Source organism: Paramormyrops kingsleyae, chromosome 5 (genome assembly GCF_048594095.1).
Source record: "Paramormyrops kingsleyae isolate MSU_618 chromosome 5, PKINGS_0.4, whole genome shotgun sequence".
Taxonomy (NCBI): Eukaryota; Metazoa; Chordata; class Actinopteri; order Osteoglossiformes; family Mormyridae; genus Paramormyrops; species Paramormyrops kingsleyae.
The window spans coordinates 4,598,786-4,668,185 of NC_132801.1; the positions used below are offsets into that span (position 1 = coordinate 4,598,786).

General features: G+C 51.6%; 4 protein-coding genes across 4 annotated transcripts; 2 read left to right on the forward strand and 2 right to left on the reverse strand.

Annotated features, from left to right (window-relative positions):
- The first annotated feature begins 4,928 nt into the window (after positions 1-4,928).
- gnav1 (guanine nucleotide binding protein (G protein) alpha v1) lies at positions 4,929-25,548 on the forward strand. The gene is made up of 10 exons (XM_072711940.1): positions 4,929-5,084; positions 5,328-5,478; positions 5,890-5,981; positions 9,924-10,016; positions 13,298-13,458; positions 16,493-16,621; positions 20,025-20,154; positions 20,302-20,373; positions 22,298-22,385; positions 23,608-25,548. Exons 1-10 carry the CDS (start codon positions 5,070-5,072, stop codon positions 23,796-23,798), a joined length of 1,122 nt encoding a protein of 373 aa, XP_072568041.1. The 5' UTR covers positions 4,929-5,069; the 3' UTR covers positions 23,799-25,548.
- A 153-nt stretch (positions 25,549-25,701) lies between these two features.
- npb (neuropeptide B) lies at positions 25,702-27,055 on the reverse strand. Its single transcript, XM_023816962.2, has 2 exons — positions 26,613-27,055; positions 25,702-26,098 (listed from the first exon to the last, which is right to left on the reverse strand). Exons 1-2 carry the CDS (start codon positions 26,877-26,879, stop codon positions 25,970-25,972), a joined length of 396 nt encoding a protein of 131 aa, XP_023672730.1. The 5' UTR covers positions 26,880-27,055; the 3' UTR covers positions 25,702-25,969.
- A 1,394-nt stretch (positions 27,056-28,449) lies between these two features.
- On the reverse strand, positions 28,450-34,275 carry sgsh (N-sulfoglucosamine sulfohydrolase (sulfamidase)). The gene is made up of 7 exons (XM_023816961.2): positions 33,965-34,275; positions 33,456-33,616; positions 33,153-33,258; positions 32,045-32,358; positions 31,555-31,636; positions 30,616-30,819; positions 28,450-29,847 (listed from the first exon to the last, which is right to left on the reverse strand). The coding sequence occupies exons 1-7, from the start codon at positions 34,113-34,115 to the stop codon at positions 29,288-29,290; spliced, it is 1,578 nt and encodes a 525-aa protein (XP_023672729.1). The 5' UTR covers positions 34,116-34,275; the 3' UTR covers positions 28,450-29,287.
- slc26a11 (solute carrier family 26 member 11) lies at positions 34,267-44,701 on the forward strand. Its single transcript, XM_023816960.2, has 16 exons — positions 34,267-34,474; positions 34,898-35,424; positions 36,145-36,337; positions 37,103-37,188; positions 38,714-38,793; positions 39,165-39,307; positions 39,416-39,594; positions 40,150-40,222; positions 40,347-40,397; positions 40,589-40,649; positions 40,745-40,800; positions 40,890-41,030; positions 41,138-41,265; positions 41,483-41,582; positions 42,031-42,164; positions 42,405-44,701. The coding sequence occupies exons 2-16, from the start codon at positions 35,194-35,196 to the stop codon at positions 42,510-42,512; spliced, it is 1,764 nt and encodes a 587-aa protein (XP_023672728.2). The 5' UTR covers positions 34,267-34,474; positions 34,898-35,193; the 3' UTR covers positions 42,513-44,701.
- Positions 44,702-69,400: the final 24,699 nt, after the last annotated feature.

The following is a 69,400-nucleotide window of genomic DNA, read 5'->3' on the forward strand; positions in this document are numbered from 1 at the left end:
CGTCTATGGTGATGCCCGACAGACTCGTGGTGGCTGGGCCGTCTATGGTGATGCCCGACAGACTCGTGGTGGCTGGGCCGTCTATGGTGATGCCCGACAGACTCGTGGTGGCTGGGCCGTCTATGGTGATGCCCGACAGACTCGTGGTGGCTGGGCCGTCTCTGGTGATGCCCGACAGACTCGTGGTGGCTGGGCCGTCTCTGGTGATGCCCGACAGACTCGTGGTGGCTGGGCCGTCTATGGTGATGCCCGACAGACTCGTGGTGGCTGGGCCGTCTATGGTGATGCCTGACAGACTCGTGGTGGCTGGGCCGTCTATGGTGATGCCTGACAGACTCGTGGTGGCTGGGCCGTCTATGGTGATGCCTGACAGACTCGTGGTGGCTGGGCCGTCTATGGTGATGCCTGACAGACTCGTGGTGGCTGGGCCGTCTATGGTGATGCCTGACAGACTCGTGGCATGACATGAAGCTGCTGTGTAATCCACTTAATTTCCCGCAACAACATTGTGACAATAGGACTGAATAAACACTGATCAGTCATGCCAAGCTGACGCGTTCCTGTATTCCTGTTACCTTGACAACAAGGAACCTACATTTATTTTCATTACCTGCAGGGATATCTAATTAAATCAAGGAAGTAAACATATTAGTGAGGCACAGAAAGCCAAGCTGGTCCATCATACATTTCTAAGTGCAACAGGAAAAAAACATACCAGTAAATGCCTTCAATATCCTGTTCCGAATGGGTTAATGACGGTGACCTCCAAACTGGGATTGGTCGGAATCAAACCATACTAAGACCAGTTAAGCAGAGTGAATCATCTTACACATAATCTAACATGACATTATGTACATAGAGTTTTGTCAATTTTGATTTTATTTTAAGATTCAACACCATAAGTAAACAATAAATAAAGTCTTTGATCTGGGATTAGAATGAGCAGTACAGCCATGAGAATGAAGAATGACACAAATATTAATTTTCACAAAGTCTGCTGCCTCAGTTTTTATGATAGTAATTTGCATAAACTCCAGAATGTTATGAAGAGTGATCAGATGACTTGCAATTAATTGCAAAGTCCCTCTATTCCATGAAAATGAACTGAAAAAAACAAAAAACCAATTTCCACTGCATTTCAGTCCTGCCACAAAAGGACCTGCTGACATCATTTCAGCGATTCTCTCGTTAACACAGGTGTGAGTGTTGACGAGGACAAGGCTGGAGATCACACTGTCATGCTGATTGAGTTAGAATAGCAGACTGGATGCTTTAAAAGGAGGGTGGTGCTTGAAATCATTGTTCTTCCTCTGTTACCCCTGGTTACCTGCAAGGAAACACATGCAGTCATCACTGCTTTGCACAAAAAGGGCTTCGCAGGCAGGGATATTGCTGCTAGTAGGATTGCACCTAAATCAACCATTTATCGGATCATCAAGGACTTTAAGGAGAGAGGTTCAATCAGTCAGGATTTGGCCCAGAAGTTGACAGCATGTCAGGGTGAATTGCAGAGGTTTTGAGAAAGAAGGGCCAACACTGCAAATATTGACTCTTAAACTTAATGTAATTGTTAATAAAAGCCTTTGACACTTATGAAATGCTTGTAATTATACTTCAGTATACTGTAGAAACATCTGACGAGAAGATCTACAAACACTGAAGCAGCAAACTTTGTGAAAACCAATACTTGTGTCATTCTCAAAACTTTTGGCCACGACTGTATATTGTGCTTAAATACTGGTGCCTTCATGTCAGAGTCAAAGCCCCCCCAAGACTGTGCTGAGAAAACAGCATGACATCAGATGGAAGAATGACTACCTGCAACAAAATTAAAGGAAGGTCACATTTTCTCATTAAATATGAATCAGAATCCACTGCCAAGGCCATCCCTCCATCCATCCATCCATCCATCCATCCATCTGTAACCATCTGTACAGCACAGGGTCTCAGAGAGCCGGGAGCCCATCCCAAGAAGCCCAGGCTCATGGAGGAGGAACCGCACTACAGTGCCAGAGCCACTCACAGGGCTCACGGCGCCGCCCCTCAGGCAGAGCTGGTTTTCACATAGTTACCTCTTCTGTGCCTCCCCCCCCCCCCACCTGGGGACAAGGTGCTGACTCACTCAGGCCACCTGCCCATTGGCACACAGCCCCGGCTCATGAGGGTGGGGGGCAGGGTGTCCTGGCTCGGCCCACTCATGAGCTTGGCTCACACCTATGGCTCTCCGAGTGTTGGCACCTTGGTATTTCTCAGTTATAAGACACTTTCCTGCATTTTCCGATTTCCCTTCATTTCAAGAGCTACTGTAGGCTACACTGTGTGTTTCTGCTGGGGCAGGTGCGAGTTTATCCTCAAAGGTGTCATTAAAAATGCAAACAACATATATGTTGCTATCATTTAAATGATCATATTATGTTATATCCTTAAATGTAACCTACGCTTACCTCATGGTAAGTCCAGAGCTGGAGCCGGGCCTGATTAACACAGAATAAAGACATATTTTTACTCATTAGCATTTGCATCTTGAACATTAGTGTTGCATGACTTCAATAGATGGATTTTATTGTTGTATTCTATGTATGCTATTATGGGATTTACTATTATATATTTTATGGTAGGATTTTATGTACAATGGCTATTTACTGTGTTGTACAACACTTACTTCAATGTACTTTATCATTAAAATGACTAGTGTGCAAATGGGGGGGGGTCACTCTCCACCCCCACTAGGGTGATGTGCAGAGGATGGCCAGATGGACAGCTGTCTCTTACCCCACCCTCAACCCCCCCCCCCCCCATTTGCCTGAAAGGCTTTCTCACAGCTGAGGTTTAAAAGTCAGTCCGTGTGTTAAACACAAACATTTTAGACACATTAAACCTTAACGCTTAGCTCTTGGCTTTACAATCTGGAATGAAACGAAGGTTTTATTTGCTCTTTGCACAAATACAGGTAAATGGTTCCCTGGAATTCTTCAGTCTGTACATCATTCTGGTCTCCTTAGAGACAGGCATGTTACAGGAAACCACGCAGCGTGAGTAAGGCAATAAGAAAACAATAACAAAATCATCAGGCAGGATCGACTACCTCAGCAATACCTGCTTGATATTGTACCTTAGTAGGTCAGGCTTTCTTCTGAACCATGTAAAGTGCCTTGGGGCGACTGTTGTGAAAGACGCTATATAAAAATAAATTGAATTGAATTAATGCAGAGGCAGGATTACCCCACAAAGGCATGGCGAGTTACTGGAAAGGAATATCGAGATTCATATACTTATAAGAAGCAGGAAGAAAAGGGGGGGGGGGGGTGGTGTGTGCATGCATCAGTGCTGCATGGGGGGCATGTGGAGGACCGCATCCCGGCTCACGCAGTCTGAGGCGTCACACGCAGCCGATTTCTTACGCCTAACCAGAGCCTCTCTCTGCCTGGACGAGGGCAAACAGGCTGTACTTCCCCTCCCCACCACACTCAGTTCAAGCCCTGAGCTCAGACATCTGTAATTATTACAGTGACCCCTTTCCCAGCTGTCTGAATATAAAAAGGACATTGCTGCCTTGGAAAGGTTCAGCGTAGGGCTACGAGGATGATTCCTGGTCTTAGAGGAATGTCTTATGAGGAGAGGTTAGCTGAGCTCAATCTGTTCAGCCTTGAGCAAAGGAGACTAATTATGATCCAGGTATATAACATTCTAACAGGTCTGGATGCTGTTCAGCCAAATAGTTACTTCAATATTAATTTAAATACTAGAACTCATGGCCATAGGTGGAAATTAGCGGGAGAACATTTTAAACTGGATTGGAGGAAGCGCTTCTTTACACAGCGTGTAGTTAGAGTATGGAATAGTCTTCCTGTAAGTGTAGTGCAAGCTAAAACCCTGGGTTCCTTTAAATCAGAGCTAGATAAGATTTTAACAACTCTGAGCTATTAGTTAAGTTCTCCCCAAACGAGCTTGATGGGCCAAACAGGCTCTTCTGGTAGGTAAATTTCTTACGTTCTTATAAATGCTTGCCTCTTTGATCACCTCTCAGATTTGTTGATTTGCTGCAAACTTGTATCACAACTCGATTCTGTTGCTGTGGCCAGTGCTGGCTGGGTTCTGAGCCCACACCCAGGCGGCTCCCAGGGTCCAGTCCCTTTACATGTGATCCTGGATGTGTGAGGTCAGCCAAGTTGCTGTACATCCTGCTGCCACTCCACTACATTCCATAATAAGACTGATTTTTAGTTTTGTTTTTTTTTGTTTTTTTTTTACTGGGGAGGTTACGCAAACACGTGCAAAAAACACACCCGCACAATAGCTTGCTTTACTCAAGGGTGGCAACACAACAAATGTGTCATTCAGCCAAGTTTAAACAAGCCACAAATATTTGCATAACATGCAAATATCACTTGCGTGGTAAATATGACCAATCGATAAAACTGTTACATACAAGTCAGGCAACAGGACCTGCATGAAATAATATACGCGATTAGATCATTGCGATGTACGTCACGTTTACATATTACCTAGGTTGTATTTTCCATTTTATTTCCGGTTTCATAAAATTCAATGTTTTTTCTAAACCAAGTCCATTTTCCTGCATTTTTAGAAAAGTTGATAGTTACTGTTAAACAGTAATAATAATAATAATAATAATAATAATAATAATAATAATAACAATAATAATGTTTTGTTATTATTGTCGTTGTTGGTATTATTATTATTATTCATAATAATAATAATAATAATCATAATAATCATAATAATAATACTGTTGTTGTTGTTATTCGGAGGAGAAAACATGTAACTTTAGTTTGTCTAATAGTCAAACACCGATACTTTACTCTTAGCAAAACAATGCGCTCGCTCCCGTGCGGGGAGCCCGTCCCACGGGATTTTGGGGGCCGGTCCGCCGCGCTCAGGTATCGGCTTCCCGCACACGCGTCACTTCCCCCGCCGCTCCTACGGGCGCATAAAGGTGCCTCTCCGGATGTTTCCAGGAAAAAGTTTGTCCCGAACGGCGCTGGACGGGACTGTCCAGTAAAGATTAAAGCAGCCACATTTCCGGCCGGACGCTTCGTCCCATAGCCATGTTTCTGCGGCAGGTACTTACCGTCGCTCAAACTTCTTACATATTTTAAGGACTGAGAAAAACACATTAATATACGGTTTTGGGGTCGATCTTTCGTTTTAGCGCCTTTCTTAGTCTTACAGACGGGCACCTCGGCACTTGAGCCTTTTTATTAACGCTGGGCAGGCGGAGGAGGTGGTGGGCGATGTCTGGGCGCCGCTGGCCGTGATGTTAACGCCGGTGCTGGTGGCGGGTTCACGGTTTCGTCTCGCTTTAGTTGACGGGTTGGGGGGAAATGATGGGTCAGTGCCTGGGATCCGAACTGACCGAGGATGAGAAGAATGCGAAGACCCAGAGCGCTGACATAGACAAGGACCTCTACGAGCACGCCAAGAAGGAGATGAACGTGGTCAAGATTCTCATGTTGGGTGAGTAAGACGTGCTTGGGTTGGGGTTAAGCAGACTGTCAACCCACATGCCTGTCACCTCATGTTTGTTATGGCTGCTGGCTCCATTTATGCCTGTTCGTTCTCCTCTAGGTGTGGGAGACACTCTTAAGTGTTTTGTTACTTGAGGAGGGTTTAAGACAAAGAATGGCCAAAGTTGTAATGGTAATGGTTAGTTATAATGGGAATTACGGAGCAGCACTGGGCTGCCGTTGGTCATTCACGTGCAGTTATTGTATTGTCAGCCGGTGAATGGGAACTCCTCGCTGTCCCTTTGCCCATGGCTGTGTCACCGCTGTACTGGCACATGCTCGGTGACCTTGCCTTTTAGTGGCGAGGTGGGGTGGCAGGGGGGGGCGTGGCTCATGGCCCATGTGTTTGGCACTGGTCAAGGTGCGGCAGAGAGCGGCAAGAGCACCCTGGTCAAGCAGATGAAGATCATTCACAGCCATGGCTTCACCAAGCAGGAGCTGGCCAGCTTCAAGGTGAGACCCCCCCTCACCCCCCACCACAGCAGATCCTGGAATGGGCGGGCATGGAAGCGTGTGACTGACCTGGACCCCCCCGATGTTGTGTTTCTGCTGACGCTAAGGGGGCGGGGTTATCTCGTGTCCCGACACCCGGAATTTCTTGCTGTTTCGGTTTTGCCGGGCTGGTCACTGGGCTGGGAGGTTTCCAGAGAGCCGGAGCCAGCGCCTTTGTGTCGTTACGGGAAGGTCTAGGTGCTGAGCTGACTGGCAGGACAATACTGGGAATGATGGTTGCGCTCGCTGGCATTCTTGAGCCCTGGCTTAGGGCTGGTGATTTAACTGGGCCGTGGTGACTTTTCATCTCTTGACGGCATGGAGTGTGACCTGTGGTTTCTCTGAGGTCCGCTGTGTTCAGCGCTATTTACTGCTGTGAAGAGCAGCGAAATGTTCTGTCCGCCGGTTTGGTGTTTAGGGTCCCTGGTGCGGGTAGGTCGTTCTCAGTGCTGCCCCCCATAGGCTCCAGGGCTGTTTGTCTGCAGTGAGCCAGATGCAGTGAGACGTGGAAAGGAGATCCAACTGCTAGTGGCCCCCCCACTCCGCTTCAGCTCACCAAAATCCTTCACGGGCGGGGGGTGGACTTGGACGGGAGGCTGGCCACATTCTGGGGTGTGGGTGGGATTTAGTGACTTTAAAGAGTTTGGTCTGCAGGGAGGGGGTGGGGGGGAGTTGATTTTCTGCCGGTTCTCTCCACCCCCTGTCTTTTTTTGTGGGAAGCAAAACCCCAGCCTGGCCTCCCCCTCCTGGCCTGTATTAGCCCCCCCGCTCTGTATGGTGGACGAGATCCCATTTGGAAGAGATTGATTATTTTGGAAGCGGCGACCTGGCTGGCTTCCGGCAGCGTGTATGTGTGTGTTTGTCTGCGTGTGTGCGTGTGTGTGTGTGTGTGTGTGTGTGTGTGTGTGTGTGTGTGTGTGTGTGTGTGTGTGTGCGCATTCCTGATGGTACGTGTGCTTCGTGTGTGTTTCACCAGTTCAAAGGTCCCCTCGTGGATGCTTGTTTTTATTTCTGGAATGTTCAGTGTTCTCTGAGCTGTGATTGGAGGGTCCCATCTGCCATGCGAAGCCACCCCCCCCCCCCCCCGTCTCTCTCCCTCCCTCCCTTCGTTTCTGGAGCCCATACAAGCCTTAATGTGTCTGGCGACCGTAACGATCGAGCCCAAACGGACCCTCTGCCTCTCGTTGGAGTCGTGGGTCTCCGCTCCGGTGTTATGGTGCTTTACGAGCTGGAACTGAGTTCGTGGGCTGTTTCCCACTCACTCTGTGACCCCTCAGGGTGTTGAATCCCCCCCCCCCCAATCTGGATGGTCATGTAAAAATGCTTTGGGAAACACGCTCATCACGAAAAGGAGCACTGTGATTTCACTGCGTTTCTGTGAGCGACATTTATGGCCGATTTAGTGCCGCACCGTCCATTGCTTACAGGATTCTTGGGGGCGCAGTCAGCCGTTTTTATCCATCCTACTGTCCTGTTCATCGTCTAACCCCCCCCCCCCTTCCCTGTAGATTCTAATTTTTAATGCGAGTTTAACTGTCACACCGTAATTTACATCTGTGAAGAAATGTAATTCCAGAAACTCACTGAGAGCTTCCCACGCCGTGAAGCCCCTGTGCGTGTATGTGTGTGTGTGTGTGCGTGTGTGTGCATGTATGTGTGTCTGTGTGTGTGTGTGTGCATGTATGAGTGCGTGTATGTGTGTGTGTGCATGTATGTATGTGTGTGTGTGCGTGTGTGTGTGTGTGTGCGTGTATGTGTGTCTGCATGTGTGTGTGCGCGTGTGTGCGCGTGTGTGTGCGTGTGTGTGTGTGTGTGTGCGTGTATGTGCGTGTGTATGTGTGTATGTGCGTGTGTGTGCATGTATGTGTGTATGTGCATGTATGTGTGTGTGCGTGCGTGCGTGTATGTATGTGTGTGTGCGTGTATGTATGTGTGTGTGCGTGTATGTGTGTGTGTGTGTGTGCGTGTGTGACACACTAAATGGAACAATAGCCAGCAAAAAGGTGTTTGAAGTGAAAAGCTGCTGTTTCTCCCTGGAAACGTGACATCAGCTGCCCTCCTCGCCCCCAATGTAGATTCCCGGCCAGCTGGTCCTTGGAAATCCGCTTGTTGCTTTTCACAGCAGTTTGCTAACTGCCCCCCCCCCCCCCAGCTCATAAAGAGTAGCCTGTCCCTGGGCTCTAGGCACATTTTGGCTTTTATTGCGGCGCACAGAAAGCCTGTGGGGGGGAGGGGGGGCACGTGTGACTGGAGGTTGGTGTCAGGCCAGGCGATGCCCAGCAGGTGATTGTACTGGTCAGTGTGGGCGGAGCTTGTTTTTACTGGACTCCCCCAGTCTCTCCCTGTGGACCCGCCATGGGGTTAAGGTGCTCAGGATGGTTCTGGAAGCTTCCGTGGCTTTGTGGCACTGAGTGGTGTCATCGCTACTGCTTAGTCTCACTTTCTTTTTCTCTTATGGAAACTGGAGACTCCGCCCCCTCTTCCAATTTGGTCTCGCCCGCTGCCAGGATGAGCTGGGAGCTCTGTCAGACTTCCACTCCACCCAGACAAACCAAAACCTGTTTGTCTGGATTTTATGTACAGGGGACCCGCTGTATGTGTATGTATGTGTGTGTGTGTGTGCGTGTGCGCGCACGCGTGTGTGTGTGTGTGTGTGTGTGTGTGTGTGTGTGTCTGTCTGTCTGTCTGTCTGTCTGTCTGTCTGTGTGTCGGACTCACTGCTTCACTTTCATGTAGTTCTGTCTGTCTATGTGTGCACAGATGGTCGATTTTCGCACACATGTGTGAGGCCTGTTTATCTTACGTTAATGAGTTTTTCACGCCACTTTCCCGGGGGGGGGGGGGGGGAGAGAGACTCAAGGGCCAGGCTTGTTACCAAAAGGCCGAGGTGTGACATTCCAGAGTGGCATGGCTCTCTGGTCTGTCTGTGTGTGTGTGTGACATTAGGGTGTCCCTGGTTACATGGGACACGTTAGATGCCCCAGAAGGTGTGTCAGCAGTCGTGGATCAGTACCGCACCCTTTGGGTTCGGTACTGAACGCACCTTCATGGGTGGGGGGCCCTCGGCAGGCCAAGCGGGCGCTCGGTGGGGGCAATGACAGCCCCTCTCGCTCTGTGATGTTCTGAGGTCCCCCACGCTTCTCAGCTGAGGAAATTCCCCCCGCTTCGCTTCGTCTGGGTTGTGCTTGGGCCTGAGCCTGGTTCTGACTGGTGTGCGCATGCGGGTGATGTGGCGGGGAGCGGCTGACCGGCCCTCCCTGGACCGACCGGTCGGGCCGCATTCTGGCCGCACGCGTGCGGGGCCTTGCTGGGTGGCGTTTGCCACTTTTCCCGCCCTGACTGTTGGCGCGAGCCCAGTAACGCTCTGCTCTGCGTCGTGCGCTTTTCTCCGCCCCTCCCCAGACCCAAACTTGTAACTTATTCGTCCCCCATCTGGGCCGGGGGTGTCTTGTAGGGAACCAGGCCACCCACCATCCTCAGAGAGATTGACGTCCCCCCTTCCTCACCATGCTGAAGTTGGGCATGAACAAAGCAAACTCGGTGTGGGGGGGGTGTAATTGAAGAGTCCCCCCCAAACCACGCACTTGTTATACCTTTTTCATGCAGTGAGAGTTTGGCTTTTGTGCTTTGAGGGTTGGGTTACTGTGGGAAGGTCCCTTTGGGGGGGGGGGCAAGCTCCTCTGACTGGGTGGGGAGGGTGACTGTGTGGACTAAATCCCCCCAAGTCTGAGCACCCTGCTGGTTGGGGACTGGTGTTTTCCCAGTACCCCCTGTCCTCCCCCAGGGCTGGGGCTGATGTCTGTAGGATGAGCCCCCCCCAGCCCCGTTCCCCTGGCTTCTGTGGCCATTGTCACCTCAGCGCTGACCTTTGACCTTTGACCTTTGCCCTTTTGCCACATGCAGCTGGCAGTGCTGGATAACCTGCTTACTTCCATGAAGTTCGTCCTGTACGGCATGGGAGTCCTGCGAATCAATCTGGCCAACAGCAAGAACAAGGTCAGTCCTCTGTCTTCCTCTTTCCCTCTCTCTCCCTTGCTTTCTCACTCCTTCTCTCTCTTTCCATAATCATTTTCTTTCTGCCGGTCTCTGATTTTCTCTTTCTTTCTCAACCTTTCTTTTCCCCTGACTGACAGTGTTTTCCTCTCTGTCTCTCTCTCTCTTTCTCTCTTTCTCTCCCTCACGTTCTTCCTGTCTGTCTGACAGACTTTCTTTTTCTGATTCTCTTCCACTATTCCTGACAATTTTTCTTTCGGCCATTGTTCCTTTCTCTCTCATTCTGATACACTTCTTCTCTTCCAGTCTTTTTCTGTCACTTTCTCTTCCTGACATTCTTCCTCTCTCTCTGACACTCTTCCTCTCACTCCCCCCCTCCCCTGACCCCTCGGTGCTGCCCTCCTGTCGCAGTCCTTCCCCGACCGTGGCAGTTCCCCGCTGGTGCCTCTAGGTGGCAGTGTCTTCACGCTGCGCGGTGTGATTACCTCAGCTGTTTACTCACTCCTGGGAGAGTCCTGCCACATTCCATTCCCAGTCAGCACAAGAGCTGCTTTCAAAAAACAAGGGGAGGATACGCAGTGTGATATTAAAACCATTACGGGGTGTGTGACAGTCCGACAATTATGCACAGGTCTCTGGAATTATGCTGAGTGCTGACGGCAGATGAGTTATAAACTGGAGTCTATGGGCAGGAAGGGAACCTTGGGGCTATTGCTGCTGATGTGGGGGGGGGGGGGTGATGTTTTATGTTGGGTTCTCAGTTGATGAGACTGTCGGGAGTGAAAAGTGAGACAGACAGGGCTTCCTGTGTGTGTGTGTGTGTGTGTGTCTGTTGTGTGTGTGTGTGTGTGTGTCTGTTGTGTGTGTGTGTGTGTGTCTGTGTGGTGTGTCTGTGTGGTGTGTGTGTGTGTGTGTGTGTGTGTGTGTGTGTGTCTGTATGCAGTGGTGTGTGTGTGTGTGTGTGTCTCTGTGGTGTGTGTGTGTGTCTGTGTGTGTGTGTGTCTGTATGCAGTGGTGTGTGTGTGTCTGTATGCAGTGGTGTGTGTGTGTGTGTCTCTGTGGTGTGTGTGTGTGTCTGTGTGTCTGTGTGTGTGTGTGTGTCTGTATGCAGTGGTGTGTGTGTGTGTGTCTGTGTGTGTGTCTCAGTGGTGTGTGTGTGTGTGTGTCTGTATGCAGTGGTGTGTGTGTGTGTGTGTGTGTCTCTGTGGTGTGTGTGTGTGTGTGTCTGTATGCAGTGGTGTGTGTGTGTGTGTGTGTCTGTATGCAGTGGTGTGTGTGTGTGTGTGTGTCTCTGTGGTGTGTGTGTGTGTCTGTGTGTGTGTGTGTCTGTATGCAGTGGTGTGTGTGTGTCTGTATGCTGTGGTGTGTGTGTGTGTGTGTGTCTCAGTGGTGTGTGTGTGTGTGTGTCTATGCAGTGGTGTGTGTGTGTGTGTGTGTCTCTGTGGTGTGTGTGTGTGTGTGTCTGTATGCAGTGGTGTGTGTGTGTGTGTGTGTGTGTCTCTGTGGTGTGTGTGTGTGTGTCTCTGTGGTGTGTGTGTGTGTGTGTGTGTGTCTGTATGCTGTGGTGTGTGTGTGTGTGTGTCTGTATGCTGTGGTGTGTGTGTGTGTGTCTCTGTGGTGTGTGTGTGTGTGTCTGTATGCAGTGGTGTGTGTGTGTGTGTGTCTGTATGCAGTGGTGTGTGTGTGTGTGTGTGTGTGTGTGTGTGTGTGTCTCTGTGGTGTGTGTGTGTGTGTGTCTGTATGCAGTGGTGTGTGTGTGTGTGTGTGTGTGTGTGTCTGTATGCAGTGGTGTCTCCATGCCTCTCCTGCCATCAGCAGGGTGTGTTTGCACAGTTGTACGTGGTGTTACCTCCCTACAGGAACCTCTCTGTCTCTCCCGCTCCCTTCATTAATGGTTCTCAGAAGTTCGTTAGCCTTCACATCGGCTTCTAATGAGCCGGGTTACAGGAAGCCCCGGCGTGAGTTAAACGGTCCGGATACACTAGCCGGTGCTGACCAGTTTTACCAGATGAAAGATGTCAATGTCTCCATGTTCGAGTCTCAATGAATGCTCATGAATGAGGGGTCCTGGCAATTTGCTGCTCGACCCAGACTGCATTTTAGCACCGGTAGGTTCTTGGTTTACATCCCAGGTAGCTGTTTTGCCCTTGCATGAGATACTTAACTTTCTTGCCTTCATTGAATGTCCTGTGGTAAGGAATGAGTAATTGCCAGGAAACAAGTGATTCTTAAAACTGAATTTTATAGATGGTAGAGAGGGTGGCATGTTTACTGTGCTGGGCACATAGCTCTGTGGTTTGTCTTTGGCCTGCAGGAGGCTAAGTCGCTTCTCCACATTGCCGCTAGTGTATGTGGGTGTGCCCTGCATCCTGTCCAGTCCGCACCCCCTACCGTGCGCCCTGTGAAATCCTGGACTCTTGGCTGCACTGCAGTGTTTACCTCGGTGTGGTGGTGCTGCCTGAGGCCGGTTGAATCACTTCATTTGAGGGGGTTAAATATTTTCCGGTGGTGGATGGATCCCCAGCAGAGGCTGTAGGCTAGGAGGGCAGTCAGGTTCCAGTCGTGTCTCGGTTTGGGGGGGGGGGGGGGGCACTGCCCGCTTGTCTTTCCTCAGAGGGCGGAAACCAGCACCCACCCCCACGGTTACGTTAACGAGGTGAGCGGAGAGCCTAATTACCGTCACCGATTAAGACCCTGTAATTATGCTGTACTAATTGGTGCCTCTGTCGCAGTGGAGGGTTGGGTGTGTGGGATGTGAGGCAGAGGTAATTAAAGGGGGGGGGGGGTTTCTGTGTGCTGTTGGCTTTCAGTGTGCCGGTTCCTCCTTGGTAAATGGTGAGCGTGACGCTCTCAAACCAGGGCTTCAAAAGTGGTGCTGTGTGCATTCAGATAAAGGTCTGCAGCAGAAGAGGTGGGGGTCCCAACCCAAAGAGCCTGGATATTCATTATGAGCAGGGAGTGAAACTCCGAGTGAGCGTTTGGCGGTATACGCGGTGAAATCGTGAGCTTTTGGCGGTATACGCGGTGAAATCGTGAGCTTTTGGCGGTATACACGGTGAAATCGTGAGCTTTTGGCGGTATACGCGGTGAAATCGTGAGCTTTTGGCGGTATACGCGGTGAAATCTGTGTACTTTTGTGGCATCTTTGTTTTTTTTCGTAATTATCTGAGGAACGTGGTTAAGACTTCCTTGTTTCTCGGGACGTGTGAATAGGAGAGAGTTGTTGCTGCTCAGCATGTGGGATGTTCTGCATGTGTGATAACTCCTCCCCTTCCTGCCCCCAGATCCACGCCCACTCGGTGCTCTCCTGTGGCCGCTGCTTTGACGAGGACCAGACCCTCTTCCCCTTTCTTGCTCGCGCGCTCCGCTGTCTGTGGGCTGACCACGGCGTGCGAGCCGCCGCTGCCCGCGGCTATGAATACGAACTCAACGACTCTGCGCTCTTGTGAGTACTGTAAGGCCAGCGCCGCCTGAATCAGACCCACGACCTGGTGTACAAGGACAGGAAGAGGCAGGGGAATGGGGACTCTCAATATCATGGCCCTGTCTGTCTGATGAGTAGTGGCACTGCTTTGTGAACCTGATCTGAAACATCCCTGACTGAGACAGAAGGTTGTGGGGTCGAGTCCCAGCAAAGTTGCCGGATGTGAAAATAAGCCGAACAAACTGTGGGTGTAAATTCGGCATTTCTCTGAAACGTCCACTGCCTCTACCCTCAAACAGACGGCAGCCAGACAGACAGCGGAATACCAGGACAGGAAATGCCCCCCGTGCTGATAGGAGCGTCCCGCGGTTTAAAAAGGGCAGCTCGCTTCCGGCTCAGTGAGCTGAGGTTTCCCCGGGAATCGTAAGCGTTGGAACCTCAGCGTGGAAGCGTGGGGCTCCGGGTTATTCCGCCGCGGAGAAGCTGCATGCGGGGGCAGCTTCCTGACGGGAGTTGACCTCGACGGGGGGGGGATTACAGCGCGGAGCCTGTAGGTTCTGCTCTGACAGTGAGCGTTAGCTGCTTGTCGGCTTTGTGTTTTTATCCCTCCTTCGGGGTTTTGGTGGGGGGGTGGGGGGGGGGGGAGGGGGTAGTGACTCTTAGATTTGATTTGGGGTCTTAGCAGTTCACAGACTAACATCCCACCCCCCCAGGTTCCTCCACCAGCTAGCATCTTGTTTCGGGTGTGGGGGGAGGGTTGCTGTGTTTCCCAGTAGGAGGTGACCCACAGGGGTGGGGAGGGGTGAGATTTCTGTGCAGAAGCTGTGACACCTGGTGGGTGTGTCTGAGGGCAGATGGATTGCACCCCCCACCCCCCTCCCCGCCCATGACATTAATCTCCTTATTGGATAAGGTTGCGGCTGCCCCCATCAGCCCGTGTGTGCGAGCCCACCCCCCTTCATTTCCTGCCGTGATGATGCTTAAGGCTGTGCTCGTCTTTGGTGGCCGAGAAACCGCCATCAGGGTCTGTTGGTGGGTGGTGGGGGGGCGGTGCCCGTGGTGGGGGGGGCGGTGCCCGTGGTGGGGGGGCGGTGCCCGTGGTGGGGGGGCGGTGATGTCGTATCCCGGAGTCGCGTCCCAGTGTGAACTTCAGCTGGAAGAACGAGCTGAAGCCGAATGTTTGTGACGAGTCTGAGCAGCTTAATAACGTGTCTGAGCTTGGGGGGGGTGAGGAAGCATTAAGATCCCTCCCAGATTTATTGGGAGCGCTGTCTCCCCGCATGGTGTCAGCCCTCCGGGGCACGACTGACGTCTTCCCACCTCACGCCGAGCCGGAGCGAGGCGAACAGGGCCGCCGGCATGAGGCGCGGGAGCTGCGGTCTGTGTGTGCGAGGGAGAGATTAGCCCGCGCGGCGTAGGAGGCTAATTGGCTAAATGAAGTGGATGATGATTCCTGCTGGGCCTCCGTGCGGCACGCGTCAAGGCGATCGTGCGGCGGGTGGGGTGGTGGTGGGGGGGGCAGCAGGGGCCAGGCGGTAATTAACGCTCTGTGCTGCCTGTCCTAAGGGTACACGCTAACACCAACGCGCTAAAGGTACACGCTAACACCAACGCGCTAAAGGTACACGCTAACACCAACGCGCTAAAGGTACACGCTAACACCAACGCGCTAAAGGTACACGCTAACACCAACGCGCTAAAGGTACACGCTAACACCAACACGCTAAAGGTACACGCTAACACCAACGCGCTAAAGGTACACGCTAACACCAACGCGCTAAAGGTACACACTAACACCAACACGCTAAAGGTACACGCTAACACCAATGTCGCCACCCGCTGCTATTTAGCTGCATGTTTTACTCAGCTAGTCACCCTGTCTTTACAGTCGGAGATTGAGGGTGAACGCCTTCATGGGTCCGATGGTATGGCCCTTTCTGTGGCTGGTGCTTCCAGGGTCGCGGGGGCGGGGGGTGGGGGCCGGGGGGCGGGGGGGGTGAGGGTCTTCTGCTTAGCTCAAATCTGGAACGGGGAGACGCGAGCATGGTGTCGTCGTTTAGGTCCCCGACTAGATAATCATATGTGTGTCTGGAGTTTGCTTTTTGCCCCTCTAAGGGTCCAGCCCAAAGCATTAATGTGTGGTGACATCAGCGTCATCGATTATCCCCCCACAACGCCCCCCCCCGCCCCCCCCGTCAGAGCACCGCGGAAGCTATCAGCTCACTGGGCGTCTGGGACCTGAGTTGTGCTTGCAGGTCGATGTCCGTGACGGACGCTCGATGCTTGATCGCCTCCTGCCGGCCCCCTCCCTGACGGAGGACATGCCGGCGTCTTATCTCCCTCACACCTGGCGCTGGGTGCTGTGGGGGGGGGGGGTCCTGAACAGCCTCATAATCGCATGTCGATAATAAGCCTGCCGCCTGAGGACAGTGGTGGGTGTTCTGGATTATTGGGGATGGTGTGAACCCCCCCCCCCCCCCCCCAGTGCTGCCGGGGTGTCATGCATTATAGGGGACACTGAGCCATTCTGTGAGCTCCCTGTGACCCCCCCCCCCCCCCCCGACCAGTCATTCCCTGCTAGTGTCCAGCAGCATTTCGACTGTCCCTGAGTCAGTCAGACCCGAATCTCTGCCCCCAGGTACTGGGATGCCCCCCCCTCCCTTCAGCAGGCTATGCACTGTTGGGGGAGGCTGAGTGCTTCCCGGCTGACTGATCAGATCTGACTGGATGGGAATGTCACTGGGGGGCGCAGGGCAATAGGCCTGGTCTCTCTCTCTCTCTCTCACACACACACACACACACACACACACACACGCACACACACACGCCATTCATTTCTATGGGCATAACCCTAATCCCAACGTGCCGACCCTAACCCCCACCCTGCCCTAACCTTAACCATACGCAACCAAACAAAATACTAGACTTGGCATTTTTAGTTTTTTAATCGCAGTTGCGGATTTCTGTAACGTTTGCTCACTCACCTTCACTTCCTGTCAAGCACTGGGGGCTCGCTGACCTGTCGTTCTTTTTTCAAACCTCCGCATCCTTTCAGCTTCTTCGAGAACATGGACCGCATCGTCTCCCCAGACTACCTGCCCACGGAGATGGACGTGCTCCGGGTTCGACTGCGGACCACGGGCGTCATTGAGACCCAGTTCAAAGTTAACCACCTGATTATCAGGTAGGGCTTGGTCACCCGCCGTTCTGTCCAGGCCTTGGGCTCTGATGAGGGTCTGGGACTATAAAGTAACCAAACAGAAGGGTGGGGGGCATGAATCCGCATTTTCCGAAGATGAGTCTCGCTCCCCTTCCCTCCTTGCCACTCCACTGGCTCCGACGGTGCTGTGACAGCTTAAGCAAATGTCTGCCGACAGCCACACCTTGGTGATTCTGCCCCCCCACCCCCCACCTGCAGGCCCGCCTGCTGTGTGAATGGTAATCACACCCACCCCCCCTTCCTGCTCCTGTATATATTGCTATCATTGCTTTTTAATTCGCCTTGTGTGTGCGAGTATTAAATCAAATTACTTCTGGTGCCTTGGCGGTTTCCCGGGGTGAAGCGCTCCCCCTCCCCGCCCCCCGCCCCACACCCGCTTTCCCGGAGCCAGACAGGGGGCAGGGAAGAAGAAAATCAGAGATGCTTGAGGGGGGGGGCAGCAGTGGCTTGACTGAAATGCTAGGCCACGGAGGCCTCGAATGACTGTACAACATCCCCCCCCCCCACCATTGTCCGCTGCTGATATATTCATCGGCAGTCGGTGAGAGAGGTTTTGTAAGGGGTGACAGTGCTGTCATCGTGGCTGGCCTTGTGGTGACAGCATCTGACATCTCCGCCGATTACCGTAATGCGCGTCGATGTCGGGCACACAGCTAACCGGGCCGCCCTGTTGCTGCTGACTGGATTCGCTAATAAGAGAAGGTGGATCTCGCTAAACTCAATTTCTCATGCAAACGCGATATGTAAATCTGCCCACATTTGAAGTTCTACCCAGAATAATCGATTATGCTGGGGGATGAGGAGTCTTTTTTTCTGTTTAATCTGCTATTCCGCTTGTTTTTGTGGGTAATCATTAAAAGGGTCATAATCAGGAGCCATTCGCGTGGTTGGATTTTGGGCAGCTAGCTTTCAGAGAGCTTTTGGCTGGGAGTCTCCTCACCGTGTCCATCCTGGCCATCCCGTCGCTCGCTCCCGGCCTCTGTGAAGATGAGCCGCACGCCGGACGATATCACGGTACTCCGTGGCTGGACAAATTGCCTTGCGCTTGTATCGGATCAAACGTCACAGTTAAACTCGTAACACCTGCGTTCAGAGATTCTGTACGGCTTCCTTTCATTTTAATAGACAAAATGGTGTAACCACCACTAACTCGTACATTTAATGACGTCTACGGACGACACTGTTTATTGTCATACCATGTTTGATTTAGATAGATGGACAGTTATTTACTTTCTTTCATTCTCTCTCACTCTCACTCGTTCTCTCATTCTTTCTTCCTCTATTGATTGATCTATCCCTGGAGAGATATCCGGGAGGTCTTTGATACCTTTGCATATGTTACGTTGATGATTCTAAAGCTTGTTTTTGAGAGGGAGGTCCCTTTCACGCTGCCGTCCGTCTCATCTCTGCTGCTCTCTCTGCTTACGCCTCGTTTATTCCCTTTTCAGCCCAGTTTTCGTTACAGCAGACATCCGCAGAAATGTGAGCCCAGAATGTCGGTTATTTCCCTGTAGTTTCTCTACTAAAGACTGAGCTGGCCTGTGGAATTTGGTTCGTTTCCCAAGCAGCGTTTGCTGCCGCATGAGGATGACCTCTGTGGTGCTTTAATCACACCATGAAAGGCGTACCTGCCGTTGTACCTGATTGGTGATGGGCGTTAACCATCCACCCACCCCCCCCCCCCTTCAGGCATGTCCTGTGGAATACTCGGTTTGAACCGATTAATGTGGCGTTCGATTTGATTTTTATTTCAGATCGTTCCACCTGGTATGTGCGGGGGTGGTCTTCAAGATCAACCCGAGCCCAATTTTCCCCCCGACTGGGCATGGTAATTGACTAACGATAACGGCTGCAGGACGACAGGCCTAAGCTTTGGGATGCTTATCCGCGGGCAGTGCGCAAATGAGCCGTGAATGAGAGAGCAGTTCCGCTGGAGAAAGACAGCGATCGATAATTGCGCTGTGCGAACAAGATGGCTGTCAGTCTCAGGCTGGGCCACATCCACCTGCATTTTATTTTTTTTTGTTTGTCTCCTGTTTTGGTCATATTATGACAATCACCCCTCTCTGCTTGCGCCGCTGTTTCTGAGCTCTGCCAATAACCCGGCTGATGAAAGTCTCTCTCTGATTCCACATAGGATATAGATGGGGGCTGAAGTGGATGCTGGGTATTGGGGAAGCGGGTGTGAAAGACGGCCCTTAGCCCACACGTCTGCCCCCTCCATAACCGAGGGTAGATTATTTTGGGGGCCTCATTTTGCCCCCACCCTGTTTGATCAGCAGTAAGAGCAGCGGGTGGGTGTATCATATGTTATATGAGATGGGGGCTTTTTCAGTCAGATTCCGAGTGTATGGATGGGAATGTGAGTGGAATGAGAGATATGGAGTTAGGGGCCTGGCTGGAGGGGGGGGGTCCTCTTGGGTATCGGGGGGGGGGGGGTGGGGGTGGTGGCTTGTCCGAGGGCGTTTGGATGTGACTGCGTATCGTGTGTTTATCTGTAAGCTTACTGTGAACGTGTGTGTGTGGTTTGGGGGTCCAGGTTATTAAATTTTAATTTTACACGTTTTTAACTGTCCTTGATGCTCATTTCGGTGTCTTAATTCGTCCGTTAAGGTGCGTTGTGATGATCCGTGTATCCAGATTCAGGCTCTTGGCTCGGGGGTTTATCTGGAGCCGCAGACCTGTGGGTTTGGAGTTGGAGGAGAACAGAACACACTGCAACCTGTGAACGGTTGGCCTTTAGATGGAGCCTCGGCCTGAAATGTCAGCTTTTTGACCACATTGCCAGGTTCCCAGGCTCTTGGTCCACTGGGCCGAGGAATCGGTTTGTCATCAAGCCGTTAATTTGCGTTAATTAGCCGACCTGATAAACGGCAACCGGGCTGGAATGTGAACGAACAGGTGGGGGAGGAGGGGAGGTCATCTTCAGTGTGTCCTATCCAGTATTCTCCGCGTTTAATTATCTATAGTACATTATATTATTAATTTAGCAGATTTATTTTTTGAGAGAGGCAGGTCTTAGAGTACATGGGGATTAGGGGCCATGCTCAAATCACTCTGTTGACCCTGGGACCTGAACCAATGACCTTCTGATCACATAATACAACAAATCTCAGGCTGTCCCAGAGTGCTTAACGTGGCTCTGATTAACACAGCAGTTAGACTCATCGTTTAATGTAATGTGTTACAAAAGGATCTCCAAAGATGTCCTCATGGAAGGCGGCTGAGGCTGAGCGGGGGGAGGCCAGCCGTGTGAGTTGGACTGACCGGGGGCTGGCCAGCCTCCTCCCAGCTGGGGGATGTGTTTGCCTGAACACAGCGGCTGTTTCTAACAACCCCCCCCCCCCCCCCCCCCAAAACCCTGCAGGATGTACGACGTGGGCGGACAGCGGACAGAGAGGAGGAAGTGGATCTCCTGCTTCGAGGACGTGCGTGCCGTGCTGTTCGTGGTGGCGCTCAGCGGCTATGACATGACGCTGAAGGAGGACCCCTCCATGGTCAGTCCTCACCCCCCCCCCCCCCGTTTTATGACTGGATTTTGTCTTCCTTCCAGGCAGACACGTACAAAAAAAAAACAAAGCATAAAGCCCAAACGGCGCCCCTCGCAGGTGGATATTAACACCCCGCTTCCCCGTCTCCCACAGAACCGCCTGCAGGAGAGTCTGAAGCTCTTCACCTCCATCTACAGTAACATCTACTTCAGGAGCACCTCCATGGTGAGACGCAGATCCTCCCAGCCAGAGCCCTGCAGGGGTCCACTTTTGGAGACCCGCACCCGCCCAGTACAGCACCACACCCGCCCAGTACAGCACCACACCCGCCCGTGCACCCGTGATTATTTCAAAGTTAAATCCGCACCCGCCCGGGCCCGTTAACATCCCGCCCGTTACCCGCCCGTACCCGTGATAAATTACTCACAATTATTTGTTCTATGCACCTCTCAACGTGACAAGCGTTAGGCCTACATGAATTTTGAATTGAAACGAAAAAGTCCGTTTAACACAAAATCAGATCAGATAGATCTAAGCTATCCATACTGTGACGAGCGTGAAAGAGAGAACACGACGACGCGCTTCAGCAAGGATTCAGATGTGTATGTGAATGTTTGTCGAGGCGGTTATCTAATGGTGCGTTCGTTTTTCTCTCGGAACTCGGAAATTCCGAGTTGAGTGACATCACGTCCGACAATCTCGCGTTCGAGCTACCACATCTCGGAACAAACATGGCTGTCTCCATGAACACGCTGCTGTGTGTTGTTGCTTTATATTTTAGCAGATTTGGAGTGAGATTATTTTTTCCCAGAGACAAAAAAACACAAACTAGTCAAACCACTTTAAAAGCTTTCTAAAATATTTTAGCACATCCATAGCAATATTCTTTTTTCGAGAGGCAAACAAACTACAAACAAACCAAAGACACTAACAAGTCTGGTAAAAATCTGATATTGCATGATAGGATACTGTTTACGGTCATGTTATGGTATTCTCTAAATCAAACACGTGCAGTTACATTTATAACTATTAATACATTTAACAAAATAAACATTTTTAAAGATTTATAAAATAGAATTACTGTTGAGTGTGTAAGCCGCCATGTTGAAATTACGTCACAGGGGCAACTCGGACAACAAAATCTTGTCTGACATCAACGTCATAAGAGGCGTGTTTCCGACGGGAAGTGGCGTTTTTCGTGACGTTTCATGACGTTTTCATCCGAGTGCCGACTTGGAGAGAAATAATCGAAAGCACCATAAGGTACCTCCGACATACTGAACACACTTTGATGATGTGTGATAGTGTAATACATAGATATTTTCGCTTATATGTTATTTTTGCAGGCTACAATACTGACCTGCTACCCGCCCGTAAAATTCCAGAACATTAAAATCCGCCTGTTTCAGCAACCAAGGGCGTAACTTTGGCTGGAATATTGGGGGGGTTCAGGTCTCCAATCATGATTATTGGGGGGGTTGTATTAGCTGGTTTAGATTTATTGGGGGGGCTACAACCCCCCCATCCCCCCATAATTCACGCCCATGTCAGCAACTGTCTGCGGGTACCCGACTCGGTGCACCCCCCACCCCCGCGCAGTTTCATCAGCGAGTCACTCCGTCACGGCGTCTGCGTCACAGGATTCACGTCACCCCCCCCCCCCCCCCCGCCCACGGCTGCTCCCTGTCTCAATTTAACTGCTGGTGTATTTGACCTCGTTTTGGGGGGCCATTACGAGACCCATTAGTCATCAGTTACTGGAGCGGGCGAGAGAGTCGGTGTCTCCATAACGCGGCCTTTTAATTACAGGAGGGGGATGGTTTGAGCGGAAGACTTTATTTTTCGTCCATCCTCTTAATCAATGCCCTGCTATTTCCTTTCCCACTCTCGCTCTTTTTCTATTTGCGATTTTATCGACGCGACTTGGACGACCGATGGCATCACATGGTAAAAAGAATGTTTGTTTAGGCCGGAGTTCCTGAATGGGTAACTGATGTCTGCCGTACACTGGGTTTACATTCCTGTCTGGCACCAAAAATGTCAAAATAAAAGTTGGGTGAGGACTCTTGGAGGTCCCAAGGCGACTTGAATCACTTTGTGCCCAGCTGTCTGTGCCGTCTTTAGCAGTGATCGTCCTGTTCTTTTGCAGATTCTATTCTTGAACAAAATCGATCTGTTTCAAGACAAGATCTTGCACTCGGGGAGACATCTGAGGCTATACCTGCCGGAGTTCACAGGTGAGGTCATGAGGGATCTTCCTCAGTGATTTAAGCCTGACAAAGAACATTCTTTTTTTGTCTTGAATGAACTTCAAGCTGAAGTCACTATTATTGAAATAAGTCATTGGAGACCATAAAAATGTCTCTGCATACCAGTCTGTCCAATTTCTCACTCTGACACCAAGAGTTTTAATATGAAGTTGGTTCCCATTTGCTGTTGGTCACGCTCCGCTCTTCCGGGAAGGATTTGCACTAGATGTAATATTGTTGTTCGGATTTGCATGATCTTTACACAGGAACTTTAGTGAGACAGGCTAGCGATGCTGGTTGCTCAGGACTGACCACTGCCAGCGTTCCTGTTGATCCCACCGGTGTTCAGTTGGGTCAGAGTACCTTTGTTTAGGCCAGTCCAGCCACCCGGCAAGCCAACACCATTATTCCTCCAGCTGTGCACTTTGTTAAGTGCCTGTGTCAGCGGCTGATTGGGGGGGGGGGGGGGTGTCCTGATGCCTTTGGCTATGTAGTTAGCTGGGAGAAGGCAGGAGTGTCCCGCCCATCCGTGTGCAATCAGCTACACCGTGCTTTCCGGGTCCGTCACTCTCCCTGGGGCCAAAGGTGTCGCAATCACCTCTCATTTTACAACCTCCCTCCTGTCAGAGGGCTATGAACCCCTCTCCTGCCCGGGTTTACCCTGAGCTCGTTCACGCTGCCTCGAGTCTGCCGTCACACCTGTGTGACTGCTCCTAAGCCGCTGCGTGTCCCCCCGCAAAAATCCCGCCGTCATGCTAATTTCAATCTAAGCGCCGCGGCACGCAGATTGGATTCTCTGACCCAGGGCTTGCCGGCGGCCAACCTCTTCACCTTGCTTATGCACACGCTCCCGTTTTGGTCTTCCAAGGGTGAGCGATGTAATCGCACGTCCTCAATCTCTCTCTGGCTCAAGAGCTTCATAAATAATTCATGGCAGTGATACTGTTTTCATTGGGAATGAATGAATTTCAATCTTATCAAGGCGTCCGTCACCCTTCTGGCTAAATAAAAAGGAAATGATTAAACCATATATAAAGTATACGTTACGTACTTATGACTCACTTATTCCAGCTTTTTAGTCCATATATTCTCCACATATCACATGGAGATAGACATGGTGTGTGTCATAAAGGTGGGCCGGGAATTGGCACCCAGGCGCCGAGGGGCTGTTGTTGACTTTGTGCCTCCCCCCCCCCGCCCCAAATGTCAGGTGCTGACTGTGATGTGGATGCTGGAGCCCGATTCATCGCCGGCATGTTTGGGGCAGTCAACACCGTCCCCGATAAGCTGATCTATCACCACTTCACCACAGCCACTGACACCTCCAACGTAGAAGTCGTCTTCCAGGTCGTCATGGACACCATCATGAAGGAGAACCTGGAGGCAGTGTCTCTGCTCTGAGGATGCAGGATCCGCACGCTTCCTTTGATTCATATTCAGAAGCTTTATCAACAGGATTTGTTTGTACCAGAACAAACTCTTAGGCTATAACAAGAATATGGAGGGGGAAAAAAACTCTAACCAGAAAAAGTATTTCATCAATAGCCTTTACTTGGGTGAAAGGCTTGGGTGCTGCACGCTGTGCCTGGTCGTTAGGCTTTTGACAGCCCTGTGCGCAGTCTTCAGTTTCCGGTCTTTAAACTGACGCTTTCAGTCCAAGTGGCGCGACTGTCGGTCACGGCGACCGCTCTGGGGAAAACATTTGGACAGCAAGGCAAATTATAAGACGGCGATCTTTTGTCCCCTCTTATTTACAGCCCATTTTCCGTCTTGCTTGCTCTCCGTGTCCGAGTGCGGCTGCCGCGGTCGGGGGGCGTGGTCCGCGAGTAACCACGTGATGCGAGGCGTGATCGCGCGGCGGCCCCGGAGTTAAGCCTGTTTCTGACCTTAAGAAGCATCGCGATGAGACAGCATATAGGACTTCAGCCCCGGATGGCATTTATGTTTCTTGGCTTAGTGGTCACCGTGAGTAGTGAGAAAGCGAGAAAAGGTGGGGATTTGTCGCAGCCCAAAACACGCATGAGTTTCCCACTAGAGCTTTGCACACATTCATTTCCCTATGAAATCACTGCCTCTGGTTTGGGGAAATGGATTAGGGTTGAAGTTCAGCACACAGAAGTTTGGCATCAGAATCGCGCAGTTAGCCGCAGATAAATTTATTTTGCTGCCTTTGGGTGAAGCAGCAGATATATCCGATGAGCTCGATCCCCCAGAGCAACGGAGTATGAATGAATTGCCGTTTAAATCACCCGCATGACACCTGCATAATTTCACCGTGCCACTTAATTTCATAATTCCGCGGGATAAACCCTCGCTGCGTGCAAACAGCTTGTGGCCACCGACGGATGAGGCTTATGACAAACTGAGTATTTAGCAGCCTTACGTCAAGCTCATGATGTGTTATGTAGATGAAGCTTGGCGCCACCTAAAACGCGGAGTCTGCCGCACCTTTCCTCCAAGTGTGCCGTACTCTTAATCATTTTTAATTTGTTGAGGTTTCCTTTTAGTTCACAGCACTTTTCCGCCATGAGTGTGGCAGGCTTTTGACGGTTGTTACGGAAAGGAGATTTGGGTGTGAGAAACGTGGTATTTGGACTAATCTCCCTGGGTATTTGGTTTTTACATCACTGCCGCTGTCATTCGCGATCTTTGGGGATTAAAATCTTCACCCTTATTTTTTTTTTAACAAAAACATTCCAGAAGTGATTTTGGCGTTATTATTTTGGGATGTTTAATTTTGAGAGTTTACGATTTTGACCGATGGCAAGTTGAGGGGCTTGCAAAACTGATGCCTGCCCTCCAGTCAAGCGGGACCTTTATGGTTTCCCTCGGAGCCCATGTTCCAGTCGAAAGCTGTTTTAGGTTTACACTGGTTTTTTTTTTTTAATGTTTCATTACGATATACGAAATGTATATACAAGGCCACAGTCATTGTGCACTCGTGAGACAGGGACACTGAATTACATAAGTCCACCTCCTTGGATGTGTGTAAATTATTTATCACCTGAAACTTCACGGACGATTAATAGCGTAGTATGAGTAATGTAAATTTACTGTGAAATATTTTGTGTACGTCTACCGATCTGTTCAGAGTTATCTTGTTTTGTTACGAAGATGAATGCACTAATATTAAAGTATTATTTTAATTGTTTGGATATGTTTGGTTATAAAATATTTGGGGGGAGATGATTTGACTTGCTGGTCTATAAATTTTACTTTTACACAAAACGAGACAAGGCGAATTCCTAAGTGGGGGGGGGAAATATTTTCATATCATTTAAGCACAAACTCCATGTACAAAATATTTAATGGTATGTAAATTTTAATAAAAATAAAGAAACAATCCTTGAGAGCGCTGCGCGGCAGTAAACAACGTATGATCATTTAATAGTGTACATTTGGAACAGAGGGGAAATTGGTGCGTGGGCGACGGATGGGGATTCATACAGACATTCGCAACATACCATACTTTGGATTATTTTTAAAGGTTGCTAACCATCACATTTGTCGCGTAAAATGAAACATTCAACGTGATCGGTCCATCGCGACAGTACTCCGGGGGTCGGGGGGGCTCAGGCGCCGCTGCAGTCCCTGGAGTCCAGCGACAGGATCACGTCCGCTTTGCACTGAAAGGTGCTGGTTCCGTCCTGGACGAGCTGGCAACTCTGCAGGTTCGGGGAGATGTCTCTCACACACACCGCCTGCAGAGGGACAACAATATTTGGATCAGGCAAGAAATCAAATAAGGACACAAACCACCTTAAACCTACCATTTTTGTTTACTGATAATTTGAACAATATATCTTTGCCTGAATTAGGAATTTGCGGATTTTATCCAATGGTAGCGACAGGACCAGTTTTTTTCTTAATGTTCCCGAAACTTTTAGAGATCATTTATAGATACATTTGACAGTTTGTGTATTTACTCACTTCAAATTGGAATTTCAAGGAAACATTCATATGTTTAATACACATCAGACATAGGCTATTGTACCGTAAAACTATTTGGTCTTTCAGAAAGTTGCGTTAGCCTAGATCCGGCTGAAGGGAAAGCAGATTCTCCTCGCATGCAGATGCACTTTCTCTGACTTTAAGCATAAGTTATTTTTTGGGGGTTGGAGTAAAAAATGACAAATCAAAACATTTGTTTTGGTCCACATACAGTCGTTAAGCATAAGTCTTAATGTCGGTGCCATTGCGTATTATGGTACTCACCAAATTTTTCAGAACGGCGTTCTGCCGGCTTCCGAAGTCCGCAATCACGCTGTTAGCCGCCGTCTCTCCGCTGTCCGGTTCGGGCTCGGATCTTCTGATGTAAGGCGACCTCCGAATGCCGGACAGCAGACCAGAAGCTCTGCCTACGGAATAATAGCTCGGACCGGTCGCCTGTTTGTACCACGCCTCTGTAGGATGGCAGGAAATGAGCAGGGAGATCGCTACCACCACCAAGGCGAACTTGACGGACTTCTCCATTTCTAGCATTGCGCTGATCGCCCTCTCTCTCTTTTTCTCTGCGTCTTTTGACGGCTGCCCCCAAAAGCCAGCGCTTATATAGGCGAATCGCAGTCGTGATCACACTCGTCAAACTTCACGGGACTGGGTGATTTACGTTTCCGCCTTACCGAATTGCGACCTGAAATGTATCGATTGGGAGGGGGGGGGGGGGGGGGAGAAAGGTGGTAATGTCATAAATATACTTCCTCCCTTTTCTTTGATGATGGAATATTTTCGCACAGACCTGACATTATGGTCACGACCGGGCGTCAGCACTGTCTCGGCGCAAATTCCGGTGACGCCGTCGCTATTTCATCCGTACCCCCCAAAATACCAAACAAAACACTTGCCAAGATATTCCCAATAAGTAATATTTCCAAAATGTCAAACTGAGTTTGAGGGATGCAGGAAATCTGAACCACTCCGTTATTTAAACCCGCACATTTGTTATACCTCTGATTCATCCAGCAACACTTAAAAACAAAGAACCCATGCCTTTGTACTGTAGGACTTGGAAAAATATATATTTATAATAACCGACCTGTGCTAAACGTTTGCTCTGGCTATACGCGTTTATATTTTTCTTTTATGCGTTTTATTTCAAATGCAACTTGAAGCGAACAGGTTAAAGCAAATCGTAATCCATACCGATCCACTTTTGTTTACTGATGCTATAAACCTGTCAATAGAAACAAAAAATACTTAATGAAACGAAGTGCCACGCTAACTCATTAGAATAATGAGCATCAATAGGTAACGAAAAAAAATCAGAAATGACATGGCGCATTTGCATTACTGGGTAACGTCACCTTCGGAGAAATACTCAGAAAACATCATACAGTGGAAATAATAATACAAATATTTTTATTAGCGCTTTTCAGGAACCCAAGGTGCCAAGTATAGTACTCTAGAAACTGAATATAAAATATAGATTTTTTTATCAGATTTTGAAACCTGGAGCTGAGTGTGACGTGCGTACTATCATATTTAAGAGAATGAAGTTGGACACCCAAATCGTAGGCAGCCGGGGGGATGTGCAGAGCGAGCGGATGACAGATATCGAAGATGCTGCGAGATGTGAAACGCGCATCAAAAAAAGTGTGAAAAAATGTAAAACGCCCATCATTTAACCAGAAGGGAAACTGCTTTAGAAAGGCTTTGGAAGTCCTTAATGCGTTAGCTTAAAATGAAAAAAGACGCTTTTATACACTTAGAATCAACGTTGATCCTACATAGGACTGAATACATGTGTCCCGTACCTCTTGTCTAACAGCAACCTTGAAAACAGCATCATTTAATCATAAATACCCAAAGAGCCCGCGACCCCGGCGTCCCGCGTTGTCTAAGGAAGGCGAGGTCAGTCACTTAATTGGCGTCTGGCGCCCACATCTACGTCTAATTCCGCTCCAACAAACTTAATTAAGGACACTTGAGCAGAGTGATTAAAAATAAGGATCTAGATACTTAACCTTTTGACGATGGCAAAGAAAAAAAAACCCTGATAATTAACCTTTAACGGTTTTTTAAATCGTGACAAAACGGATCTTAGAAGAGGATGTTTGTGAAAATAAACAATTTAATGCCTTATCACATTTGCCTTGCGCAAATTATACAACACGGACAGTATTAAAATCAGATTAATCACTTATTAAGCAACTTAATAGCTCCTGTAATTTCAGGGGCTAATCAGATGTAAAGTCATTCTTCATATCTCCATTTGAAGCGTTATTTGAAGACAGGAACAGTGCTACACTATAGCGGGATTTTTAAACACAGCTGCCCCCCTTGACTTCAGAAGGGTAAAGCTGCTGTAAACGGCACAAGGTTCAGGCATGAAACTGCCCTGGTATTTAAAAAAAAAACCAGAAACAACACTTTGAACTTCCTCTGCCGCCCCCTGGAGGACGGGCTCCCCCATTGGGTTTGGGCTTCCTCTGCCGCCCCCTGGAGGACGGGCTCCCCCTTTGGGTCTGGTCAGGGTTAGGGCTTCCTCTGCCGCCCCCTGGAGGACGGGCTCCCCCTTTGGGTATGGTCAGGGTTAGGGCTTCCTCTGCCGCCCCCTGGAGGACGGGCTCCCCCATTGGGTTTGGTCAGGGTTAGGGCTTCCTCTGCTGCCCCCTGGAGGACGGGCTCCCCCTTTGGGTCTGGTCAGGGTTAGGGCTTCCTCTGCTGCCCCCTGGAGGATGGGTTCCCCCATTGGGTCTGGTTCCTCCCAAGATTTCTTCCTACTGGGGAGTTTTTCTTGTCACTGTCGCCTCTGGCTTGCTCACTGGGGGCTTTGGGCAGGGACAATGTAAAGCGCTTTGAGCCAATGTAATGTGAAAATGTGCTATACAAAGAAAATGGAATTGAACTGGAAAAAAAAAAACAGGCCGGGGGGGGGGGTGGGGGATGTGTCACAGGTCGTTGAAGAGCGGCTGGCACTGCGGGCTCAGCTTGGTCTCTAACACCCCATCTGGGGCACACACCCAGGGGTCCGAGGTGTCCCACTGCCACTTGAGCAGCTGTTCCCGCAGGCTGCGCAGGGTGTCGGCGTGGTCGGGGTCCGGCGCCAGGTTCCGGGTCTCGTGTGGGTCGTCCCGGATGTCGTAGAGCTCCCAGCGCTCTCGGTAGTAATAGCTCCTCAGCGTCTTGAACCAGCCCGTGGGCAGCCCCGCCTGCGTGCGCTTCAGCAGGTCCTGGAAGGTGGGCGACACGTAGAAGTCCTGGTCTATGGGGAAGGGCATCTTGTAGTTGAGGTTGTGCACTAGGCGGTAGGGCCCACGCAGGATGGTGCGCATGGGGTAGGACATGGTGACCTCATGCAGGCTCTGGCTGGCAAACACCGTGTCCCAGGGCGGCTCCGAGCTCAGCGCTGGAAGCAGGGATTTCCCACTCAGCTGCACCGGCTGCTTCCGGAACAGGCTGTAGGCCGGATAGGGCACGGAGAACCAGTCCAGGAGGGTGGGTGTGATGTCTGGGGTGGGACAGGGGACACACACACGGTTTCAGGGGGCTGCCTGTTCATATTCTGGGGGGGGGGCCCTGCTAAGTGACTGACTTTACGCGTCTCACTCATGGCATGAGGCTGCTGAAATCCACAGTGGGAGGGGCACTGCCGGTCACATGCTCAGCTCTTCCGCTTCCCATTGGTGGGTGTTTTGCTCCCATTGGATTAAATCAGGCAGTGAATCCTCATTACATGTGGGTCCAGAGCCTCATTTCTCCCATGGCCATTAAATAACCATATTAATAAAATGTGAAAAAAAAGCAGCTATAAGACCGGATTTGAAATTCATTTCAAGGCCATATGAGTAATAATTACAAAAGTAGTAAATAAAATACAGAATGCAAGACACATTTCAGTTGGTTAAACCTAAATTAGCTTTTTTTTAAAAAAAAATAACGTTAGTTTTGAAGTAATCTCCCGGTTACCGCCGACAAAACTATGTTATGGTATCTAGCGCCATCTAGCGATCAGTATGCGCTATGCCATTACAAAGTTGCAACACACGCACAAAAAAAATCACCAACTGCTGTTTAGAATACAAAAATAAAATAATGCTTCTCTGAGGCTTGAAGAGACTTGGTCAGTAATATACTGCGTAATATACAAATAACCCTGGAATACTGGTTAGCAGCAGTGCTAATTCCTGGCTAGTCACTGGGCTGCCCCCTGCCTACTGTATGTACCTCTCTCACAGTACAGGTCTATAAAGCAGTGCATAAGGCAGAGTGCGCTCACCCAGCAGACTGACGTAGGCCTCGCTGGTCCCCCCCCAGCGCTGCCTGTGCTCCGGGGATGAGAGCAGCATAGGCTCCGCAGTGCCCGACCAGTACAGGTTGGTCCTGCCGTTGGGGAAGGGGACGCCATTGTCGGAGCTGTACAGGACCAGCGTGTCGTTCTCGAACCCGGCCTCCTGCAGCTCCTTCAGCACCAGGCCGATTCCTGCCCAGGAAATGACACGGGATCCGACCTCAGGCAGAGCCAAAGCAGCGTGGGGGGGTTTCCTCAGGGGAGGGGCTAATCCCAGATATTATTAAAAGCATTTGTCACACTCAGACGCTTCATCTCCACAGGGACATTTAATAATGTTTACAAATTGTGGACCCCCACCCATTTTCTGAAAACCACTAGTCCTAACCAGGGTCACGGAGGGTCCAGAGCCTATCTCGAAGGTTACAGGCGCAAAGCAGGGAACAACCAATCGCAGGGCTCACTCACGCACCAGTCACTCACTCACGCACCAGTCACTCACTCACGCACCAGTCACTCACTCACGCACCAGTCACTCACTCACGCACCAGTCACTCACTCACGCACCAGTCACTCACTCACGCAAGCACACCTACAGGCAATTTTAAGTGTATCACATTCACTGTGAATTTGGGCTTCGTCCCATTTACACGACTTAAGTGCAAGGCACTGAGATACTACACACTTTGGTGATATAAGTTGGCATTGGACGCAAAGTGTGCAAGTGTATGTGAAAGGCTTGAGTGCCCAGACATTTCCTGAAAACAATGGGACACACTTGATAAGAGGTGAACAAGAAACATGCTACAACTATGTTATCATTTGTTTTGGTTGTGTTTAGGCTTGTCCTTCACTGTAGCCTAAGCTATGCAGTCATGTGACCCTGGTGCTAAGAGACAGCCAATCAGGGCCGCCCTCCGTCCTCACCTTGATCCAGCCGGCTGACCGTGGTATACTGCGCGGCGAGGTCGGCACGGGCAGCTGGGGTGTCGGGGGTGAAATAGGGCACCTGTCCGGCACACCGGATGGAAACAGAGAGCAGTTACAATCAGATCAATGACCAGAGCAGAACCATCTTCCTGCATGAAGGATTCGGCACAGCTGCCTGATGTGGCCCGACTCCCCCTCTGGGCACCTGGTGTGATGCAGTCTATGGCCCAGAACTCAACAGAACCAAAATGAACACAGTGAAGACCCAAGATGTGAATCTGTATGACGTCAGTCTGACCAAACTAGCAGGACAAGTAATAATGTAACGTAATAATGAACTTGCATTAAATTCTAGGGATACCTGTGTTCTGCTGTCACCTGACTGGATCAGACACTAGATTGGGACAGCACCCCCCCCAACACACACTCCACAGAATGTCCCCCCGATCACTGGAAGGTTTTTTCCAGGAATGCCCCCCCCGCTCACCTTGACCTCCTCCGGGGTGTAATGCCGAGGTGTCCAGTCGGGGATGCGGCCCATCCCGCTGTCGCCGTTTCCGAACTTCTCGCAGAAGGGTCCGTACTGCGGCTGCGAGTGGCCGCAGCGGTGGGGGTCGTGGAAAGCCACGTAGAGGAAGAACGGCTGCTGGTCCTCATGCCGCGCCTGCAGGAACTTCCTGACCAGCAGCTTGATGCGTGTGATGTTGCGGCCCACCTGCAGAACCGAGCCGTTCTCCTCTGTGTAGGCGAAGTCGAAGGGGTACACCTCCCCCGGACCGACGTGCTTCTTCCCGATGATGCCTGCGGAGCAGGGACCCCCCAGGACTAGATCAAAGTCCGTACCCTAGGGAGGGTTCTCACAGCGACAGTGCTTAGCACCACACTTGTGGGAGTTTTACTCACACAAAGATGTTCTGAGGGCAGAACAAAAAATGATTGGCTATCTCTCTGAACCAATCAGATTTTAGAAGAGGTGTGTCCAAGCAAGTAGTGGATGCAGGACCAACCAGTCAGATGTCTTGGTCCCACCTCCAGAGGTAACCAATCATTTTTCATTCTGTCATCAGAACATCTGTGTAAGAAACTCTCATGAGCTTACCACCACCCTAACCATGCATTTGCTTGGGGCCCCCTGTTGGCCACAAACAGTCACTACACTAAAAATTAAATATACACATTCTTTATATAGGAGATGCTGAAGCAGCATGTTCTGCCAACCAGCTAACTAACTATGACTTTTTGACTCTACTGAGTATGAGTAGCTATGTATTTAGTTTTTGAAACATCTGAGGGAGGGGAGGGGAGAGCAGGGGGCCCAAAATCTCCCCCCTGGTAGCTGTGCTGAGGCCCCTTCGCCAAACTGCACATCATTTATTCTGTTTGCTTTAGCGGACACTGGTCAGACTGACCGGCAGTGCTGACATTTTTACAAACGGAAATGTACCAGGCAGGTGGAGGTGCTAACCTACATCTATGGGTCACTGTCCTTACACACACACACACACACACACACACACACACACACACACACACACACACACACACACACACACACACACACACACACACAGGTTGCCTTGCTGTCTGGAATGCACCTGTTTGGATGTTGGCTTGCCCCAGCAGGTAGGGCAGGCTTCGGATTCCATCGAAAGAGTTGAAGTGATGGACATCCTGGTGCAGGCCGTACATTCCATTTTGGTGCTGATTAGAAAACCACAAGTTATTTTGCCTTATGATACAATATGGTGCGATTTTAAATGTTGTGCCTGATGAATATGTATTTATACATCGGTTGCCTGGCTCTACAAGAATCACGCTACTGCCGTTTCATACCCAAACCCCTTATTTTGCTGCTGTACCCAGAGAAGCGTAACGCCGGACGGGAGGGGGGTGCATACCTGCGGCAGGCCGGTAAGGATGGCGGAGCGGCTGGGCGAGCAGCTGCTGACGGAGGTGAAGGCGTTCCGGAAAATGAGGCTGCGCTCGGCAAGGGCCCGGAGGTTAGGGGTGTGAACAGCGGAGTTGTTGTACACCTCAGTCTCGAAGCCCGCGTCGTCGGCTGCGATCAGTGCAAAATGATGAGTGCTGAGGTCGGATTAACGCATCCCGATGGAACAATGTACTTTTTGTGCAACTAAACTGACCCACATAACTCACTATGACTCAGTCAGTGACATATCTATGCTTATGCATCTAAATCCCAGGTGATACGAAGTCAAATGCAGTTTTAACCAAAGAATCAATAAGATAAACATATAAGATAATCAGTTCGTGCTCTGAAAAAAACTGTCGACCCCCGTTATAGTAGATAATCAATAGTGCAGCTTTCGGTGCTCACACATCGTATTGCTAGTAAGAAACCCGGCCTGATCATGTGCTCCTACGTCAACAGCAGCGCAGTAATTACCTATAATGAGAAGCGCGTTTCTCCTCTTGGAGAGCCCAAGGTTGCACAACAGAAATAAGGCAAGCAGGAAACACGGGGCTTTGCTGCTCGGAGCCATCGCAAAACACGTTGCAAACTTCTCAAAACTTAACCGATTCGATGAATCAGTCATCGTAGGTATTTGCCGAACATAAACGCAAAACCCCCCTCCCTCGTTTATTCGAGATCTTCAGCCGCCTGTATGTATTTTCGTGTTTAAAGTCCATCCACTTCCCTACGCTGCTATAGCTGTACAACCGAGTCCTGCTAATCACATGACCGCAGTCACGTGACTCCGGCGTGACGTCAGAGCCTGTGTGACAGAACAGGGCTTTTTCACACTTACGGATCATGGAAGGAAGTGGTTATGTCGAGGCAGTGATTAAAAATATTAATATGTACCTATAGTCAAAGTACATAAAGAAGCGAAAGAGGATATTTTCGGCACAGGCCAAGGAAAGTTGGAGAAGTCGGACACAAATGAGGCATGAGGTAGATTTGTGCTGCTTTTGATTTTATCCTTTGTTCTTTTTTACTAAAGTCCCTGAATAGTGATTTTGCGGGTTAAAATGAAATGTAGGTAAATGTGTAGTGTGATCGATTATTAACGTTGAATGCGAGACGAACCGGTCAAATAATCATAATGAAAATGGGTAAAAATAAGGGAAAAAATAACAAAAAGACGACTGTCATTTTAATAATAAGCATCAGGTGACGGCGGGAATTAAAAGGCAATCCGTAGACTCCCGTAATGAAGTAAGCGAGAGTGTGCGCTTCAGCCGCCCTGTCATGTGACCGCCGGGATGCGGGGACAGCGACAACCGACGCCGGCGACACCGGAGCTCTGCGCGCCTCCTGCATAATGCAAAAGCCGCAAAGCCTTTTACGGTGTCGGGTCTTTTTTATATCTTCTAGGGACGTGACGCTTGAACTTCACTGAAGACGGACGTCTGAAGGCACCTGCACCCCCAGTAAAGCACCGACAAACAGTTTGTTTCTGTACTGACAGGAATGTACTTTTACTAACTTTTTTCCGTGAATGGTGATGGAGAAAAACGTATGAAAACGTACTTAATCGAGTAATAAAGGAATTATGAAGTAAAAGGAAACTGAGAGACTATAGTGGCAGATTGCTTTCAGCCTGTAGCAGCTTGCTTATCCCGCCCCCATCGGATGCCGGCCGGTCCCGGCACGTCGTGCCGGAGTGAGAGATGATGGAGCCGCTGACGGATCGCCCTCTCCGGGGCGACGGCTCCGTGTGGGAGAAGGCAGCGACGTGCTGCTCCTCCGCCGGCCTGAAAACGCTGCTGCCCATCCTGGGATGGCTGCCCAGCTACGAGCTGTCCTGGCTGCGCATGGACCTGATCGCCGGCATTACCGTGGGGCTCACCGCCGTGCCCCAGGGGCTGGCTTACGCCGAAGTCGCCGGCTTACCTGTGCAGGTAGGGAGCCATTTTTCAAACCCTAATCGTCTCTGGCTGAACTGAATACTGAACCATAATCACTGAAAGTACAGTACCATTTTACTACCCAGAATAGTTCCGTCATAAACATTACAGTCGCATTGTATAATAATTCAGTGTGGCGCGGTATCTCATTGCTCAGCGATGTGGCTTCACACCTCCGGGACAATTGGTTCAGTGCAGTCCGAGTGGAGATTGAATGTCCTCTCTGTGTTTCCTTTTTTACTTCAGTTTCCTCCCACAGTCCAAAAGGTGTGATTAGGTGTGTCTCTAAATTGTCCTTTGTGTATGACTGTACCCTGCAATGTACTGATGTCGCATCCAGGCTGTCCCTGTCTTCATGGCCTGCATTTCCTGGGATTGGTTCCAGGCACATAAAGATCCAGTTTTGAATAAGTGTTTATGGAAGATTGTTTGGCATATAATGGTTGACTTATCATTTCAGCTAACCCAAGTGTACATTGAATTGAAAGGCTTTTATGCAGAGTCTTAACAACATAATGCAGTTTAACATTTGTGGTTCATAGGTGTGAAAGGCTTAGGATAGGTCACACATTTCTGACATAATCAGTCATTATTTCCTCAGAGAATCGGTAATCTGAAAACACGGAGTCTTGAAAAGGTATCTGAGCTTTTTATTCAAAGAGTTAAGATCTAATTAGATGTGCTCTGTCCTGTGTTTCCTCCCTCCAATCTCAGTATGGTCTCTACTCCGCGTTCATGGGCGGGTTCGTGTACTGCATCTTCGGCACCTCCAAGGACATCACGCTGGGCCCGACCGCCATCATGTCGCTGCTGTGCGCCTCCTACGTCGAGCAGGACCCCGTCTACGCCGTGCTGCTCGCCTTCCTCTGTGGCCTCATTCAGATCTCCATGGCATTCCTGAGGCTGGGTGAGGGCCTGACGCTCTGGGGGCGGGTCCTGCAAACTCTGGGGGCGGGGCCTGCAAACTCTGGGGGCGGAGTCTGCAAACTCTGGGGGCGGAGTCTGCAAACTCTGGGGGCGGGGTCTGCAAACTCCAATTTATAACTGGTCACATGTTTTCAAAGGTGCAGCAGTACAATATGTTTCTGGACTAAAAAGTGTATTTTTAAATATTTATTGAATGCAATATAACGTTCTGTGTTTGTTCCAGAAGATCCACAGATATTTTGCATAAAAGTTTTGATCTCTCGCAAAATCGTCTGAAACGTAGGGGAAGGGCTTCTCGTATGTAGATGAAAGAAACTTCCAGAAAGCTGCCCAGACAGGCAGGAAGTTGTTAGGTGGTTGTGCTCTTTCCTCTGCAGCCTGATTCTCCGCTGATATCCGGCAGTGCACTGCAGAGACACGGCGCCCTGCACCTTGTGTCTGTGTTTCAGTTCCTCTAAGTGACGTGTTTACATGACTACTCCAGCTCCTTAATGTTGCAAAATGAAAGAAAATTATTAGCGCAGCAAAAAGATGTGATCCCTAGCCTTGATAGGTCAAGGGTGTGACCGTAGTTCCCTATGTGGGTTCTAAGCTTGTGGTCACCATCTCAGCTTCTCTTTCTTCTGATGTTTCTGCTCATCATGCCGGGGGGAGGCTGTTGGGTTTTCCCATAATGCCGCACTGTGATCTTGTCTTGTGGGGAAGAGCAGAGATTCCTCTGACCCAGTGCGTCTGTGTCCATCAGGCTTCCTGCTGGACTTCATCTCCTACCCTGTCATCAAGGGCTTCACTTGTGCCGCGGCCATCACCATCAGCTTTGGGCAGGTGAAGGTGAGTTTGGCTGACTTTCCTCCACCAGATATGGGTCACAGGTCATAAGTTACAGCAGTGGTTCTCAAACTTTTTTTGCACCATGACCAAATTTCCACCGTGCCAGTCAGACTCTATATCAAATATAAGTTTAAATTAACGCTATGATCAAGCTCGCAGTGCACTCTGCAATTTACGCCAATCAATGCATAACGCAAGAATCTTATAGGACGTGCCAGTGAATTTAAAATTATAGGACGTGACTTCTTGGATTGGTTGAGCGTTCTTTAGTTTTGTACTAAGCAGTTGCACACGAAAGACCCGTTTATATAGGTTAATTCTAGGATTGGGGCTGGGAAATCTGATCGTGGGTCAACATGAGACACATACAACTCTGCCTCGCAACCCTTTCAGAACTTGATGTGACCCGAATTTGGGTTGAGAATCGCTGGGTTACAGGATGAGCTGGTGAGCCTGTAGTCATCTAGTGCAGTGTTTCCCAACCCGGTCCTCATGGACCCTCAGACGGTCCATGTTTCTGCTCCCTCTAAGCGCTCTGCCAGACAGTTCACATTTCTGCTCCCTCTAAGCGCTCTGCCAGACAGTTCACATTTCTGCTCCCTCTAAGCGCTCTGCCAGACAGTTCACATTTCTGCTCCCTCTAAGCGCTCTGCCAGACGGTTCACATTTTTGCTCCTTCCCAGCTTCTGGAGCAAAGAACATGGACTGTCTGCAGGTCCCTGAGGACCAGACTGGGAAACTATGATCTAAGGAATCTCTAAACTGTTGACTGTACCATGGTTACAGTCTCCTTACCTCCAAGGTATTGTTGATTCAAGGTTGACCGGCGTGATACCAGAACTTCTCTTCAATATGTTCTGTTTCTGCTATGGTCTGATTCACCACAGACGCTAGAGTCCAGCACAAAGGAAAACTGGTTTTGACTGCTTTCCAGTGCATGGAACCGCTGACGGACTAAAAGTATTTTCTGTACCGTCTGAGACCTGATGGTATTCACTACGGTCAGTGATAATGCCATGAGGGTCTAACGATCAAGTTATTAATTATCATCAGGAGTTATTAATTATCATCAGGTGGGGCAGCATGGCCGCCCAGTGAGCAGCCCTCTCACCTTCCACCTCCTTGGTTGTAAGTTTGAGTCCCACCTCCGTCTGTGTGTGGAGTTTGCATGATCTCCCCAGGTCGTAGGCATGGAATTAAGGTAATTGGCATCTGTGTGTGTATTGTATGCGTGCGTGTATGCCTGTGCGTGTGTGTGTGTGTGTGTGTGTGTGTGTTCGTGCGTGTGTGTGTGCTTCACAATAGACTGGAATCCCACCTGTGGTCCATCCCACCACCTGACCAAGTGACTGATGGACGGGTGGATAGTTAAGTCATTAATCATTAAGTTATTCTAGCTTTTTCAGTTTGTACCATCCAACATACAATGCAGTGTCATATGATCACGATGATATACTATTGAAAGTCCTCTACCGCACAGAAAGCATGTTTAACGGCCGCCTTTATTCTTGTCTTCTCCCTGCAGAACCTCCTCGGCCTTCAGAACGTCTCCCAGCATTTTTTCCTTCAGGTATACGACACCTTCCGAAAGATCCCCGAGGCCAGGTGAGCTCCTGCATTTTTCATGAAACACGGACAGCGTGACACCATCGCCCCAGCAACATGCGCTGAGTGTGATTGGGCCACGCTGGAGCCTGTCTCCAATCAGAGGCTTACGTGCCTGGGCGGAGGGGCCTGCTAGCCAAAGCAAGCGTGTTAGTGGATGGTTAGATGTTGATAATATGTGTTATTGTATGTGTCATGCGGTGAAATAACATATCTATTAACTGTGGGCTGCAGCAATACATTTGATTTAGTAATTAACACATATTAAGTATTATCTAAAGGTACGTGCTAATTGAGCTGCTAAAAACCAGCAAGCTGCTCCTGAGGGCTGATGTTCCAACGTTCTCCCCTGCCTCTCCTGTCCCTCTCAGGGTGGGCGATGTGGTCCTGGGCCTGCTCTGCCTGCTCTCTCTGCTCGGGCTGATGTTGATGAAGCGGTCCCTGGAGCCGAACCCCGAGGATCTGCCCGTCTGTGTTCGGCTTGCCCGGGGACTGATATGGGGCCTCGCCACAGGTGTGCACCCCCCCCCCCCCCCCGCCCCTATGTGAGACCCTTCCCTGTCAGTGCCCGCCGTGGTCCCGTATCATCACCCCCAGCTTTGCATTGGCCTTTCCCTTTCAGTACGCAATGCCCTGGTGGTGATCAGTGCGACCTTGGTGGCGTACTCCTCAGAAGCTGCCGGGCACCACGTCTTCACCATCACGGGGAAGACCTCCCCCGGCCTGCCGCCCGTCCGGGTGCCGGCCTTCTCCGAAGCCATGGTCAACGGCACGGCGCTCTCCTTCAGTGATATCGCGTTGGTACGTGTCCCGTGGGCATGTCAGAAAGCACACTAACTGTTACAAGGCGCTGGCAGACCGCAGGCACGCTTTAGGCGGTTTAGAAAGGTTTCGAGTTGAACGATGCGCAAAATGTAAACAATGCTTTAGGGGAGACTGACTGGATTTGGGGCCTTAGGGTGAAACAACAGGCTATTGGAAATATGCTACTAAAACATGCTAAACTGTGGTTCTCTATCCTACAGGGGAGCAGAACTGTCATAAAAACGCATATTGATGCCTGAAAATGCCATACTTTTTCTAACCCTAATCCTAGCCTCAGATTGCTAACCCTAATGAAAGTCTTGAAAAGTGGCTGATTTGGATGCTGATCTGACTGTGCTCAGGGTGACTGGTGCAGCTGTAGCAGGGTACTGTAATTCCTCTGATTTGGCATGAGCTGCGATGGGCGTTTTTATCCTACACGAATGTGAAAGCGATCTGTGGTCCCTTTTGGGGTCGAACATCACATCTCCCTTGGGGGACGGTAACGGTCCAGTTCTCTGTTCCGGGCCTGATGTGTCTCTCCCCTCCCAGGACCTGGGCGGGGGCCTGGCCGTTATCCCCCTCATGGGTCTGCTGGAGAGTATCGCCATAGCGAAGGCCTTTGGTGAGAAGGACTCCTTGGTCCGTTTAGCTTGAAGCTACAGCATCGATGTTGGGTGCAGTTCTTCTTTTGGGGGCGGGCTTTGCTGATGTCATGCCCTCTTGTGCCCCATCCCCCCACCCCACAGCGAGTCAGAATGACTACCGCATCGATGGTAACCAGGAGCTCTTTGCCATCGGTGAGTACAGAAAAGACACACCAGTGTGTTTTACTTCCTAAAGTCTCTGATGTTAGATGCCTTCACACGACCGATGGGCCAAAACAGATATCTAACTGCTGCTGATGGTGCTGTGTTCTTCGTTCTTTCTGTACCCACAATGCCCCTGGGTGCTGGACCCTCTCCCACGCCTGCCCCCCCTCCCACCGCAGGCCTCACTAACCTCATGGGCTCCTTTGTGTCGGCGTACCCTATCACAGGAAGCTTCGGAAGGTGTGTCGCCGTGGTGATGTGTGTTGCTGTGGCGATGTGTGTCGCCGTGGTGATGTGCACGTGTGGGTGCACTAATCCCTGTTGTGTTTTTCTAGGACGGCGGTGAACTCTCAGAGTGGCGTGCGCACGCCTTTAGGGGGTGTCTTCACCAGTGAGTAACGTCCTCCCGACGTGAAAACAGTCCTGCCCACAACAGCGGTGGCCGTGAACCCCCTAAACGTTTGCCTTTCCACCCCCCAGGTGTGATCGTGCTCCTCTCCCTCGCCTTCCTCATGCCGATCTTCTACTACATCCCCAAGGCCTCGCTGGCCGCCGTCATCATCTGCGCCGTGGCCCCCATGTTCGACTATGGCATCGCTCTGAAGCTCTGGAGGGTCAAACGTGAGCGAGCTGCCTGCTGTACCTCTATGTGTTTGTATGTGTCATGGGAAAGAGGTGGAGTGGCCACTTGGGGGCGCTGTCAGCATGACCTCTCCCCCCCGCCGCAGGGCTGGACCTCTTGCCCTTCCTGGTGACGTTCCTGGTGAGCTTCTGGGAGGTGCAGTACGGCATCGTTTGCGGGATAGCCATCTCTGGGGCTATGCTGTTGTACCACGTCGCCAGGCCCAGGCTCAAGGTAGACCGTCCGTCTGTCCCACAACTTCAGGGTGACTCTCTCTGTCCTCCATAGACATTCACTCGGGGGTGGGGGGGGCACAGCAGCACCCCGCTGAGAATGCCTGAGGATGCAGTGGCTCAATGTCCACTCCTGTAACTGCAGTTTATTTAAGTGGCCAATAGGTGGCATCTGTCCCGGTGATCAGCTGTATGTGTTCCCCTGCTGTCTGCCACAGTTGCGTGACCATGGCGTGCTGGTGGTGGCGCTGGACAGCGGGCTCAGTTTCCCTGCCGTGGAGTACATCAGCCGGCTGCTGTACACAGAGGCCTTGACAGGTCAGTGCCCGCAGCAACCCACAAGTTTCACACCTCACACCTGGGTCTGAACAGCTGACCTACAGGTTATCCCAAAGACCTGCACACACACCGGCCCTTTGTGGGTAAGACTGGCTTTGTGGTTCTAATCTAAAAAACTGTTTCATTGCAATGAAAAGCCAATATAATTAAGCATTTTTAAATTTAATGCTAATTTAATGTGTCACTTACTTGAATAACTTGTATTTATTGTTAATTTAAATAAAAATAAATAAACACAATTTATATTTGTGCCCTTGGGCCTTTATAAACAAGAATCATTAGCTGGATGACTAAAGATTAAATGAATAACCAATCGATTTTCAGATGCTGTTCTGGCGTCCCTTTGGCTGTACAATTTTGGGTATAACTCTGAGAGTCATGTGATGTGTGAGTCATGTGACGTACTGCCTCCCCCTCCCCCACGCAGCCTCCCCCCCTCGGTCTGTGGTGCTGGACTGCCGGCACTTCAGCACCATAGACTACACAGTGATCAATGAGTTGCAGGACCTCTTACGGCAGTTCCAGCAATGTGAGGTGTCCCTCATCTTCACTGGCGTACCGGTAAGATTCCTGAGAAACTCTGTAGGGTGGAGCAGCACAGCCCAGGGGGACATGGATATGATATATGGAGGAGTAGAGTAAGTCGGTGAGGCCTGGTGTAGATCTATAGAGTAGGGCCCTGTAGAGTAGTAGTACACTATACACTATAGTAGAAAACAACATTTTTGGAAAAGTTTTTTTTCTGTGGTCACTTTCCTTTTTTGTCATAACAGATGTCTCTTTATGTTTCTATGGCGACAGCACACTGTTCTGGAGGTTCTGCTGGAGGCTGACCTGCCTGGCCTGAAACACATGGAGAGTGTGGAGGCGGCCCTTCAAGCCCTCTCTGCCTCCACCTCTTGTAACTGACACTTCGACCAGCCTATCAGGGATGGCTAGTGGGTGTCGCCGTCGCCGAGTGCAGGATTGGACAGGCCTCAGCATAAGCGATGGGGCACAGGACCAATGAAATCACGAGCAGTTGACTTAAGCTGTGGATTTTTACACTGATGCTCCTGTGTTGCTTTACCATTAGGGTTGCTCTGGTTTCATGCTTTCTTGGGTGTAGATTGGGGGGAAAATGTTGCTATTTAAATAGCCAAAGTAGCTGCAACATGCCACGGGCTTATGGCCCTGGTCTGGTCAAGGTGCTCCATCCTGGGGTGCCTAGGATCCCACTCAAAACACTGCCCTGGGAGCCCAGCTGAGTCAGCCTGTGATTTAGAGCAGTCCCAGGAAAAGCAGGGTATTGACTCACAAGCTTTCAACTTAGTGACAGCTCTCAGCGCCCACGACACGACTGACGCGACTGACGGCTCTCAGCGCCCACGACACGACTGACGCGACTGATGGCTCTTAGCGCCCGCGGCACCACTGACACGACTGACGGCTCTCAGCGCCCACGACACGACTGACGCGACTGACGGCTCTCAGCGCCCACGACACGACTGACGCGACTGACGGCTCTCAGCGCCCACGACACGACTGACGCGACTGACGGCTCTCAGCGCCCACGATACGACTAACAACTCTTAGCGCCCGCGGCACCACTGACACGACTGACGGCTCTCAGCGCCCGCGGCACCACTGACACGACTGACGGCTCTCAGCGCCCGCGGCACCACTGACACGACTGACGGCTCTCAGCGCCCACGATACGACTAACAACTCTTAGCGCCCACGACGCTACTGACAACTCTTAGCGCTCGTGACATGACTGACGCGACTGACGTGACTGACGGCTCTCAGCGCCCGTGACACGACAGACGCGACTGACGGCTCTCAGCGCCCGCGACACCACAGACGCGACTGACGGCTCTCAGCGCCCACGACACGACAGACGCGACTGACGGCTCTCAGCGCCCACAACACGACAGACGCGACTGACGGCTCTCAGCGCCCACGACACGACTAACAACTCTTAGCGCCCACGACGCTACTGACAACTCTTAGCGCTCGTGACATGACTGACGCGACCGACGTGACTGATGGCTCTTAGCACCCGTAACGTGACTGACACGACTGAAGGCTGTTAGAGGCTATTGTGATGTTGTGGGGACTTCTCAGTGACACACCCCCCATAAGTGTCACACACGTTCGCCATTTCTCACATTACGTCACGTTTCCAGTAAGCATTCTGACTAGAGTGACACTATACTTTACTGCACTTATGCCTTTTGGAGAAATAGACTGGAGGAAGTATAGGTGTGAAATCACAGTAACTACGCTAAACATTTTTTCTTGAACGTAAACTGGGTGCTGGTGCTAAATGAAGTTAGTTTGAGGGCCGGTGAGATGTCAGGAAGTGACTGTGGAGGATAAACTGTAGAAGTCACTCCCACCCGCAACATTTCTCCATCCAGAGTGTTGCGGGCAGAACGTGTAGTGAGGCTGGGGGTGTAGCTAGGAACTCCAGACCCCTTAAAAATCTCACCTGGGACCTAATAAAATTCATAATTTTACATATTGAAGGGCCACTGTGAAATGCTGGGGTGTCCATGGCTCTCTGAGGCCCCTGAAGTCGGGATACGGGAGTGTGTGTGTGTGTGTGTGTGTGTGTGTGTGTGTGTGTGTGTGTGTGTGTGTGGTATGGATAAGCAGGATTAGAAGCCTTGTACTGACTTTGTGATGTATGCATAAGAATTCAGGAGATTATGGGAAACTTTGCTCCTGTGAGAACCTCAGACACTAAATGACAATCGAGCAATACCATCATAAATTAGTACTAATACTTTTTTCATTGTAATTTTTATACCCAGTTATGACTTACCTTTCTCACACTTTTTACTGAAATTATTTTAAGTAATGAGGTCATGTATGTGATGATAAGGGTCTTTGATGTTCTTGCAGTGCAACAAACAGGGAGACACAAAACTTTTAAACACTTTGAACATTCCTGAAACTTTAAATGTCGTCTGGATTGTTATCTGTGTCCTGATTTAAAATCTGTACTGAATGTATTTAGTTTTGTGTTGTCTGTACTTGGTGTGAACATTTTGGGAAAACTAGCCTACAGATTAATACAGTTTGGAGTCCTTTATGTAAACAGGCAGGTGTAAGCAGTGTGTCAGCGTCATTTTGATGTTTCTGTTTGTGTTATGCTGTTCCTGGGCTTCCTGCTTTCGAGTTTTCTTTGCATACACGTTCAGGCCGTGGTAAACAGGGTATTTTTGGTAGCTTTTCAGTTTCTGTGTTGTTTCCTGAGGAAGTGGAAACGCTCTGAAAAACAGCTGCTTCATCACCCCGACACAAACATGGCCCCAGCCACTAACTCTACGTCGTTTATGCCAGTCGGTCCTATTTCTTGTTGGGGGTGTCTGTGCTTTACTCATGCTGTGAGTTGGGGGCTGCTTACCCATGTATTGTAGCTGAGCATGGTAACCCTGTCCGATGGAAGCAGGAGACCAGGCATGCAGGATGGCCGTGCTCAGCCGAAGGGGAAGATACTCCTCTGCTCATCCCTTCATTTCCATCATCACTGTATCCAGCTGGAGATGCTGAGCTGGTCCCAAGAGGACAGCAGGACAGCAGCAGGGTACTTGGGCACAAAAACACAGACACGGTTGATAGCACAGTTTGACACCAGGGGGCGCTGTAGAGTCACTGACTCACCCGAACCTTGAACCCTGTGCCTGTGGGGTGACCTCTGGCCGTGGCACTATGCTGTTTGGGATGGTGACAGGGATCTGTCTGGGGGGGGGTGCGAGTGAAGACACTGATAAAATTTTAAAAATTCCACAAAGAGGGATATTTTACTGTTTACTGAGAGGGAGGTAATAGACCTTATTGTCTAAATGCATGAAACATGCCGCTTATAAATGCCAGCAGGGGTGGGTTTGTTGTGCTGGGCCCCCCCAACCCAAGCTGTGTGGGGTGGGGTGGGGTGGGGGGGGCGGCATGCAAATAATATTGGCTACATTTTGGGGGATAATTTCGGTCTGATTTTTTGTAAAGAACACAGCAAGATGCTAAGTTCAGGGGTTTCTGATTAGCTCAACTGCTCCCTCTTCTGGAAGACAAAGTAAGTTCATGCTGACATATAGCCACAAGGTGGCGCTTTGGGCTTGTCCTCATCTGAAAATCCGACCTCCACTTTCTCTTCATAGAACTTGGGTGAGGCACGCGGGTCGGTGTTGACCCTGCAACCTGCTGGGTCTGGATCGCTGCTGTAACTGGGCATTGAGAACCTCAGCAAGCGGGGGTGCTGGAGGGGGCTGTCATGTCAGCATCAAAGCCCCAGGGGGCAGAACCGCTAGTAACAGCCAGCAGCAAGCAAATGGAAAAGTTCCTCTGTGCTTGTTTTCTTATCTGTCCTCAAAGGAAGTGATGTCAGGTCAGAGCATGAATTCAAATGGGGGCTCGGGGTCCTTGAGGTAAATGGTACCGGTGTCCAGCCCCCGGGGAGGGGGGGGGGGAAAGCTTCCGGAGCGTCATCGTCCACAATAGGCCAAGGAGAACACGTCTGGCCTCTGTTGGGCCAGGTGCCCCTTTAAAAACAAAAACAATGCATTCCATAAGTGATGTGGGGGGGGGGATTCCCTCAGGTACGTAAAAGATTGTGTGTGTGTGTGTGTGTGTGTGGGGGGGGGGGGTAATGGGTCTTCTACCCTCATAGTACAATATCATTTTAGTTGATTAGTTGATGTGTATTTTGGGTTATACCTTAGATTTGGACCACCCCCCCCCACCCCCCCCAAATTTGAAATGGTTAATTTATGGTTCTTTTACTCATGGCCTCCCTGCTATCGGCAGACTTGTTCGGTGTGAACTCACCCAGGAACAGGGACAGAGATGGTATCTTCTGTCTGAAACTTCCCCCCCCTCTATTACCTATAGGAGCCTGCTGGGATTAGGGACGGTGCCTCAGTGCCCAACCTCACCTGGAGAAATAAATTGGGTCTGAGATTAATGCAAAATTGATTTCAAACAACAGAGCTGCTGTGGGCCACAGCACAGGGTGGATCTGCCTTTTATGGGCAACAGTTGTCACTTGGTGTGTTGACACGGAAACGGTTGCTACAGGTCCCTGAGGCAACCATACCCACTAACAAGCGGTTTGAGGTCCTCTGCCTGCTGTAGATACAATGTGCATGACCACAAATCCTCCTGTCAACATTCAGTGGTGTTCAGTCCTGCCACACCCCCATGAATGTTCAGCGCTATTCAGTCCTACCCACCTCCCGTGAACCTTCTGTGTGAGCGGCGTTCAGTCCTGTCCCCACCTCCCATGAACCTTCTGTATGAGCGGCGTTCAGTCCTGTCCCCTCCTCCCGTGAACCTTCTGTGTGAGCGGCGTTCAGTCCTGTCCCCACCTCCCGTGAACGTTCTGTGTGAGCGGCGTTCAGTCCTGTCCCCACCTCACATGAACCTTCTGTGTGAGCGGCGTTCAGTCCTGTCCCCTCCTCCCGTGAACCTTCTGTGTGAGCGGCGTTCAGTCCTGTCCCCTCCTCCCATGAACGTTCTGCGTGAGCGGCATTCAGTCCTGTCCCCTCCTCACATGAACCTTCTGCGTGAGCGGCGTTCAGTCCTGTCCCCTCCTCCCGTGAACCTTCTGCGTGAGCGGCGTTCAGTCCTGTCCCCTCCTCCCGTGAACCTTCTGCGTGAGCGGCGTTCAGTCCTGTCCCCACCTCCCGTGAACCTTCTGCGTGAGCGGCGTTCAGTCCTGTCCCCTCCTCCCGTGAACCTTCTGTGTCAGCGGCGTTCAGTCCTGTCCCCACCTCCCGTGAACCTTCTGCGTGAGTGGCGTTCAGTCGTGTCCCCTCCTCCCGTGAACCTTCTGTGTGAGCGGCGTTCAGTCCTGTCCCCACCTCCCGTGAACATTCTGCGTGAGCGGCGTTCAGTCCTGTCCCCTCCTCCCATGAACGTTCTGTGTGAGCGGCGTTCAGTCCTGTCCCCTCCTCACATGAACCTTCTGCGTGAGCGGCGTTCAGTCCTGTCCCCTCCTCCCGTGAACCTTCTGCGTGAGCGGCGTTCAGTCCTGTCCCCTCCTCCCGTGAACCTTCTGCGTGAGCGGCGTTCAGTCCTGTCCCCACCTCCCGTGAACCTTCTGCGTGAACGGCGTTCAGTCCTGCCCCCTCCTCCCGTGAACCTTCTGTGTCAGCGGCGTTCAGTCCTGTCCCCACCTCCCGTGAACCTTCTGCGTGAGTGGCGTTCAGTCGTGTCCCCTCCTCCCGTGAACCTTCTGTGTGAGCGGCGTTCAGTCCTGTCCCCACCTCCCGTGAACCTTCTGCGTGAGCGGCGTTCAGTCGTGTCCCCTCCTCCCGTGAACCTTCTGTGTGAGCGGCGTTCAGTCCTGTCCCCACCTCCCGTGAACATTCTGCGTGAGCGGCGTTCAGTCCTGTCCCCTCCTCCCATGAACGTTCTGTGTGAGCGGCGTTCAGTCCTGTCCCCTCCTCACATGAACCTTCTGCGTGAGCGGCGTTCAGTCCTGTCCCCTCCTCCCGTGAACCTTCTGCGTGAGCGGCGTTCAGTCCTGTCCCCTCCTCCCGTGAACCTTCTGCGTGAGCGGCGTTCAGTCCTGTCCCCACCTCCCGTGAACCTTCTGCGTGAGCGGCGTTCAGTCCTGTCCCCTCCTCCCGTGAACCTTCTGTGTCAGCGGCGTTCAGTCCTGTCCCCACCTCCCGTGAACCTTCTGCGTGAGTGGCGTTCAGTCGTGTCCCCTCCTCCCGTGAACCTTCTGTGTGAGCGGCGTTCAGTCCTGTCCCCACCTCCCGTGAACCTTCTGCGTGAGCGGCGTTCAGTCGTGTCCCCTCCTCCCGTGAACCTTCTGTGTGAGCGGCGTTCAGTCCTGTCCCCTCCTCCCGTGAACCTTCTGTGTCAGCGGTGTTCAGTCCTGTCCCCACCTCCCGTGAACCTTCTGCGTGAGCGGCGTTCAGTCGTGTCCCCTCCTCCCGTGAACCTTCTGTGTGAGCGGCGTTCAGTCCTGTCCCCACCTCCCGTGAACCTTCTGCGTGAGCGGCGTTCAGTCGTGTCCCCTCCCCCCGTGAACCTTCTGTGTGAGCGGCGTTCAGTCCTGTCCCCACCTCCCGTGAACCTTCTGCGTGAGCGGCGTTCAGTCGTGTCCCCTCCTCCCGTGAACCTTCTGTGTGAGCGGCGTTCAGTCCTGTCCCCACCTCCCGTGAACATTCTGCGTGAGCGGCGTTCAGTCCTGTCCCCTCCTCACACGAACCTTCTGCGTGAGCGGCGTTCAGTCCTGTCCCCTCCTCCCGTGAACCTTCTGCGTGAGCGGCGTTCAGTCCTGTCCCCTCCTCCCGTGAACCTTCTGCGTGAGCGGCGTTCAGTCCTGTCCCCACCTCCCGTGAACCTTCTGCGTGAGCGGCGTTCAGTCCTGTCCCCTCCTCCCGTGAACCTTCTGTGTCAGCGGCGTTCAGTCCTGTCCCCACCTCCCGTGAACCTTCTGCGTGAGCGGCGTTCAGTCGTGTCCCCTCCTCCCGTGAACCTTCTGTGTCAGCGGCGTTCAGTCCTGTCCCCACCTCCCGTGAACCTTCTGCGTGAGTGGCGTTCAGTCGTGTCCCCTCCTCCCGTGAACCTTCTGTGTGAGCGGCGTTCAGTCCTGCCTTCTCCCACCCTCACATGTGCTGGCATTTGTTCCAGCTCGTATTTAATTAGTCATGATTGAGCAGTGAACTGAAATCTCATTGCGATTTTAAGTTTCCTGATGCAGGACCCTTAAAATAATAATCCAGTCCCAACTGCAGTTATAATTAGTTTATGTCCGTTCCCTGATTACTTATGAGTTAATTTCCCCTGAACAATTAATCAGCTGAAACAATGATTAACTCTGACAAGGGGCTGTTCTGCTTTATACATGCTGCATCGTCTGTATGTATTTCTTAGACTCCTTAAACCCTGTGTGTCCCCATAATAAATGACGTATTCAATTTCCTAAATTAGTATTTTGTGTACCATATACAATTGATCAACCACTGCGCAATACTAATGAAGCATAATAATAATTTGGACTTTCACAAAGTTACAGTAATATCAGTAAAAAGATATATTTGAGTTTGTGTTTCCTCAGATGTGCCCGGAGGGTCCCTGGTGCGTGTATCGCTGTCTCAGTGAACGTGGACGTGCGAGGGGCTGCCAGAAGTGAGCAGCAGTGCGATCAGGGGCTGCGGCTGGGGGGGCGTCACTGAGGCGCCGATGGAGGAGCACCGGAGCTGAGGAGGAGCACCGGAGCGGAGGAGGAGTACCGGACGAGCAGAGGGTCCAGCAAGCCTGAGATGTAATGGGAGTCTCTGCGCCATTGCGTCACCCATTAACATACGTGTACAATATCGCCCTTTACAGATATGATGTAAAGTGTACATCCTTTTTTCTGTGATTTCTCCTAACCTGATAATCCGCCGAACACCCCGAAAGAGGAACTTCAAGATTCCTGCACACCGGCTGTGCTGTGTAAAATCCAATTCCATTGACGTCCAGCAGAGGGCAGCATTCGCCACTGAATGTGACGCGTCGCGCTCTAATACGGCGCAGCCTGCAGCCTCGGTTCGACCGCAGCTGAGACTCTGTTGATGGACAGCAGTCTGTCAGATCACAATGCTGACTGACCGATTTAACCACGATCTCTCTTATTTGGCGCATAGGTGGCCTTGTGGGTAATGCTGTTAGCTTACACCTGCAGGCCCCCACCCCGGCTGTGTGTGCGTGTGGAGCTCACATGTTAGGCAGGCCCCCCCCCCGTGCCCTGGTGTGCGTGCAGACTTTAATGGAACAGGTCGCTACATCTAAACGCCACATCCCATATCCGAGGGAACTGTTCTGACACGTGGAAGAAATTACGACCCAGATCGCCATGGTGACGCCATCAGCAGAGGAATATGATTATTGATGAAGTGGAAAGACCCCCGGGGGGGGGGGGGGGGCACCGCTATTTTGCTAATGGCAGTCACTTCCCTTTAGCCCCCCAGGTCCGGCGGTTCCTGCCCCTGGCTTGTTTTGGTGGAGCGTACTGTACGTCTCCCTCAACCGTATGTCAGTCGTCGAGTCCATTTGGCTGGAACCCCCCCCCCCCCCCACCTACACTGACTCTGGATTCCTGGTAAATATTAGTTTATATTGACCCCCCAACGGAGTGTGACGTGGGTGGATTGGTGCCCCATTTTTGAGTAGGAATATTGATGAGGAGGGTGGGAGCGATGAAGATGACAGCCCACGGTCCTGCCTGATCGCTTTCACACTCGTCTGCCCCCCCCAACCCCCACCTCCCCATGCCTGTCCTCCCTCTCTCACTCCCTCCCCAGTCTTTGCGGATCTGGGCCTTTCTCCTCTTCACCCCCCTTGGTCAGGTACCATTTGCTTCCTTGTCAGTCCACAGCTGTTCATGATTTTGAGTCCTCCCCCCAGCTTTGTTCCTGGGGGGTGGAGTTTCAGCTGTTGCCACTTTCCCAGGAGTTCCTGTGAGAGGATTATCACTTCGGTTCTGGTTGATTTCGGGTCTTAGCGGACCCCTAGGAATGTGAGCCACACACAGACTACATGAGTGTGAGGTGGGGAGGGCCACGGTGCAGGGGGGGTACGGGCCCCGGTGGGGAGGTGTAGGAACAGACTTCTGCTCTGACGAGAGTACATCTGCGCCCTCACTCACTGACCTTTGACCTTTTACCTATATACTGTGGGTAATAGAGTTTTGCTACCCAGAGCGTCTGCTGTTTTTATGGTTAAATCTCAGTCCAAAGGCTGTATGGCTTTAACTGTATTCAAACTCTAGGCCTCTGTAAGCTGCTTCACAGGCACTGAATTGTGTGGAAAATGGATACAAGGACTACGGATGCAAAGCTGGGCCAAGGAGGAGAATGTGAGATAGCAAAGACACATTATAAAACAGATTGATTTGATACTTTTAATCACACACTTGTATGACTGGTATTCGAAAGGCATCAGGGAACTCTACATTCCTGTCCAGCCCATTTGATCCTATGACCGCTGCCCCCTGGTGACTGACTTTGGTGGTGCGGAATTTCTGGGCGTGTGCAGGAACTGATTACTACATTGCTGTGTGTGCATCATCACTGCTTTGCAAGCACAAGCTCCAGAGCTCGATAAGGGGAAGGCCTCTCCACAGCAGCCTCTGCCTGTCATAGAAGCACAGATTCCTGTCTCGCTCGTGAACTGGATGCAGAACAGCTGTTCCGCAAGCCGCTACCTGACGAAAGAGTTCTTTAAAAATAGGGTAAGATGTTCCCCATGTCCTTGGAAGTGACCAGCCCTCACACATGCCACTAATAGTGTTCTGCATTGTGCTAAAACATCCCCATAGGTCCAGAATCCACCAATCAGGTGAGGCTGCATCATCCCCCCCTTGATAAGCTACTATGGCTGGGGCACTAGTACTGCCATAAACTCTGAACCTCCCCCCCCCCCGCTGTCCCACACGAGCTCAGTAAATCTTTGAGTTGCCTGACCCCCCCCCCCCCCATAGTCCCACACAAATATCCACCACAGTGTGAGATAATGTTTACACTCCTGTAAACGTGGACTGAAATTCAAGGGTAAAAAAACAGCGGACACACAGGAAATCGGACGTGCAAAAGTCCGAAGCTGAACTGTAAGCCTGAATCTGACGGGAAGCACCCAAAGCATCTTACTGTCATACTCTATTTCTCTCTTTCCATCACTCTTCCTTTCCCCGTCCCGTTCTACATGTGTGCAATCAATACCAACTGTTTACGCACATACCGTAAGTATGCGTGATTGGCATGTAGTAACACACGACACCAAGAGCTGACCACGTGTCCGCGTGCATGCCGGCAGGAAAAGGCAGGTCGGAATGTAGAAAGGGGATCTCCAGGCCTTCCCATTCGCCAAAAAAATCAGGTAGTCTGCCAGAACAAGTGGATGGGTTATGGCTTTGCTGCTCCCCTGGACTCTGGCTATCCGCTTCTTTTGTCAATCTGCAAGGAGCGCTTCACCTTCCCGCCATTCAGGAGGCTAGACGCTACTTCATATGGGAAACGGCAGCGGTCAGATGATATCCGAGAGGGGGGCGGCAGAGGCAGGCAGTATCCGCGGGGTCATTGCACCTTCCTGCCTCTAATTACTCCGGTACGGGGCCAACGGTGCCCAGGTAGGCAGGGGCCCCTGCGGTGTGCGAGGCCCCGCGGTTTGGTGCCGGCGGGCCATGCCAACATCCACACGCTGAGTGTGGCGGTAACAGCGGCCCCGGTGCGGATGGAGCTGGGCTCCGTGCCCTTACTGAAGGGGCTCATTATTCATTGTGTGTCCAACACCAACCCCCCCCCCCCCCACACACACACACACACACACCATGGTCTACCTTTCAGTGCAGCAGGCCACAGCCATGCAGTGTGTCTGAAAATGCATGGTGTGTCTGTCTGTGTGTATGTCTGTGTATGTGTCTGTCTGTCTGTGTGTGTGTGTGTCTGTCTGTGTGTGTGTCTGTCTGTGTGTGCGTCTGTCTGTCTGTGTGTGCGTCTGTCTGTCTGTCTGTCTGTGTGTGTGTCTGTCTGTACAGTATGTGTGTGTCTCCATGTGTGTCTGTCTCTGTGTGTGTGTCTCTGCGTGTGTGTGTGTGTCTCTGTGTGTGTGTGTGTATCTCTGCATGTCTGTGTGTGTGTCTCTGTGTGTCTCCTTGTTGCTGGGAGCTGCCTCACTGCTGACCTCTATCAGGCACAACAATCTGCTTCAAACGCTGTTTACATAAACCGGTCGGCTTATTAGAAGGAAGTCTCATTCCCGTGGAGCGTTTGGCCGGCTCCCTATCTGTCCCCGAATCTGCCCCTCCCCCCTGTAAAAGCCCAACCCCGGACTGTAGGTACAGGGCTGTCTGTAAACGTCTCAGACCGCTGTCAGACCGCTGTCCCGCACGGGAGACACAAACAGACAGCCGATCGCCCTCTTGGCTCTGGATCGGCGGCCAGATAAAACTTTTTTTTTTCCTTTTTCACTATATCACTCTTGCCCCCCCCCCCCACCCCCACTTTATAATACACTGCCCAGAAACCGCTATTGACACCCCCTGCCCCGTGAAGCCTCACATGAAGGATTTATGTGCTGCGTATGCGGCCTAATTGGTGGGAGCATCTTAAGTTTCTTGCAGGGGGGGGCCTTCTGAAGCCGGCCCGATAACAGGCGGGCTGACTGCCACTAGCATTTATTAATGACCTGCCGGCGGGTCGAGCCGGGTCAAGCCGGGCCGGGTCGGGCCCCCACTACCACTCTGCTGCCAAACAGGGGAGTCAGGATATTTATTTGCTGCCATGGCAACCGCAGATCAGACTGTGCTGCCTTATGAGAGGGGGATTAAAAGCTCATTTTCTGTGCGGTCCCACCCCCCCACTGTTACATTCCCCTGTTGCCCCCGGTCGTCTGGTGCCGGGACAGCTGCCAACCCCCTCGGCCCCCTAGCTGGGGAGTCACCCCACTTAAACCCCGTTACTCCTCGGGTTTTCCCCGTTGCTGACCTTGGTTTCCCGATCCCGTCCCGATCCTGAATGTCCTGTCGCCATAGAGACCTCAACGCCCATCCACCTTGGAGAGCCCAGCCATTCTGAAGGCCCTGGGCATCGAATGTGCCCCCCCCCCCCCCACAAAGTCCATAGGGGCACATTCAGGAGCTGCCAGCTCCCCGATGGACTCCATGCCCCCACGCCAGACGTGGGCTCCGTGGTTCTCTGCTTCCCAAAGTCACCCTTAAACGTCAGCTTTGGATGTGGAGAGCAGGAGCACATGCTTAGAGATTCTGGGTCCAGATCCACCACACATCTGCAGGTCCACAGGCCGTCTGATTGGCTGACGACGGTGTCCGGTGACCCCCAGTCTGGCTGACCTCCCCGGCCCCTATGGTGGGTTTGCAGTTTTAATATCTGTCTGGAATTAAATAATTAATTGGATAATGTAGCACGATTGTGATTAACAGTGTCTGTTTTGTAAAGAGACGTTTGGTTTGGCGCCCTATCTGGATGCCGTCTCTGGGATGCCGTGGGGGGGGCTTGTGGCCTTGGTTGCTGCCTGGCTCGTGGCCCAGGCCTCTGAATTTACACCCCCTCCCCGGAGAGGAGGAGCTGACCCTGAGACACTCCGAGGCGTGGTAATGATAAGCCGCCTGGGGCAGGTCACACAGGTGGCTTGCCATCGAGGGAGACCCCCCCCCCCCTCCATGACAAACAGAATATCGGAAGGTCATGTGACAAGAAGCACTGGAATGGGAAAGACTGATGACTCATGAACATCACGAGGGGATTTCACAATACTTGTGGCTGTGGGGGGGGTTTCGCATTATCTGACTGGTGCTGGATTTGCCCTCAGCCCTCTCACTTAATCAGGATCAATTAATCAATCAGCAAATCAGTCAAGATCCTGCTGTAATCCTGGCCAATAATTAAAATGACCACACAGCTCAACCAAGATGATCTGAGATCATGTAGAACGGGGGGGGGAAACAAAAAGCAAACTGTTCTTTGCCAGTTATAAAAGCGTCACTGCATTTTATTGCAAGAAGTGCAGATTTTTCCTGCAAAAGCACAGCATGCCGCGGTGATGGCTCATTCCTGGGGCCTGTTTCCAGTCAACGTGGGAGGGGGGCTTTACAATGACAATTTTGATGTGACCCTGAAGCTATTCTCTGCAGCAGGGTAGGGGGGGGGTGATGATGAGGCAGCTGGAGTAATAAACAGTGAAGAGGAGGATGGGGATGAAGAGCAGGATGATGGATTGGGGGGGAGAGGCAAGGCTGCAGGCACTCTGAGGGACACCTACCTGTCACTGCTCGTGTAAACCAGCTGCTCCAAATGAAGGAGGGGCTGCTTTCACAGCCCCCTCGAGGTCACACGCAGATCTGTCCAGCACACAGACAAGTCCCCGAAGCGTCTGTAAGAGATGGTGTACTTATGAATGTGCGTTGAGAAAGCCGGGTCAATCAGTCCCTGGAAGCATGGGGGCTAAGGCCCGTACTCTGGGTCCAAGGGGCAGATCATATTGCTCGCCCTGGGATTTGAACCAGCAACCTTCTAGTCACAAGCACAGCAACCCAACCCACTAACCTACACTGCACTCCTCAATTTGTTTCTCCTAAATATTCAAAAGGATCGATATGAATATCAAGAGAATAAATGGTTAGATCAGTCTTTGACTGAAAGATGTCGCAATGCGTAGTTTCTGTTCATAGTGGCGGTGCTGACTTTTCAGCAGAGGGTGTTAAGTTCCATCTGTAACCGTCTCACCCCTTGCTGCTGCCCACGCCACAGCGCCTCCTTGTGGCTGACCCTGGACCGGTGTCGCAATTTTTGTGAGTCCTTGTAACTTCCTGTCCTGATGGAGGCTGAAGCAGCAGGTAAACAGACAGCTAGTTGGTTCAAAGATGGAAGATGAGGAGCATCGTGACCACATGAACATCAACATCCTGCACTGAGGTCTTCACCGAGACAGAAATCCCATTTCATGCGGATCATCTGAAAAAAGCATGGGTAATAAATCTAGGAATACGTTTTATTGAGAGGAAGGATAAAATTGGGGGGGGGGGACAGGGGGTGTAAAGGAATGAAAATGGGAATCAAATAAGTATTTAATTTCCTCCTGGAGTTTTGTGAAGTTCCCATGTGACATAGAGGCCAAATGACTTTCCCAGGTGGTGGTGACTGCCCCCTGGAGGGAAAGTGGGGCTTTGCAGCTACAAATCTCAGATATCCAGCTGGGGACTGACGGCCAGCAAGCCGGTGAAAATCCGTGCCCAAATCAGGAGACTTTATTCACCTGTTGCTATGCAGAGGTCACGGGTCACTTCCTCTCTCTGTCCACAGAGGGCGCCATTTACCCCACGTAGACTTCACACAATGCCCTCAAGTTCTTTTTCTTAACGATCAAGCAAGAAGGAATACAGAAGAGGGACTCGGACCTGTCTGCAGGATGTCATCCCTCTGATATGCGTGAGCCGGCCAAGAAAAGCGGGATGTAAAATCGCCAGGGATGATGTTCTTGGGCGCCCTGCCGTGCCGCGGAAGGTCCCGGGGCTCTCGTGCCCCCAGAAGCTGGGATGATGGACACTAAAATCCCAGAAATTATTCAGCTTTTGCCCCTTGTTGGCATTAGCTGACCTGAACTGTTAGTTCTTCCTGTTTGCATGTCACTACCGAAAAACAACACCCCCCGCCCTGCCCGGAACATCCAGACAGACAATGCTACCACGCTAAATTCTGAGTAAATCTCTCTGCTCCCCCCTTTTAAAAACCGAAAGTACTCCACGCTTCAGTGAACACCGGCAAACACACACAGGTCACAGTGTATTTATACTCCATTACGCACCAACGGAGCTCAAATAAGCACAGAGAGGTGTGTAAAAAACATCGAGAAAGCCATAAACATGGGGGCCTGCTGTGGGGGGGGGGGGGTGTCTGACGACACTCATGGGGGGAGACGGGAAGCAAGTTCCTTGAGCCTCACTGGGTCACGGCAGGAAGAGTGGGGCCTCGCCATACTGGGCTCCTTTGGGGACCCAAGTGGATTTGTGTGGCGGGACGGGGATCGGCTGGGTTCTGCTGCGGGTTTGACATTTGGAGGCAAAAGACCCTCAGCAAGCAACAGGTCCACCAGGAAGAAGGCAAAACGATGGACGTCGCCAGGTCCTCCTCCCCCGACAGCTTCTGGGAAATTCACTGGGGCTGATTTCCCGCCTTCGCCCTGTTTCTTCACTTATGTACATGCTTCTGTTCCCACAACGTGTCCCGAGGAAACTAGACACACAACCTGCTTTAATGGGTTTGCGGCCCAACCCCCCCCCCCCCCCCCGACTTGGGCATCAGCCTCGCCATCATGCCCCGAGGCTGGGGTGGGGGGGGACAGCCGTGCAGGGCATATTCATATTCATATTCCCGGGTTTCTTCCAAAGTCCTAAGACCCTGATGCCTGTGGAGCCTCTTATGCAGAGCAGCTGCACTGTAATTATGACAAATTAATCCATGTCGCGAATGATCCTGTGCTAATTAGCGTTCTGTGTTGAGAGGGTGGGGTCATGCTGTGTGAGAATCCACGCACCGGTCCTGAGGGGGTGGGGGGTTAATATGGCTCCCGGCATTACCATGGCAATGCTGAAGTGTTAGCATCCGGCTATGTGAGATACCATCCCTAGGGCAGGTGACTGGGGGGGGGTTTATGGGGGAGGCCTGTCATCGCCCCCCTGCGTCAGCGTGCTGCTGGACGTCATGGGCTTGACGCCGGGCCTCCCCGAGTGGGTGGGGCTGCCATCTAATTTGTCCAGCGTCTGTCATCACTGGTGTTCGGAGAAGGCCCCAGGGCGACAGGCTCCGCCCCCTCCGTCTGCCCCATCACCCTCCAGCCAGTACCAACCCCAAAGGGGCAAATGTTTCATACCGTAAGTACCTAGCCCACTCCTCTGTGGTTCCCCCTGCTTCTCCCGTCCACAGAACTACCTCACCCCCTTAACTGATGCAACCCAAGAAAAAAGGCAGAACGAGTGGGGGGGAGGGCAAACACAATGTTTAGAGGGTGAGGGTGAGGGAGTGAAAGTGGCCACAGCGCTCTCATGCCAAATGGGCTGGGTAGCTGCGAGGTCAAAGGTCAACCACAGGGCCAATCCCGGTCCTCATCCCGTAGGCTCCACCCATTCCAGCCAGGGCTCCAGGGATAAGCCAGCCCTCACCCCTCCCATCCACTAAAACCGACTGTTAAAGTTAGTAAGGCGTGACGGCGGCCCCCTCCCCTCAGCCGTCCTGGAATGCGAGCGCCCTCCCTACTGCGCGGTGTCATTCTGGGGGTAAGTCATTATTTGTGGTTGTCCAAGTACAGCAGCAGCACCACCGGGGTTCCAGTGTTTGTGGATCCCACACTAAGTGTCTTATTACATATGCAACTTCACAGTATTCTTCAGGTACAGGGACTGTACGAGCTTTTACAATCTGGCCTTGGTAAACAGCACAGCACTGAGACAGCTCTCTTGCGTGTTTGTCAGTGATCTCCTCAGATCTGCTGATGATGGTGCTCTGAACATTCTCCTCCTCCCAACCTGAGTGCAGCATTTGATACTGTAAATCATGAGATCCTCATTTCCCATCTGTCCTCTATTGGTGTTACTGGTATGTTACTGGTATTGTCCTACTCTGCTTAAGGTCATATCTCACAGACAACAGTCTTAGTCTCCTACCTCTCCTGTTAAGAGAGTGGTGTCCCCCAGGGATCAGTTTTTGGCCCCCCACTCTTTTTAATTTACATCCTGCAACTTGGTTGGATCATAATATTGCTCACCTTTGGCTGTTTCTCACTAGTAACGATGTGCAAACTCTGGTTCAGGCTTTCATCCTATCCTGTATTGACTATATTAATTCCCTTCTTATTGGCCTTCCTGCTACATCTTTACAAAAGCTTTGCTTTATTCAAAACTCTGCTGCAGGAGTCCTCGCCCATAACACGCATTCTGCTCACATTGCTCCCATTCTGTCACACCTACACTGGTTACCAGTTCTGTCTCGTGTCAAATTCAAATTCCTGTGACCGTCAAAGCACTACGCAGCCCTGTACTGCCTTACCTCGGTCACCTCCTGACCCCTATCTCTCCCCCTCGATCTGCTAGCTCCTCTTCATCCCTCGCATCAGGCTCCTCACTATGGGTGGCAGCTCATTCAGTCCCATTGCCCCCAAACTCTGGAATTCTCTTCCTCGGTGTCTCCATGACTGACCTTCATTCTCCTTCTTCTAAATCTGACTTAACGACCTTCCTGTTTAATGAACATTTCTCTTTCTGAACTGCATAGATGTTTTTCTTCTTCCTTGTAAAGTGACCTTCGATTTGTGAAAGGTGCTATATAAATGTAAATATTTGTTAGTTGTTCGTTTATTTGTTTTTTACCTACAGTCACTCTGGATAGATTCACAGCTGGTTTGTCCCTGTGTCCGTACATGTGGATAAGGGTACATTTTCACCCTGCCCTCCAAAACCGGCATCTTTTCTTGCCCCCAGAGAAGAATGGGTGCCTGGAACACAGATGGCGGGGGCATTAATACCCCTGTACCTGTCCCGGCTGTGGTTACATCCACGTCCCACGGTACCCCCCCACCATAGGGTATCTGCATCTGATGTAGCAGTTTTCAGCGTCTTGTGGTCCACAATGGGAATGGAATCATTTGAACTTTACTGTGTGTGTTTGTGTTTCGGCGGGGGGGGGGGGGGGTCAGAAGCCACATGCTTCATAACTCCCCAGCTATGATGTACACTCCAGCTACTCCAGTGACAACCTGGAAATATGACAACAAGCAAATACTGCCAGGGTTCGAGGTTCTGCGGGGGTGGGACTCACAGAAGGGCAGAGCCACTGGGCTCTGTGCTGATGCCTTTAGGAAGTGTTTAATGTTCGGGCAGTCCGGCAGGCCAGAGGGAGCTGGCTCAGAGGTGCATGGGACCGTGGACCTCCAGACCACCCCCCCCCCCCCCACTTCCTCCGGGTAAGAGGAATTTGTGGGGGAGGTACAAAGTGAGAAGCTGGGAGGTCAGACCTGATTGGCCCTGAGCTGAGAAGGGCCATGAGATGGGAGCCTAGAGGCCTGCTCTGCTCCCCAGGCATACAGATGGGAGCCTAGAGGCCTGCTCTGCTCCCCAGGCATACAGATAGGAGCCTAGAGGCCTGCTCTGCCCCCCAGCCATGCAAATGGGAGCCTAGAGGCCTGCTCTGCTCCCAGCCATGCAAATGGGAGCCTAGAGGCCTACTCCTCTCCCCAGGCATGCAGATATTCTGTAACGGGACAGTCTTAGGTGTGATTGGAGTGTTCCTCATAAGGCATTTGTTTTTGTGCATGAAACTGCACTTTAGTAGACAGAAATGCTGAAAATTATTTTTTGTATAATTTCACTTTATATGTTATTTATTTCATAACTGCTTTTTTTCCCCAAAACGGTGTAGATTTTTGAGAAAACAGGGTCAGACAGTCTCTGGAGCAATTGGGAGTTAAAGGCCCAACAGTGAAATCACTCTGCTGAGTCTGGGATTTGAACCAACAACCTCCTGATCGCTGAGCCTAAGAAGGTCTAAAAGACAGAGAGCTGACAGCTTGCCTGGACGTGCAGCGACGTGGCTGTTCTTAAGCTCACCAGTGTCTCATTCAAGAGGGTCTTTGGATTCATTATTAAATCCGGCAGAAGCCAGATGGAATGTGGGGTTTCCCCGGAATGTTTGGACTGCGGTAAGAACAATATCAAAATGTAACAGGTTAATATGAGTCTGCTCTATTTCCCGGGGCACTCTTGGGTTTGTTATGTCTCTGAACCACACAGGAGCCTCACATCAGGTGGACATCAGCACACTTGGTTCTTGGAACCTGGGTCAGAGATGTGTTGTTGGGTTTTGAAGCCCACAAGTGTGTAGGGTCCGACCCAGGCAGTGGAGGTGGGAGTGCGCTGCAGTGCCTTCGGCTCAGGGATGTGAGAGACCGTCGCCGGTGGAGATGCCGGGACTCTGATGGAATGACTGAAATCCGCGGCCGACATCTGTTAGAGTTTACCCTGGAAATGGGCCCGGCTGGACATTCCTCCATTGTTATTGCTTTGTTCGGCTCTTCGGGGAGAAGATGAAGACACGCTCTGCCTGCCGACACGGCGCACGGCCGGCATGCCAGACCCACGTGAACGGGACACCTTGATCCGGGAAATGCAGCCTGGAGCTGGGGCCGTGCTCGCTGTTCCGTGGCTGAAGAAGGGCATGTCCTGGGCCCAGGCTATGGATCCCGCATGATAAATATTATAAAATCTGTGGCATCACCCCCCCCCCCCCCCCCCCGGTGTGGGCATCCCAGTGTAGTGCTCCGGGTCTCGGCCAAGCTGCTAAAACCAGCGTTTCCCGGTTCTGCAAGGGCGTGGTCTGGATCAGGCGTCTCCCAGGACGGTTTTGCTCGGTACATCGGAACCTGGGTCGAGTTTAGTTCCCAGGCTATCTGAGCAGTTTGGTCTATGTTAGGTCCTAAATCCAGGGGCAAATTTGTTATTTGGTTCCCTGTGTCCCCACAATGTAGTGACTGCCGCAAACCTTGGACCCCCAACAAAAATGCATGGTTTGAGTGATCGTAAAGACCACAGCTACCTAAGTGTTATAAACATCATCTAGTACCCCGTGTTTTACAGGATGATTAGTGCAGGGAGATTTGATTGTGGGCTGAAAATGGCAAAAACCTCCCTAAGAAGGGGAAATAAAGTCTTAGGAAGTAGAACAAATTTTGAAATTTCTGTGGTCATGCAGCAGGGGGGTGGACATGCAGCAGGGGGGTGGGAGGGGCACATGCAGCAGGGGGGCTGGGGGGGGGGGTACATGCAGTAGCGGGGTGGGGGGGGGGGGGTTCCATACAGACAGCTTTGTTGACCTGTAATTTTCTTTTGCTACCCTTATATCAGATGTTTCTGGGTCCAAAAGAGGTTCTGGGTTGGGTACCATTTTCAGAACCTGCTGGTATCTTATGACACAGTCTTGCAGACCTGCGTGATGCCACTGTTTGGATCCTGATGTCGCAAGCTGGGCTACCTGTAAAAACAGATTATGAAAGATGGCCGATGTCTCTGGCCTGGACACAGTTCATGCTTTGGGTCAATATTCTGGTCTCCGCACCCCACCCCTGCTTTACAGAGGCCTCTCTTAATGTTACCCCACGGTCGCTTAAAACTCACTCAGACGAGACCCTCCCCACTCCTGGAAGGGTGGGGAAGTCCGCGGTGAGACTCTCTAAAAGCCTAGATACGACTTTCCCAGCACTAGCTGTGATTTCATTAAACTTCTTGAAACTTCTCAAACTTAACACTTTAAACTGCAAACCTAATACTAGTGCGACACTGAAAAATGGTGAGTACCAGCTAATCTGCTCCTGCACTCTTGACAACATGGACTTTAGAGTGACCAGATGGGGGCGCTGTGGCTCCATCAGAAACGCTGGGCTCGACACAGCATCTCTCTCCCCCCTGCTGGCAGACTCTGTCTGCGAATGTGTTCAGCTCAGGAAAGGGGAATGTATAACAAGCCATTAAAGAGCCCTGATGTCAGACGCACTCAGTCAGTACGCTCGGGTCCGAACGACGGCGTCTGGGCTTCTCGGCAAGCGGGCCACATCAGGCTGGCGGTCACGCACACGTAATAAGACCTGCACATGCATGCGTGTGGAGAGGCAGAGGTCACTTGTGCACACACATGGAAGCACACCACTCCTCCAGAGATCCTCAGTGACAGCTATGGGCCGTTTCTGCAGACAGCAGCAGGACTCAGCTTTCACTCAGCTCAGGGGTCAGAGGTCAGAGGTCAGAGGACAGAAGGCTGTAGGTCCATAGCCTGAGGGAAATGCTGGCATTTGCCGGTAGCCACTAATGGAGCCTGGAGCCCGAGTTACCATGACAATGACAATGGCCAAGCCACCAGCCTCCCGGGTCCCGTCACCGTGAATTCCCTGAAAATGGAGAGAGGAGCTGGGTCTCCCTGGGGGCATGGTGTGGTCTCAGTGCTCTAAGGCGCGTCCTCAGTACTCTAAGGTGCGTCCTCAGTTATCTAAGGCATGTCATCAGTGCTCTAAGGTGTGGTCTCAGTACTCTAAGGCGCGCCCTCAGTGCTCTAAGGCGCGCCCTCAGTGCTCTAAAGTGTGGCCTCAGTGCTCTAAGGCGCGTCCTCAGTACTCTAAGGTACACCCTCAATGCTCTAAGGCGCGCCCTCAGTGCTCTAAGGCGCGCCTTCAGTGCTCTAAAGTGTGGCCTCGGTGCTCTAAGGCGCGCCCTCAGTGCTCTAAAGTGTGGCCTCAGTGCTCTAAGGCGCGCCCTCAGTGCTCTAAAGTGTGGCCTCAGTGCTCTAAGGCGCGTCCTCAGTACTCTAAGGCGCGCCCTCAGTGCTCTAAGGTGTGGTCTCAGTACTCTAAGGTGCGCCCTCAGTGCTCTAAGGTGCGGCCTCAGTGCTCTAAAGTGTGGCCTCAGTGCTCTAAGGCGCGCCCTCAGTGCTCTAAAGTGTGGCCTCAGTGCTCTAAGGCGCGTCCTCAGTACTCTAAGGTACACCCTCAATGCTCTAAGGCGCGCCTTCAGTGCTCTAAAGTGTGGCCTCAGTGCTCTAAGGTACGCCCTCGGTGCTCTAAGGCGTTGCCACTGGGCTCTAAGGCGCGGCCTTGGTGTTCTAAGGTGCGGCCTTGGTACTCTAAGGTGCGCCCTTGGTGGTCTAAGGTGCGGCCTCGGTGCTCTAAGGTGCGGCCTCGGTACTCTAAGGTGCGCCCTCGGTGCTCTAAGGTGCGGCCTCGGTGCTCTAAGGTGCGCCCTCGGTGCTCTAAGGCGCGCCCTCAGTGCTCTAAAGTGTGGCCTCAGTGCTCTAAGGCGCGTCCTCAGTACTCTAAGGTACACCCTCAATGCTCTAAGGCGCGCCTTCAGTGCTCTAAAGTGTGGCCTCAGTGCTCTAAGGTACGCCCTCGGTGCTCTAAGGCGTTGCCACTGGGCTCTAAGGCGCGGCCTTGGTGTTCTAAGGTGCGGCCTTGGTACTCTAAGGTGCGCCCTCGGTGGTCTAAGGTGCGGCCTCGGTGCTCTAAGGTGCGGCCTCGGTACTCTAAGGTGCGCCCTCGGTGCTCTAAGGTGCGGCCTCGGTGCTCTAAGGTGCGGCCTCTGTGCTCTAAGGTGCGCCCTCGGTGCTCTAAGGTGCGGCCTCGGTGCTCTAAGGTGCGGCCTCGGTGCTCTAAGGTACGCCCTCGGTGATCTAAGGTGCGGCCTCGGTACTCTAAGGTGCGCCCTCGGTGCTCTAAGGTGCGGCCTCGGTGCTCTAAGGTGCGGCCTCTGTGCTCTAAGGTGCGGCCTCTGTGCTCTAAGGTGCGCCCTCGGTGCTCTAAGGTGCGGCCTCTGTGCTCTAAGGTGCGGCCTCTGTGCTCTAAGGTGCGGCCTCGGTGCTCTAAGGTGCGGCCTCTGTGCTCTAAGGTGCGCTCTCGGTGCTCTAAGGTGCGGCCTCTGTGCTCTAAGGTGCGGCCTCGGTGCTCTAAAGTGCGGCCTCGGTGCTCTAAGGTGCGGCCTCTGTGCTCTAAGGTGCGGCCTCGGTGCTCTAAGGTGCGGCCTCTGTGCTCTAAGGTGCGGCCTCGGTGCTCTAAGGTGCGGCCTCTGTGCTCTAAGGTGCGCCCTCGGTGCTCTAAGGTGCGGCCTCGGTGCTCTAAGGTGCGCCCTCGGTGCTCTAAGGTGCGGCCTCGGTGCTCTAAGGTGCGGCCTCTGTGCTCTAAGGTGCGGCCTCGGTGCTCTAAGGTGCGCCCTCGGTGCTCTAAGGTGCGGCCTCGGTGCTCTAAGGTGCGGCCTCTGTGCTCTAAGGTGCGCCCTCGGTGCTCTAAGGTGCGCCCTCGGTGCTCTAAGGTGCGGCCTCGGTGCTCTAAGGCGTTGCCTCTGTGCTCTAAGGTGCGCCCTCGGTGCTCTAAGGCTGACCTCCCTGCATCCGATGTTGCTGTACTTTACCGCCATTTGCCTGGGTTGCTTCAGGAGTCCTGGGTTTTGCCCACAGGCTGCACAGCTGGGCCGGTGACCTGCCTTTTTCGGGAAGGTCCGCCTGGGTGTCACTCTTCCATGGCCCAGTGCTTGGCAGGAGAGGCCTGCAGATTATTCATGCACAGTTTTACACGTAGCGGTCTTGATTTTGCCAAACACACGGGGTTTCCCTCCAAGGCTCACTCATCCGACGCATATATTCTACATTGCTCTCCATTGTACTTCAAGGGTGACCCGGTTCAGACGTGTTATTCCACCAAAATGGGAGGGGTTTCGATCTCGGACCGGGACGTGGGCCGGGGACAGGAAATAGCTTTATGAGACCGCAGAGCGCCCACTGGACTCACTGCACTAATTACGCGTGTATGATTTTAGCAAAAAAAATGATGCAGATGGTGGGCTGTTGAATGCATATTTTTGAATAAATATGTTTCATGATTCATTTAAGCACTTGATCAAGGGGCTCAGGTAAACAGATAGGAAGATAAAAGGTGATTTTACTGTGGAATTCCAGGGCGGGAAAATGCAGTGATGCCTGTTGCCGTGGTTACGCTAGCGGCCAGACAAACTGCATGTCCTGCCACCACCAGAAGCAGCAACGTCTCGCGGTTTTGACCTGTGTCCCTGAGTGTGTTGGTGGGGGGCTGAGGAAGCAGGGAGGGACACCCCAGGACGGATGTCCTCTGTTGCCCTCCCACTTCCAGTTGGTGTGGGGTCGCCTGGGGGGATGGAGGGAGGTGCGTGATGTCATCAATGGGGCTTCTGAAAGATTGATAAAGACCCTTTAAAATAAACAGTAATTAATGGCCTAAACTGTCAGAAAGATGCCAGACTTTGAGTACAGCGGTTGGGGGGGGGGGGCTTCGTGGCGGCCAAAGTTATAAAAATGAGCCTCTTGGAGCTGCGAACAGACATGCAGGGGGATTTTTATTAACAACACGCATATTTACAAGGCTCTGCCAGAACAGTCCTGCAGTTTTTCCTTGGCAACAGGTCTGTAACCTGGAAGGAGTGCGGGTGGGTGGGGGGGGCAATCCAGATTTTGCAGACAGCGTGTGTTATTGGGCTCTGGAGGAAAACCCACCAACAATGACCATGAAAAGAAGAACCAAATAGGAAGTTCAGGCAGCCCCCCCCCACATGCAAAGCAGGACCTATACAGTATATTACCACCCCACCCCCCCACCCTCCAAAGCTTTACCAAATCAGAGGCTGCTGTGGTTCTGACTTGAGTATGGGGTGTTGGTGTCTCATCCGGAACGTGTGTCTGACAAATGGACCCGGGGGGGGGGGGGGTTCCAAGCCATTCCAGCCCTTTCACCTTCCATAAAGCTTTATTGTTATCCATCCATCTTAAAGCCACTTATCCTGATCAGCATCGGGGGGCTGGGGGGGATGGGAGGTGGTCGGCAGTCCACCAGTGTATCACCCTCATCTGGATTGAAATAATCTCGTCAATCAAGGGTGACCTGCTCACCACAGCCCTGATCTGGATAAGAGGGTATGGATGGATGGATGATGGATGGATGGATGATGGATGACTTTCACATGTATTCCTGAAGCATGCAGAGACGCAGGCTTTCGTCTCCTTGGACGAGTTACACGGGATGGAAAATGAGAAGGAAATGATGGTCAGGGAGACAGTACTGCTCTGTTCAGTACGTGCGAGGCTGATGTGAGCCTGTTTATTTTATTGCATCACCCTCACCCTCCCATCTGCCTGAAGAACGTCTGAGCGGCTGACCGACACCTTCTGCCTTTGACTTTGGGCCCCGGTGGAACATGCCAATGCCGACCCCGTCTTACCTTTGAAGCGGTTCCCTGGGTGTAGCCCGTATAGTGACCTCATGCTATTGTGATGCTTTATGGCTCCGCCCACTCCTCACATCTGCATAAAGACTGAATGCCCTTCAGCCCTTTGCGTCTAATCTGGGGCTGTTGGCTCAGTTTCGCCGCCCCCGGGGCAGAGTGCACAGTACAAGCCCTTTCAATTAGCGATTCACAAGCGAGAGCCTTCTCCTCTGTGATTACCACCCCACCCCGCCCCTCACGCATAGCCACGGGGGAGGGGGCGTGCCAAAGATATACAGGGGTGCAGTATGGCGTGGGGGCTATCAATTCACTTCTATGGGAAAAATGCTAACGTTAATTATGACGACCTTAACCCCTACCCATCCCTAACCATAACCATAAGTAACCAAGCAAAATTCAAGAGTTTTTGCATTTTTAGTTCATAGCAGTCACCGATTTTTATAAAATAGAGTTTTCCCTTATGGGGACCAGAACCGGTATAGGTATAGGGTTAGGTATAGGTATAGGGTTAGGTATAGGTATACCCACTCGCGTGCGCGGCACAGATGGCCCACTCTCTTTCGTGCCTAATCCTGATACTTGATATTTTGATGTGAATTCCTTCATAAAAATCTGTTCCCTGCATCCCAGTTGGGCCACCTGCCGATGCCCGGGACTTTGCCCACTTCGAGGGGCTCAGTAGTGCAGAGGAGGGGCCAGCAGTATCCCTTCTGCTGAAGCCACGTGACTGACGGCAGTTGGGAAAATATTTACAGGGGAAATGGTTGGTAGACGGGCTGATTTTCTGCACCTTGATCTCCCCCTGCCCCCCGTACCTCCCATGCCCCCCCACATCATAGCGTGGACTCCCCACCAATTTGCCCTCAGCCTTGAAACATTGTAGCCCTCTGGCATTTATCTGTGGGTTTTTATGGACGACATACGGAACAGTCATTTGTCTAGAGAGCAAAAAAAAACCCCAGTTCCCTCCGCAGGTCCTCAGCTGTTACCGCAAGACGAGCACGGAAACCACGCAGCACATTTTATTTTTGCTGGGCAGCAGTTATGGTGGTGCTGGTGGTGGTGGGGGGGGGTGACAGGATTCGGGGGGCTGCTGTTTGGGTTGAGTGGGGCTCCAAGCTTGGCCGACGTCGTCATGGCAGCCAGGGCTCGAGGCTCCATTAGTGGCCGCCGGCAGCTGGAAGCGATTGTGAAACACGGCACGGTAACAGGAGTTTAAAACCACATGGTTCACCGGTGTTTTCACGGCGTTCATGCCAATTTACTCCCACTGGCTAAATGGTTTCAAGATCCTGACGACGCTTTCGTGGCCCAAGACCTGGCGAAGGAGGCGAGACGGGGATGCGCAGCCCAGCGCCATGAAGGCGACGGGAATGGTGCACCCGCTGGGGCCAACGGGGCGCCCCCTGCAGGCCGGTTACAGGATTAACCTGTGTTTTCTGATCAGAGGGATGCTGAGGGTCAGGGGTTGAATGCTTTTGAAGTGTAAGGAAATTGGGAACAAAAGGAAGAGATATACCAGAAAAAGTCAGGCAGACAGAGGAGTAACAGCTACTGTGGCATTTTAGCATGATGGCTAACAGTAGTAGCAGTAGCCCAGAAAAGGAGAGGGCCTGCATGGAGCAAGAGGGTGCCAGAGAACTTCTGCAAAGGCCCAATCCTGCACGGCTCACATGGGGAAATAGTGTGGCTGCCCTCTGCTCCTCTTTCTAATCTGCTGGCAAGTTGAGCACACCAACAAAGTCACCCGGAGCTGCTTCACCGTCCTGCGTATGCAACCAGCAAAGCCACCCAGAGCTGCTTCACCTTCCTGCATAAGCACACCAGCAAAGCCACCCAGAGCTGCTTCACCGTCCTGCGTAAGCAACCAGCAAAGCCACCCAGAGCTGCTTCACCGTCCTGCGTAAGCAACCAGCAAAGCCACCCAGAGCTGCTTCACCGTCCTGCGTAAGCAACCAGCAAAGCCACCCAGAGCTGCTTCACCGTCCTGCGTAAGCAACCAGCAAAGCCACCCAGAGCTGCTTCACCGTCCTGCGCAAGCAACCAGCAAAGCCGCCCAGAGCTGCTTCACCGTCCTGCGCAAGCAACCAGCAAAGTCACCCAGAGCTGCTTCACCGTATAGTGTAAGCAACCAGCAAAACCACCCGGAGCTGCTTCACCATCCTGCGCAAGCAACCAGCAAAGTCACCCGGAGCTGCTTCACCGTATAGTGTAAGCAACCAGCAAAGCCACCCGGAGCTGCTTCACCGTATAGTGTAAGCAACCAACAAAGCCACCCGGAGCTGCTTCACCATCCTGCATAAGCAACCAGCAAAGACACCCGGAGCTGCTTCACCATCCTGCGTAAGCGCACCAACAAAGCCACCCGGAGCTGCTTCACCGCCCTGCATAAGCACACCAGCAAAGCCACCCGGAGCTGCTTCACCATCCTGCGTAAGCGCACCAACAAAGCCACTCGGAGCTGCTTCACTGCCCTGCATAAGCACACCAGCAAAGCCACCCGGAGCTGCTTCACCATCCT

Bases quoted from the DNA above. Each gene is read 5' to 3' on its own strand.
- slc26a11 (XM_023816960.2), top strand. From the start codon at position 35,194: ATGATGGAGCCGCTGACGGATCGCCCTCTCCGGGGCGACGGCTCCGTG. The intron at 35,425-36,144 runs GTAGGGAGCCAT...CTCCAATCTCAG, and splicing joins TCGCCGGCTTACCTGTGCAG to TATGGTCTCTACTCCGCGTT. The intron at 41,583-42,030 runs GTCAGTGCCCGC...TCCCCCACGCAG, and splicing joins GTACACAGAGGCCTTGACAG to CCTCCCCCCCTCGGTCTGTG.
- gnav1 (XM_072711940.1), top strand. The intron at 16,622-20,024 runs GTAGGGCTTGGT...AAAACCCTGCAG, and splicing joins GTTAACCACCTGATTATCAG to GATGTACGACGTGGGCGGAC. The intron at 20,374-22,297 runs GTGAGACGCAGA...GTTCTTTTGCAG, and splicing joins ACTTCAGGAGCACCTCCATG to ATTCTATTCTTGAACAAAAT.
- sgsh (XM_023816961.2), bottom strand. From the start codon at position 34,115: ATGACTGATTCATCGAATCGGTTAAGTTTTGAGAAGTTTGCAACGTGT. The intron at 33,259-33,455 runs GTATGCACCCCC...TTTTCTAATCAG, and splicing joins TCCTTACCGGCCTGCCGCAG to CACCAAAATGGAATGTACGG. The intron at 32,359-33,152 runs GTGCATTCCAGA...CCTGCTCCGCAG, and splicing joins GCAAGCCAACATCCAAACAG to GCATCATCGGGAAGAAGCAC.
- npb (XM_023816962.2), bottom strand. From the start codon at position 26,879: ATGCTAGAAATGGAGAAGTCCGTCAAGTTCGCCTTGGTGGTGGTAGCG. The intron at 26,099-26,612 runs GTGAGTACCATA...GTCCCTCTGCAG, and splicing joins ACGCCGTTCTGAAAAATTTG to GCGGTGTGTGTGAGAGACAT.